Genomic DNA, 60,948 nt, shown 5'->3' with positions numbered 1-60,948 from the left:
AAGGGGTTGTGGGGGAGGGCCGCCCCTGGCTGGGGTCAAAGGGCGAGTGGCCTGCCCCTCCCGGCCGTGCGCAGTCTGCAGCCCCGGCACGCTGGGGGTGGGGGGCGGGGAGGTGAAGGAGGCCAGGCAAGGAGAGGAGGGGGGCTTGAAGGTCTCCACCTTGGCGGGTCCAGCCGTGGAGGCGCATCTTGTGTGAGTGTGAGTGTGAGTGAGTGAGTGAGTGTGAGTGTGAGTGTGTGTGTATACAGAGACAGCCCCCAACCCCGGCCCGCCGCTCCCTGCCCGCCCCGCCTGTCACCCCCGTCCCTCGGAGCCCGCGGGACCCGGCCGGCGAACTCAACAGGCCCGACCCGGCGCGGGGCCTGGGGCGGGAGGAGGCGGCGGGGAAGCGCGGAGAGGCTCGGCTTCTTGAGCGGGGCAGGGGCGCCCTCCGCCGTCCACGGCCACGCCGTCCACGGCCACACCACCCCGAACGCGCCCGATCCCGTCTGGTCTCGGAAGCTAAGCAGGGTCGGGCCTGGTTAGAACTTGGATGGGAGACCGCCCGGGAATACCGGGTGCCGTAGGCTTCTTCTTTTTTTTTTTGCCTCTGGTTCTGTCACGTTTCTGGGAGTGCGGGGGCGGCCCGGGGTGGGGGGGACCCCCACCCTCGGCGCCCGCCGCGGTGCCTGGCGCCCCAGCCCGCACCGTGGGGCCTCCTCTTGTCCCGAGCCGTGACACCGCCGCCACGCGGCAGCATGCCTGGCTTCTGGACAGTCAGGTCTCAGACCAAAGGTCTGCTCTGTGGGAGCCGACACGCTGGAGGAAACCTTGAGAGTCTGAGAGGGGAGGGAGTTCCAGAAGAAGGCCAGGATGTCATTTTGAGGGAGTATGTGACCAGAACTCCTCCCGTTGCTTTTGGGGTTCTATGGGCTACACGTAGGAATCTTTGGTGGTGGCACCTGATGTTCGGGGATCCGGAGTCACACCCAGACCTGCTCCACAGGCCTCCTTTTACTTTTCTCTTCGGATTCATTTTTTTTTTTTTTTTTGAGACAGAGTCTCGGTTTGTTGCCCAGGCTAGAGTGAGTGCCGTGGCGTCAGCCTAGCTCACAGCAACTTCAAACTCCTGGGCTCGAGTGATCCTTCTGCCTCAGCCTCCCGGGTAGCTGGGACTGCAGGCATGCGCCACCATGCCCCGCTAATTTTTTATATATATATCAGTTGGCCAATTAATTTCTTTCTATTTATAGTAGAGACGGGGTCTCGCTCTTGCTCAGGCTGGTTTTGAACTCCTGACCTTGAGCAATCCGCCCGCCTCGGCCTCCCAAGAGCTAGGATTACAGGCGTGAGCCACAGCGCCCGGCCGGATTCATTATTTTTAAAAAGTGTCTCTTATCTCTATTATTGCATTTTCTTTTCTCTCTCTTTTCAAGCAGATGATGGGAGTCCAAGTGTTAAGGTGACATGTGTTGCCCGTGCCCCCCTCCCCCCCCCCGTGTTCTTATTCATTTACCTCTCATGTTGTTCCAGCATATTGTGGGGGCACCAATGTTAAGGTCGGGTGCGTTGCCCTCTCCCAGCCTCCCCCCTCGGGTCAGAGCTTCAAGTGCGCCCATCCCCCAGTCGGTGCGTACCCACCCCATTCCTAATGGATGTGTATGCCCATCCCCTCCCCCCACCCGCCCGACACCCACCCGAAGAAGGTGATTCCTCTGTGTCCACTTAGGTGTCCATCGGTTCGTACCCATTTGCTGGTGAGCGCGAGCACGTGGTGCTCGTGTGTCCATTCTTGGGATACTTGGCTTACTGGAACGGGTTCCAGCTCTGGCCAGGAGAACCACGAGAGGTGCCCCCTCACCGCTGCTCCTCATAGCCGAATAGCACTCCGTGGTGTCCACGGGCCACATTTTACTTACCCACTCGTGGGTCGATGGGCACTCGGGTGGCTTCCAGGTCTTTGCGATTGTGACTTGTGCCCTGACACTAACCCTAACCCTTACCCAGCCCGTCTCCTCCACGGCCCCTGCCTGACTGACTCCTTCCCGCCCGGCCTGTCACCTGTCACCGTCCTCTGCCCCTGCCTGACACGCTCCTCCCCGCCCGGGCCGTCACCGTCCTCGGCCCCTGCCTGACGGGGCTCCTCCGTCGCCTGGGCCTTCCAAGGGCTTGGTGTGGACGCTGGTTCCAGGACGCCCTCCCAGGAACCCGGTAGCAGGGCGGCCGCAGCGTCTCGCGCAACCCAACCATCCGCCGGCTGGCCGCCGTCGCTAAGTGGCCTGCGGGGGACGTGCTCCCGCTGTGCCGTGGGGGCCCAGCCTGGTGTCTTCTCTGAGGCCCCGCGGCTGCCGCTCCCCGCAAGGGGATAGCCGCGGAGGTGGGGACCGCCTCCTCATGGGGACGTACACCCAGCTCTCCACGTCGGATTCCGGGGCTCTCTGTCCTGCCAGAAGGCCCAGCTGGCCTGCGGGTCCTTAGAGTGGCAAAAACATCCGAAAACTGAGATTGAGGGTCCGGTGGGTGTCTGCACTTTTGTGCTGGGCTCCCCAGGGAGGCCCGGGGGCTGGCTGGACAACGCGGTCTGCTGGGCTGGGGGGGGGGTTTGGAGGAGCAACTGATGCCCTTTGCACTTTGGGTAGCAAGTGTCTGAGGTGTCTCTGGGCCCTGTGCCATGTGGGGGCGGGGGCGGGGGCGGGGTGGGAGGAGGAGGAGGAGGAGGAGGAGGAGGAGGAGGAGGAGGTGGGAAGGGCCGTGGCCTGCAGTCGTGTTCCCCGGGGTGGCACAGCATGTGGCTTCTTCCACAGGCTGCTTGTCCTGGGCTCCCTGCACCTGGGCCTTTGGAGGACTGGCCCTGTGCTTGCCAACACTTCCTGCAGGGACCCAGAGCTGGGAGGTTGCATCTCTCAGCCCTGGGTCGGGCAGAGCCCCAGCGGGCCAGGCCCACAACCTCTCTCAGCAGGGGTCCCCCAGAAGGCTCCTTTGGGACCAGGATTCTCTTGCGGGTGACTCTTTAAGGTCTGGCCCCTGGATGGAGGGGCACCAGGAGTAGAGGAGCAGGAAGGGGAAGGGGGTGGCCATGCGAGGGGACACTTTCAGGCCAAGTCCCAGCTTCAGTCTGATCCTCCTGGGAACGCCGGGGTGGACATCACACCTCCTGGTTGCCCCGCTCTGAGACCAGGAGCCGGGCTTCGCATTCCCACAGCAGCCAGTCGTGGGCTGAGGACACCTGGGGCGTTGGGAACTCCCTGGCTTCTCCTTGGTTTAACATCTGGAGCTGCTTGTGAATTGTGCCGCCACACACACCCGAGTGCAGGTGTCTTCTGCACAGACTGCGGGCCTCGCTCTTCTGAATGCCGCTAGCTCGCGACCCACCCACGGGTGAACCTGGTCAGGGTACTTTCTCTCAGGGGCAGACTCTGATCCGGGCGGGCTACCGGTGTCTCTGTTTGCTCCTTTCTTTCTTCCACTTCGGGAAAGGCTTCCTTACTGGGTGTGGAAATCTCCTATGCCTTTCCTCGCCTATTCTGTCAGCTCTAAAATTCTCTTTCGGTTGCCACCCTCACAGATGGATTAGGAAACTCTTTGCGGTGCACTCATTAGTGAAATGACCTCAATGACGCTGGAATCCAATATCTAATCGCCGATTTTTGGCGAGTCCACACGCCAGGGTGGTTGGGGTCCAATGCAGCCCCGGCCAGGCCCAGGCCCCTTGGACTGGGCCACAGGAGGACACAGAGGAGGGTCCCGGCCCCCACGGTAGGTAGAGGTGCGGGCAGTTCTCCAAGGGCTTGGGTGTTTTCCAGAGGGAGGAGATGGAGGGGACTGATTTCTTCAGCGCCCCACAAACCACGCCACCCCACCCCACCCATGGGACACATCCCGAGAGAGAGAGACGCCCCATACACTGGCTCCCCTCCCCCGTGCGCTGTGCCCCAGCCCTGGCCCGGGGGAATAGGCGGCCGCCAGGCCACAGGGTGGGGGGCGCAGCTGAAAGGGGTTGTGGGGGAGGGCCGCCCCTGGCTGGGGTCAAAGGGCGAGCGCCCCGCCCCTCCCGCCCGTGCGCAGTCAGCGGCCCCGGCGCGCTGGGGGTGGGGGGCGGGGAGGTGAAGGAGGCCAGGCAAGGAGAGGAGGGGGGCTTGAAGGTCTCCACCTTGGCGGGTCCAGCCGTGGAGGCGCATCTTGTGTGAGTGTGAGTGAGTGAGTGAGTGCGTGTGAGTGTGTGTGTATACAGAGACAGCCCCCAACCCCGGCCCGCCGCTCCCTGCCCGCCCCGCCTGTCACCCCCGTCCCTCGGAGCCCGCGGGACCCGGCCGGCGAACTCAACAGGCCCGACCCGGCGCGGGGCCTGGGGCGGGAGGAGGCGGCGGGGAAGCGCAGAGAGGCTCGGCTTCTTGAGCGGGGCAGGGGCGCCCTCCGCCGTCCACGGCCACACCACCCCGAACGCGCCCGATCCCGTCTGGTCTCGGAAGCTAAGCAGGGTCGGGCCTGGTTAGAACTTGGATGGGAGACCGCCCGGGAATACCGGGTGCCGTAGGCTTCTTCTTTTTTTTTTTGCCTCTGGTTCTGTCGCGTTTCTGGGAGTGCGGGGGCGGCCCGGGGTGGGGGGACCCCCACCCTCGGCGCCCGCCGCGGTGCCTGGCGCCCCAGCCCGCACCGTGGGGCCTCCTCTTGTCCCGAGCCGTGACACCGCCGCCACGCGGCAGCATGCCTGGCTTCTGGACAGTCAGGTCTCAGACCAAAGGTCTGCTCTGTGGGAGCCGACACGCTGGAGGAAACCTTGAGAGTCTGAGAGGGGAGGGAGTTCCAGAAGAAGGCCAGGATGTCATTTTGAGGGAGTATGTGACCAGAACTCCTCCCGTTGCTTTTGGGGTTCTATGGGCTACACGTAGGAATCTTTGGTGGTGGCACCTGATGTTCGGGGATCCGGAGTCACACCCAGACCTGCTCCACAGGCCTCCTTTTACTTTTCTCTTCGGATTCATTTTTTTTTTTTTTTTTGAGACAGAGTCTCGGTTTGTTGCCCAGGCTAGAGTGAGTGCCGTGGCGTCAGCCTAGCTCACAGCAACTTCAAACTCCTGGGCTCGAGTGATCCTTCTGCCTCAGCCTCCCGGGTAGCTGGGACTGCAGGCATGCGCCACCATGCCCCGCTAATTTTTTATATATATATCAGTTGGCCAATTAATTTCTTTCTATTTATAGTAGAGACGGGGTCTCGCTCTTGCTCAGGCTGGTTTTGAACTCCTGACCTTGAGCAATCCGCCCGCCTCGGCCTCCCAAGAGCTAGGATTACAGGCGTGAGCCACAGCGCCCGGCCGGATTCATTATTTTTAAAAAGTGTCTCTTATCTCTATTATTGCATTTTCTTTTCTCTCTCTTTTCAAGCAGATGATGGGAGTCCAAGTGTTAAGGTGACATGTGTTGCCCGTGCCCCCCTCCCCCCCCCCGTGTTCTTATTCATTTACCTCTCATGTTGTTCCAGCATATTGTGGGGGCACCAATGTTAAGGTCGGGTGCGTTGCCCTCTCCCAGCCTCCCCCCTCGGGTCAGAGCTTCAAGTGCGCCCATCCCCCAGTCGGTGCGTACCCACCCCATTCCTAATGGATGTGTATGCCCATCCCCTCCCCCCACCCGCCCGACACCCACCCGAAGAAGGTGATTCCTCTGTGTCCACTTAGGTGTCCATCGGTTCGTACCCATTTGCTGGTGAGCGCGAGCACGTGGTGCTCGTGTGTCCATTCTTGGGATACTTGGCTTACTGGAACGGGTTCCAGCTCTGGCCAGGAGAACCACGAGAGGTGCCCCCTCACCGCTGCTCCTCATAGCCGAATAGCACTCCGTGGTGTCCACGGGCCACATTTTACTTACCCACTCGTGGGTCGATGGGCACTCGGGTGGCTTCCAGGTCTTTGCGATTGTGACTTGTGCCCTGACACTAACCCTAACCCTTACCCAGCCCGTCTCCTCCACGGCCCCTGCCTGACTGACTCCTTCCCGCCCGGCCTGTCACCTGTCACCGTCCTCTGCCCCTGCCTGACACGCTCCTCCCCGCCCGGGCCGTCACCGTCCTCGGCCCCTGCCTGACGGGGCTCCTCCGTCGCCTGGGCCTTCCAAGGGCTTGGTGTGGACGCTGGTTCCAGGACGCCCTCCCAGGAACCCGGTAGCAGGGCGGCCGCAGCGTCTCGCGCAACCCAACCATCCGCCGGCTGGCCGCCGTCGCTAAGTGGCCTGCGGGGGACGTGCTCCCGCTGTGCCGTGGGGGCCCAGCCTGGTGTCTTCTCTGAGGCCCCGCGGCTGCCGCTCCCCGCAAGGGGATAGCCGCGGAGGTGGGGACCGCCTCCTCATGGGGACGTACACCCAGCTCTCCACGTCGGATTCCGGGGCTCTCTGTCCTGCCAGAAGGCCCAGCTGGCCTGCGGGTCCTTAGAGTGGCAAAAACATCCGAAAACTGAGATTGAGGGTCCGGTGGGTGTCTGCACTTTTGTGCTGGGCTCCCCAGGGAGGCCCGGGGGCTGGCTGGACAACGCGGTCTGCTGGGCTGGGGGGGGGTTTGGAGGAGCAACTGATGCCCTTTGCACTTTGGGTAGCAAGTGTCTGAGGTGTCTCTGGGCCCTGTGCCATGTGGGGGCGGGGGCGGGGGCGGGGTGGGAGGAGGAGGAGGAGGAGGAGGAGGTGGGAAGGGCCGTGGCCTGCAGTCGTGTTCCCCGGGGTGGCACAGCATGTGGCTTCTTCCACAGGCTGCTTGGCCTGGGCTCCCTGCACCTGGGCCTTTGGAGGACTGGCCCTGTGCTTGCCAACACTTCCTGCAGGGACCCAGAGCTGGGAGGTTGCATCTCTCAGCCCTGGGTCGGGCAGAGCCCCAGCGGGCCAGGCCCACAACCTCTCTCAGCAGGGGTCCCCCAGAAGGCTCCTTTGGGACCAGGATTCTCTTGCGGGTGACTCTTTAAGGTCTGGCCCCTGGATGGAGGGGCACCAGGAGTAGAGGAGCAGGAAGGGGAAGGGGGTGGCCATGCGAGGGGACACTTTCAGGCCAAGTCCCAGCTTCAGTCTGATCCTCCTGGGAACGCCGGGGTGGACATCACACCTCCTGGTTGCCCCGCTCTGAGACCAGGAGCCGGGCTTCGCATTCCCACAGCAGCCAGTCGTGGGCTGAGGACACCTGGGGCGTTGGGAACTCCCTGGCTTCTCCTTGGTTTAACATCTGGAGCTGCTTGTGAATTGTGCCGCCACACACACCCGAGTGCAGGTGTCTTCTGCACAGACTGCGGGCCTCGCTCTTCTGAATGCCGCTAGCTCGCGACCCACCCACGGGTGAACCTGGTCAGGGTACTTTCTCTCAGGGGCAGACTCTGATCCGGGCGGGCTACCGGTGTCTCTGTTTGCTCCTTTCTTTCTTCCACTTCGGGAAAGGCTTCCTTACTGGGTGTGGAAATCTCCTATGCCTTTCCTCGCCTATTCTGTCAGCTCTAAAATTCTCTTTCGGTTGCCACCCTCACAGATGGATTAGGAAACTCTTTGCGGTGCACTCATTAGTGAAATGACCTCAACGACGCTGGAATCCAATATCTAATCGCCGATTTTTGGCGAGTCCACACGCCAGGGTGGTTGGGGTCCAATGCAGCCCCGGCCAGGCCCAGGCCCCTTGGACTGGGCCACAGGAGGACACAGAGGAGGGTCCCGGCCCCCACGGTAGGTAGAGGTGCGGGCAGTTCTCCAAGGGCTTGGGTGTTTTCCAGAGGGAGGAGATGGAGGGGACTGATTTCTTCAGCGCCCCACAAACCACGCCACCCCACCCCACCCATGGGACACATCCCGAGAGAGAGAGACGCCCCATACACTGGCTCCCCTCCCCCGTGCGCTGTGCCCCAGCCCTGGCCCGGGGGAATAGGCGGCCGCCAGGCCACAGGGTGGGGGGCGCAGCTGAAAGGGGTTGTGGGGGAGGGCCGCCCCTGGCTGGGGTCAAAGGGCGAGCGCCCCGCCCCTCCCGCCCGTGCGCAGTCAGCGGCCCCGGCGCGCTGGGGGTGGGGGGCGGGGAGGTGAAGGAGGCCAGGCAAGGAGAGGAGGGGGGCTTGAAGGTCTCCACCTTGGCGGGTCCAGCCGTGGAGGCGCATCTTGTGTGAGTGTGAGTGAGTGAGTGAGTGCGTGTGAGTGTGTGTGTATACAGAGACAGCCCCCAACCCCGGCCCGCCGCTCCCTGCCCGCCCCGCCTGTCACCTTCGTCCCTCGGAGCCCGCGGGACCCGGCCGGCGAACTCAACAGGCCCGACCCGGCGCGGGGCCTGGGGCGGGAGGAGGCGGCGGGGAAGCGCAGAGAGGCTCGGCTTCTTGAGCGGGGCAGGGGCGCCCTCCGCCGTCCACGGCCACACCACCCCGAACGCGCCCGATCCCGTCTGGTCTCGGAAGCTAAGCAGGCTCGGGCCTGGTTAGAACTTGGATGGGAGACCGCCCGGGAATACCGGGTGCCGTAGGCTTCTTCTTTTTTTTTTTGCCTCTGGTTCTGTCGCGTTTCTGGGAGTGCGGGGGCGGCCCGGGGTGGGGGGGACCCCCACCCTCGGCGCCCGCCGCGGTGCCTGGCGCCCCAGCCCGCACCGTGGGGCCTCCTCTTGTCCCGAGCCGTGACACCGCCGCCACGCGGCAGCATGCCTGGCTTCTGGACAGTCAGGTCTCAGACCAAAGGTCTGCTCTGTGGGAGCCGACACGCTGGAGGAAACCTTGAGAGTCTGAGAGGGGAGGGAGTTCCAGAAGAAGGCCAGGATGTCATTTTGAGGGAGTATGTGACCAGAACTCCTCCCGTTGCTTTTGGGGTTCTATGGGCTACACGTAGGAATCTTTGGTGGTGGCACCTGATGTTCGGGGATCCGGAGTCACACCCAGACCTGCTCCACAGGCCTCCTTTTACTTTTCTCTTCGGATTCATTTTTTTTTTTTTTTTTGAGACAGAGTCTCGGTTTGTTGCCCAGGCTAGAGTGAGTGCCGTGGCGTCAGCCTAGCTCACAGCAACTTCAAACTCCTGGGCTCGAGTGATCCTTCTGCCTCAGCCTCCCGGGTAGCTGGGACTGCAGGCATGCGCCACCATGCCCCGCTAATTTTTTATATATATATCAGTTGGCCAATTAATTTCTTTCTATTTATAGTAGAGACGGGGTCTCGCTCTTGCTCAGGCTGGTTTTGAACTCCTGACCTTGAGCAATCCGCCCGCCTCGGCCTCCCAAGAGCTAGGATTACAGGCGTGAGCCACAGCGCCCGGCCGGATTCATTATTTTTAAAAAGTGTCTCTTATCTCTATTATTGCATTTTCTTTTCTCTCTCTTTTCAAGCAGATGATGGGAGTCCAAGTGTTAAGGTGACATGTGTTGCCCGTGCCCCCCTCCCCCCCCCGTGTTCTTATTCATTTACCTCTCATGTTGTTCCAGCATATTGTGGGGGCACCAATGTTAAGGTCGGGTGCGTTGCCCTCTCCCAGCCTCCCCCCTCGGGTCAGAGCTTCAAGTGCGCCCATCCCCCAGTCGGTGCGTACCCACCCCATTCCTAATGGATGTGTATGCCCATCCCCTCCCCCCACCCGCCCGACACCCACCCGAAGAAGGTGATTCCTCTGTGTCCACTTAGGTGTCCATCGGTTCGTACCCATTTGCTGGTGAGCGCGAGCACGTGGTGCTCGTGTGTCCATTCTTGGGATACTTGGCTTACTGGAACGGGTTCCAGCTCTGGCCAGGAGAACCACGAGAGGTGCCCCCTCACCGCTGCTCCTCATAGCCGAATAGCACTCCGTGGTGTCCACGGGCCACATTTTACTTACCCACTCGTGGGTCGATGGGCACTCGGGTGGCTTCCAGGTCTTTGCGATTGTGACTTGTGCCCTGACACTAACCCTAACCCTTACCCAGCCCGTCTCCTCCACGGCCCCTGCCTGACTGACTCCTTCCCGCCCGGCCTGTCACCTGTCACCGTCCTCTGCCCCTGCCTGACACGCTCCTCCCCGCCCGGGCCGTCACCGTCCTCGGCCCCTGCCTGACGGGGCTCCTCCGTCGCCTGGGCCTTCCAAGGGCTTGGTGTGGACGCTGGTTCCAGGACGCCCTCCCAGGAACCCGGTAGCAGGGCGGCCGCAGCGTCTCGCGCAACCCAACCATCCGCCGGCTGGCCGCCGTCGCTAAGTGGCCTGCGGGGGACGTGCTCCCGCTGTGCCGTGGGGGCCCAGCCTGGTGTCTTCTCTGAGGCCCCGCGGCTGCCGCTCCCCGCAAGGGGATAGCCGCGGAGGTGGGGACCGCCTCCTCATGGGGACGTACACCCAGCTCTCCACGTCGGATTCCGGGGCTCTCTGTCCTGCCAGAAGGCCCAGCTGGCCTGCGGGTCCTTAGAGTGGCAAAAACATCCGAAAACTGAGATTGAGGGTCCGGTGGGTGTCTGCACTTTTGTGCTGGGCTCCCCAGGGAGGCCCGGGGGCTGGCTGGACAACGCGGTCTGCTGGGCTGGGGGGGGGTTTGGAGGAGCAACTGATGCCCTTTGCACTTTGGGTAGCAAGTGTCTGAGGTGTCTCTGGGCCCTGTGCCATGTGGGGGCGGGGGCGGGGGCGGGGTGGGAGGAGGAGGAGGAGGAGGAGGAGGTGGGAAGGGCCGTGGCCTGCAGTCGTGTTCCCCGGGGTGGCACAGCATGTGGCTTCTTCCACAGGCTGCTTGGCCTGGGCTCCCTGCACCTGGGCCTTTGGAGGACTGGCCCTGTGCTTGCCAACACTTCCTGCAGGGACCCAGAGCTGGGAGGTTGCATCTCTCAGCCCTGGGTCGGGCAGAGCCCCAGCGGGCCAGGCCCACAACCTCTCTCAGCAGGGGTCCCCCAGAAGGCTCCTTTGGGACCAGGATTCTCTTGCGGGTGACTCTTTAAGGTCTGGCCCCTGGATGGAGGGGCACCAGGAGTAGAGGAGCAGGAAGGGGAAGGGGGTGGCCATGCGAGGGGACACTTTCAGGCCAAGTCCCAGCTTCAGTCTGATCCTCCTGGGAACGCCGGGGTGGACATCACACCTCCTGGTTGCCCCGCTCTGAGACCAGGAGCCGGGCTTCGCATTCCCACAGCAGCCAGTCGTGGGCTGAGGACACCTGGGGCGTTGGGAACTCCCTGGCTTCTCCTTGGTTTAACATCTGGAGCTGCTTGTGAATTGTGCCGCCACACACACCCGAGTGCAGGTGTCTTCTGCACAGACTGCGGGCCTCGCTCTTCTGAATGCCGCTAGCTCGCGACCCACCCACGGGTGAACCTGGTCAGGGTACTTTCTCTCAGGGGCAGACTCTGATCCGGGCGGGCTACCGGTGTCTCTGTTTGCTCCTTTCTTTCTTCCACTTCGGGAAAGGCTTCCTTACTGGGTGTGGAAATCTCCTATGCCTTTCCTCGCCTATTCTGTCAGCTCTAAAATTCTCTTTCGGTTGCCACCCTCACAGATGGATTAGGAAACTCTTTGCGGTGCACTCATTAGTGAAATGACCTCAATGACGCTGGAATCCAATATCTAATCGCCGATTTTTGGCGAGTCCACACGCCAGGGTGGTTGGGGTCCAATGCAGCCCCGGCCAGGCCCAGGCCCCTTGGACTGGGCCACAGGAGGACACAGAGGAGGGTCCCGGCCCCCACGGTAGGTAGAGGTGCGGGCAGTTCTCCAAGGGCTTGGGTGTTTTCCAGAGGGAGGAGATGGAGGGGACTGATTTCTTCAGCGCCCCACAAACCACGCCACCCCACCCCACCCATGGGACACATCCCGAGAGAGAGAGACGCCCCATACACTGGCTCCCCTCCCCCGTGCGCTGTGCCCCAGCCCTGGCCCGGGGGAATAGGCGGCCGCCAGGCCACAGGGTGGGGGGCGCAGCTGAAAGGGGTTGTGGGGGAGGGCCGCCCCTGGCTGGGGTCAAAGGGCGAGCGCCCCGCCCCTCCCGCCCGTGCGCAGTCAGCGGCCCCGGCGCGCTGGGGGTGGGGGGCGGGGAGGTGAAGGAGGCCAGGCAAGGAGAGGAGGGGGGCTTGAAGGTCTCCACCTTGGCGGGTCCAGCCGTGGAGGCGCATCTTGTGTGAGTGTGAGTGAGTGAGTGAGTGCGTGTGAGTGTGTGTGTATACAGAGACAGCCCCCAACCCCGGCCCGCCGCTCCCTGCCCGCCCCGCCTGTCACCTTCGTCCCTCGGAGCCCGCGGGACCCGGCCGGCGAACTCAACAGGCCCGACCCGGCGCGGGGCCTGGGGCGGGAGGAGGCGGCGGGGAAGCGCAGAGAGGCTCGGCTTCTTGAGCGGGGCAGGGGCGCCCTCCGCCGTCCACGGCCACACCACCCCGAACGCGCCCGATCCCGTCTGGTCTCGGAAGCTAAGCAGGCTCGGGCCTGGTTAGAACTTGGATGGGAGACCGCCCGGGAATACCGGGTGCCGTAGGCTTCTTCTTTTTTTTTTTGCCTCTGGTTCTGTCGCGTTTCTGGGAGTGCGGGGGCGGCCCGGGGTGGGGGGGACCCCCACCCTCGGCGCCCGCCGCGGTGCCTGGCGCCCCAGCCCGCACCGTGGGGCCTCCTCTTGTCCCGAGCCGTGACACCGCCGCCACGCGGCAGCATGCCTGGCTTCTGGACAGTCAGGTCTCAGACCAAAGGTCTGCTCTGTGGGAGCCGACACGCTGGAGGAAACCTTGAGAGTCTGAGAGGGGAGGGAGTTCCAGAAGAAGGCCAGGATGTCATTTTGAGGGAGTATGTGACCAGAACTCCTCCCGTTGCTTTTGGGGTTCTATGGGCTACACGTAGGAATCTTTGGTGGTGGCACCTGATGTTCGGGGATCCGGAGTCACACCCAGACCTGCTCCACAGGCCTCCTTTTACTTTTCTCTTCGGATTCATTTTTTTTTTTTTTTTTGAGACAGAGTCTCGGTTTGTTGCCCAGGCTAGAGTGAGTGCCGTGGCGTCAGCCTAGCTCACAGCAACTTCAAACTCCTGGGCTCGAGTGATCCTTCTGCCTCAGCCTCCCGGGTAGCTGGGACTGCAGGCATGCGCCACCATGCCCCGCTAATTTTTTATATATATATCAGTTGGCCAATTAATTTCTTTCTATTTATAGTAGAGACGGGGTCTCGCTCTTGCTCAGGCTGGTTTTGAACTCCTGACCTTGAGCAATCCGCCCGCCTCGGCCTCCCAAGAGCTAGGATTACAGGCGTGAGCCACAGCGCCCGGCCGGATTCATTATTTTTAAAAAGTGTCTCTTATCTCTATTATTGCATTTTCTTTTCTCTCTCTTTTCAAGCAGATGATGGGAGTCCAAGTGTTAAGGTGACATGTGTTGCCCGTGCCCCCCTCCCCCCCCCGTGTTCTTATTCATTTACCTCTCATGTTGTTCCAGCATATTGTGGGGGCACCAATGTTAAGGTCGGGTGCGTTGCCCTCTCCCAGCCTCCCCCCTCGGGTCAGAGCTTCAAGTGCGCCCATCCCCCAGTCGGTGCGTACCCACCCCATTCCTAATGGATGTGTATGCCCATCCCCTCCCCCCACCCGCCCGACACCCACCCGAAGAAGGTGATTCCTCTGTGTCCACTTAGGTGTCCATCGGTTCGTACCCATTTGCTGGTGAGCGCGAGCACGTGGTGCTCGTGTGTCCATTCTTGGGATACTTGGCTTACTGGAACGGGTTCCAGCTCTGGCCAGGAGAACCACGAGAGGTGCCCCCTCACCGCTGCTCCTCATAGCCGAATAGCACTCCGTGGTGTCCACGGGCCACATTTTACTTACCCACTCGTGGGTCGATGGGCACTCGGGTGGCTTCCAGGTCTTTGCGATTGTGACTTGTGCCCTGACACTAACCCTAACCCTTACCCAGCCCGTCTCCTCCACGGCCCCTGCCTGACTGACTCCTTCCCGCCCGGCCTGTCACCTGTCACCGTCCTCTGCCCCTGCCTGACACGCTCCTCCCCGCCCGGGCCGTCACCGTCCTCGGCCCCTGCCTGACGGGGCTCCTCCGTCGCCTGGGCCTTCCAAGGGCTTGGTGTGGACGCTGGTTCCAGGACGCCCTCCCAGGAACCCGGTAGCAGGGCGGCCGCAGCGTCTCGCGCAACCCAACCATCCGCCGGCTGGCCGCCGTCGCTAAGTGGCCTGCGGGGGACGTGCTCCCGCTGTGCCGTGGGGGCCCAGCCTGGTGTCTTCTCTGAGGCCCCGCGGCTGCCGCTCCCCGCAAGGGGATAGCCGCGGAGGTGGGGACCGCCTCCTCATGGGGACGTACACCCAGCTCTCCACGTCGGATTCCGGGGCTCTCTGTCCTGCCAGAAGGCCCAGCTGGCCTGCGGGTCCTTAGAGTGGCAAAAACATCCGAAAACTGAGATTGAGGGTCCGGTGGGTGTCTGCACTTTTGTGCTGGGCTCCCCAGGGAGGCCCGGGGGCTGGCTGGACAACGCGGTCTGCTGGGCTGGGGGGGGGTTTGGAGGAGCAACTGATGCCCTTTGCACTTTGGGTAGCAAGTGTCTGAGGTGTCTCTGGGCCCTGTGCCATGTGGGGGCGGGGGCGGGGGCGGGGTGGGAGGAGGAGGAGGAGGAGGAGGAGGTGGGAAGGGCCGTGGCCTGCAGTCGTGTTCCCCCGGGTGGCACAGCATGTGGCTTCTTCCACAGGCTGCTTGGCCTGGGCTCCCTGCACCTGGGCCTTTGGAGGACTGGCCCTGTGCTTGCCAACACTTCCTGCAGGGACCCAGAGCTGGGAGGTTGCATCTCTCAGCCCTGGGTCGGGCAGAGCCCCAGCGGGCCAGGCCCACAACCTCTCTCAGCAGGGGTCCCCCAGAAGGCTCCTTTGGGACCAGGATTCTCTTGCGGGTGACTCTTTAAGGTCTGGCCCCTGGATGGAGGGGCACCAGGAGTAGAGGAGCAGGAAGGGGAAGGGGGTGGCCATGCGAGGGGACACTTTCAGGCCAAGTCCCAGCTTCAGTCTGATCCTCCTGGGAACGCCGGGGTGGACATCACACCTCCTGGTTGCCCCGCTCTGAGACCAGGAGCCGGGCTTCGCATTCCCACAGCAGCCAGTCGTGGGCTGAGGACACCTGGGGCGTTGGGAACTCCCTGGCTTCTCCTTGGTTTAACATCTGGAGCTGCTTGTGAATTGTGCCGCCACACACACCCGAGTGCAGGTGTCTTCTGCACAGACTGCGGGCCTCGCTCTTCTGAATGCCGCTAGCTCGCGACCCACCCACGGGTGAACCTGGTCAGGGTACTTTCTCTCAGGGGCAGACTCTGATCCGGGCGGGCTACCGGTGTCTCTGTTTGCTCCTTTCTTTCTTCCACTTCGGGAAAGGCTTCCTTACTGGGTGTGGAAATCTCCTATGCCTTTCCTCGCCTATTCTGTCAGCTCTAAAATTCTCTTTCGGTTGCCACCCTCACAGATGGATTAGGAAACTCTTTGCGGTGCACTCATTAGTGAAATGACCTCAATGACGCTGGAATCCAATATCTAATCACCGATTTTTGGCGAGTCCACACGCCAGGGTGGTTGGGGTCCAATGCAGCCCCGGCCAGGCCCAGGCCCCTTGGACTGGGCCACAGGAGGACACAGAGGAGGGTCCCGGCCCCCACGGTAGGTAGAGGTGCGGGCAGTTCTCCAAGGGCTTGGGTGTTTTCCAGAGGGAGGAGATGGAGGGGACTGATTTCTTCAGCGCCCCACAAACCACGCCACCCCACCCCACCCATGGGACACATCCCGAGAGAGAGAGACGCCCCATACACTGGCTCCCCTCCCCCGTGCGCTGTGCCCCAGCCCTGGCCCGGGGGAATAGGCGGCCGCCAGGCCACAGGGTGGGGGGCGCAGCTGAAAGGGGTTGTGGGGGAGGGCCGCCCCTGGCTGGGGTCAAAGGGCGAGCGCCCCGCCCCTCCCGCCCGTGCGCAGTCAGCGGCCCCGGCGCGCTGGGGGTGGGGGGCGGGGAGGTGAAGGAGGCCAGGCAAGGAGAGGAGGGGGGCTTGAAGGTCTCCACCTTGGCGGGTCCAGCCGTGGAGGCGCATCTTGTGTGAGTGTGAGTGAGTGAGTGAGTGCGTGTGAGTGTGTGTGTATACAGAGACAGCCCCCAACCCCGGCCCGCCGCTCCCTGCCCGCCCCGCCTGTCACCTTCGTCCCTCGGAGCCCGCGGGACCCGGCCGGCGAACTCAACAGGCCCGACCCGGCGCGGGGCCTGGGGCGGGAGGAGGCGGCGGGGAAGCGCAGAGAGGCTCGGCTTCTTGAGCGGGGCAGGGGCGCCCTCCGCCGTCCACGGCCACACCACCCCGAACGCGCCCGATCCCGTCTGGTCTCGGAAGCTAAGCAGGCTCGGGCCTGGTTAGAACTTGGATGGGAGACCGCCCGGGAATACCGGGTGCCGTAGGCTTCTTCTTTTTTTTTTTGCCTCTGGTTCTGTCGCGTTTCTGGGAGTGCGGGGGCGGCCCGGGGTGGGGGGGACCCCCACCCTCGGCGCCCGCCGCGGTGCCTGGCGCCCCAGCCCGCACCGTGGGGCCTCCTCTTGTCCCGAGCCGTGACACCGCCGCCACGCGGCAGCATGCCTGGCTTCTGGACAGTCAGGTCTCAGACCAAAGGTCTGCTCTGTGGGAGCCGACACGCTGGAGGAAACCTTGAGAGTCTGAGAGGGGAGGGAGTTCCAGAAGAAGGCCAGGATGTCATTTTGAGGGAGTATGTGACCAGAACTCCTCCCGTTGCTTTTGGGGTTCTATGGGCTACACGTAGGAATCTTTGGTGGTGGCACCTGATGTTCGGGGATCCGGAGTCACACCCAGACCTGCTCCACAGGCCTCCTTTTACTTTTCTCTTCGGATTCATTTTTTTTTTTTTTTTTGAGACAGAGTCTCGGTTTGTTGCCCAGGCTAGAGTGAGTGCCGTGGCGTCAGCCTAGCTCACAGCAACTTCAAACTCCTGGGCTCGAGTGATCCTTCTGCCTCAGCCTCCCGGGTAGCTGGGACTGCAGGCATGCGCCACCATGCCCCGCTAATTTTTTATATATATATCAGTTGGCCAATTAATTTCTTTCTATTTATAGTAGAGACGGGGTCTCGCTCTTGCTCAGGCTGGTTTTGAACTCCTGACCTTGAGCAATCCGCCCGCCTCGGCCTCCCAAGAGCTAGGATTACAGGCGTGAGCCACAGCGCCCGGCCGGATTCATTATTTTTAAAAAGTGTCTCTTATCTCTATTATTGCATTTTCTTTTCTCTCTCTTTTCAAGCAGATGATGGGAGTCCAAGTGTTAAGGTGACATGTGTTGCCCGTGCCCCCCTCCCCCCCCCGTGTTCTTATTCATTTACCTCTCATGTTGTTCCAGCATATTGTGGGGGCACCAATGTTAAGGTCGGGTGCGTTGCCCTCTCCCAGCCTCCCCCCTCGGGTCAGAGCTTCAAGTGCGCCCATCCCCCAGTCGGTGCGTACCCACCCCATTCCTAATGGATGTGTATGCCCATCCCCTCCCCCCACCCGCCCGACACCCACCCGAAGAAGGTGATTCCTCTGTGTCCACTTAGGTGTCCATTGGTTCGTACCCATTTGCTGGTGAGCGCGAGCACGTGGTGCTCGTGTGTCCATTCTTGGGATACTTGGCTTACTGGAACGGGTTCCAGCTCTGGCCAGGAGAACCACGAGAGGTGCCCCCTCACCGCTGCTCCTCATAGCCGAATAGCACTCCGTGGTGTCCACGGGCCACATTTTACTTACCCACTCGTGGGTCGATGGGCACTCGGGTGGCTTCCAGGTCTTTGCGATTGTGACTTGTGCCCTGACACTAACCCTAACCCTTACCCAGCCCGTCTCCTCCACGGCCCCTGCCTGACTGACTCCTTCCCGCCCGGCCTGTCACCTGTCACCGTCCTCTGCCCCTGCCTGACACGCTCCTCCCCGCCCGGGCCGTCACCGTCCTCGGCCCCTGCCTGACGGGGCTCCTCCGTCGCCTGGGCCTTCCAAGGGCTTGGTGTGGACGCTGGTTCCAGGACGCCCTCCCAGGAACCCGGTAGCAGGGCGGCCGCAGCGTCTCGCGCAACCCAACCGTCCGCCGGCTGGCCGCCGTCGCTAAGTGGCCTGCGGGGGACGTGCTCCCGCTGTGCCGTGGGGGCCCAGCCTGGTGTCTTCTCTGAGGCCCCGCGGCTGCCGCTCCCCGCAAGGGGATAGCCGCGGAGGTGGGGACCGCCTCCTCATGGGGACGTACACCCAGCTCTCCACGTCGGATTCCGGGGCTCTCTGTCCTGCCAGAAGGCCCAGCTGGCCTGCGGGTCCTTAGAGTGGCAAAAACATCCGAAAACTGAGATTGAGGGTCCGGTGGGTGTCTGCACTTTTGTGCTGGGCTCCCCAGGGAGGCCCGGGGGCTGGCTGGACAACGCGGTCTGCTGGGCTGGGGGGGGGGGGTTTGGAGGAGCAACTGATGCCCTTTGCACTTTGGGTAGCAAGTGTCTGAGGTGTCTCTGGGCCCTGTGCCATGTGGGGGCGGGGGCGGGGGCGGGGTGGGAGGAGGAGGAGGAGGAGGAGGAGGAGGAGGAGGAGGTGGGAAGGGCCGTGGCCTGCAGTCGTGTTCCCCGGGGTGGCACAGCATGTGGCTTCTTCCACAGGCTGCTTGTCCTGGGCTCCCTGCACCTGGGCCTTTGGAGGACTGGCCCTGTGCTTGCCAACACTTCCTGCAGGGACCCAGAGCTGGGAGGTTGCATCTCTCAGCCCTGGGTCGGGCAGAGCCCCAGCGGGCCAGGCCCACAACCTCTCTCAGCAGGGGTCCCCCAGAAGGCTCCTTTGGGACCAGGATTCTCTTGCGGGTGACTCTTTAAGGTCTGGCCCCTGGATGGAGGGGCACCAGGAGTAGAGGAGCAGGAAGGGGAAGGGGGTGGCCATGCGAGGGGACACTTTCAGGCCAAGTCCCAGCTTCAGTCTGATCCTCCTGGGAACGCCGGGGTGGACATCACACCTCCTGGTTGCCCCGCTCTGAGACCAGGAGCCGGGCTTCGCATTCCCACAGCAGCCAGTCGTGGGCTGAGGACACCTGGGGCGTTGGGAACTCCCTGGCTTCTCCTTGGTTTAACATCTGGAGCTGCTTGTGAATTGTGCCGCCACACACACCCGAGTGCAGGTGTCTTCTGCACAGACTGCGGGCCTCGCTCTTCTGAATGCCGCTAGCTCGCGACCCACCCACGGGTGAACCTGGTCAGGGTACTTTCTCTCAGGGGCAGACTCTGATCCGGGCGGGCTACCGGTGTCTCTGTTTGCTCCTTTCTTTCTTCCACTTCGGGAAAGGCTTCCTTACTGGGTGTGGAAATCTCCTATGCCTTTCCTCGCCTATTCTGTCAGCTCTAAAATTCTCTTTCGGTTGCCACCCTCACAGATGGATTAGGAAACTCTTTGCGGTGCACTCATTAGTGAAATGACCTCAATGACGCTGGAATCCAATATCTAATCGCCGATTTTTGGCGAGTCCACACGCCAGGGTGGTTGGGGTCCAATGCAGCCCCGGCCAGGCCCAGGCCCCTTGGACTGGGCCACAGGAGGACACAGAGGAGGGTCCCGGCCCCCACGGTAGGTAGAGGTGCGGGCAGTTCTCCAAGGGCTTGGGTGTTTTCCAGAGGGAGGAGATGGAGGGGACTGATTTCTTCAGCGCCCCACAAACCACGCCACCCCACCCCACCCATGGGACACATCCCGAGAGAGAGAGACGCCCCATACACTGGCTCCCCTCCCCCGTGCGCTGTGCCCCAGCCCTGGCCCGGGGGAATAGGCGGCCGCCAGGCCACAGGGTGGGGGGCGCAGCTGAAAGGGGTTGTGGGGGAGGGCCGCCCCTGGCTGGGGTCAAAGGGCGAGCGCCCCGCCCCTCCCGCCCGTGCGCAGTCAGCGGCCCCGGCGCGCTGGGGGTGGGGGGCGGGGAGGTGAAGGAGGCCAGGCAAGGAGAGGAGGGGGGCTTGAAGGTCTCCACCTTGGCGGGTCCAGCCGTGGAGGCGCATCTTGTGTGAGTGTGAGTGAGTGAGTGAGTGCGTGTGAGTGTGTGTGTATACAGAGACAGCCCCCAACCCCGGCCCGCCGCTCCCTGCCCGCCCCGCCTGTCACCCCCGTCCCTTGGAGCCCGCGGGACCCGGCCGGCGAACTCAACAGGCCCGACCCGGCGCGGGGCCTGGGGCGGGAGGAGGCGGCGGGGAAGCGCAGAGAGGCTCGGCTTCTTGAGCGGGGCAGGGGCGCCCTCCGCCGTCCACGGCCACACCACCCCGAACGCGCCCGATCCCGTCTGGTCTCGGAAGCTAAGCAGGGTCGGGCCTGGTTAGAACTTGGATGGGAGACCGCCCGGGAATACCGGGTGCCGTAGGCTTCTTCTTTTTTTTTTTGCCTCTGGTTCTGTCGCGTTTCTGGGAGTGCGGGGGCGGCCCGGGGTGGGGGGACCCCCACCCTCGGCGCCCGCCGCGGTGCCTGGCGCCCCAGCCCGCACCGTGGGGCCTCCTCTTGTCCCGAGCCGTGACACCGCCGCCACGCGGCAGCATGCCTGGCTTCTGGACAGTCAGGTCTCAGACCAAAGGTCTGCTCTGTGGGAGCCGACACGCTGGAGGAAACCTTGAGAGTCTGAGAGGGGAGGGAGTTCCAGAAGAAGGCCAGGATGTCATTTTGAGGGAGTATGTGACCAGAACTCCTCCCGTTGCTTTTGGGGTTCTATGGGCTACACGTAGGAATCTTTGGTGGTGGCACCTGATGTTCGGGGATCCGGAGTCACACCCAGACCTGCTCCACAGGCCTCCTTTTACTTTTCTCTTCGGATTCATTTTTTTTTTTTTTTTTGAGACAGAGTCTCGGTTTGTTGCCCAGGCTAGAGTGAGTGCCGTGGCGTCAGCCTAGCTCACAGCAACTTCAAACTCCTGGGCTCGAGTGATCCTTCTGCCTCAGCCTCCCGGGTAGCTGGGACTGCAGGCATGCGCCACCATGCCCCGCTAATTTTTTATATATATATCAGTTGGCCAATTAATTTCTTTCTATTTATAGTAGAGACGGGGTCTCGCTCTTGCTCAGGCTGGTTTTGAACTCCTGACCTTGAGCAATCCGCCCGCCTCGGCCTCCCAAGAGCTAGGATTACAGGCGTGAGCCACAGCGCCCGGCCGGATTCATTATTTTTAAAAAGTGTCTCTTATCTCTATTATTGCATTTTCTTTTCTCTCTCTTTTCAAGCAGATGATGGGAGTCCAAGTGTTAAGGTGACATGTGTTGCCCGTGCCCCCCTCCCCCCCCCGTGTTCTTATTCATTTACCTCTCATGTTGTTCCAGCATATTGTGGGGGCACCAATGTTAAGGTCGGGTGCGTTGCCCTCTCCCAGCCTCCCCCCTCGGGTCAGAGCTTCAAGTGCGCCCATCCCCCAGTCGGTGCGTACCCACCCCATTCCTAATGGATGTGTATGCCCATCCCCTCCCCCCACCCGCCCGACACCCACCCGAAGAAGGTGATTCCTCTGTGTCCACTTAGGTGTCCATCGGTTCGTACCCATTTGCTGGTGAGCGCGAGCACGTGGTGCTCGTGTGTCCATTCTTGGGATACTTGGCTTACTGGAACGGGTTCCAGCTCTGGCCAGGAGAACCACGAGAGGTGCCCCCTCACCGCTGCTCCTCATAGCCGAATAGCACTCCGTGGTGTCCACGGGCCACATTTTACTTACCCACTCGTGGGTCGATGGGCACTCGGGTGGCTTCCAGGTCTTTGCGATTGTGACTTGTGCCCTGACACTAACCCTAACCCTTACCCAGCCCGTCTCCTCCACGGCCCCTGCCTGACTGACTCCTTCCCGCCCGGCCTGTCACCTGTCACCGTCCTCTGCCCCTGCCTGACACGCTCCTCCCCGCCCGGGCCGTCACCGTCCTCGGCCCCTGCCTGACGGGGCTCCTCCGTCGCCTGGGCCTTCCAAGGGCTTGGTGTGGACGCTGGTTCCAGGACGCCCTCCCAGGAACCCGGTAGCAGGGCGGCCGCAGCGTCTCGCGCAACCCAACCGTCCGCCGGCTGGCCGCCGTCGCTAAGTGGCCTGCGGGGGACGTGCTCCCGCTGTGCCGTGGGGGCCCAGCCTGGTGTCTTCTCTGAGGCCCCGCGGCTGCCGCTCCCCGCAAGGGGATAGCCGCGGAGGTGGGGACCGCCTCCTCATGGGGACGTACACCCAGCTCTCCACGTCGGATTCCGGGGCTCTCTGTCCTGCCAGAAGGCCCAGCTGGCCTGCGGGTCCTTAGAGTGGCAAAAACATCCGAAAACTGAGATTGAGGGTCCGGTGGGTGTCTGCACTTTTGTGCTGGGCTCCCCAGGGAGGCCCGGGGGCTGGCTGGACAACGCGGTCTGCTGGGCTGGGGGGGGGGTTTGGAGGAGCAACTGATGCCCTTTGCACTTTGGGTAGCAAGTGTCTGAGGTGTCTCTGGGCCCTGTGCCATGTGGGGGCGGGGGCGGGGGCGGGGTGGGAGGAGGAGGAGGAGGAGGAGGAGGAGGAGGAGGAGGAGGTGGGAAGGGCCGTGGCCTGCAGTCGTGTTCCCCGGGGTGGCACAGCATGTGGCTTCTTCCACAGGCTGCTTGGCCTGGGCTCCCTGCACCTGGGCCTTTGGAGGACTGGCCCTGTGCTTGCCAACACTTCCTGCAGGGACCCAGAGCTGGGAGGTTGCATCTCTCAGCCCTGGGTCGGGCAGAGCCCCAGCGGGCCAGGCCCACAACCTCTCTCAGCAGGGGTCCCCCAGAAGGCTCCTTTGGGACCAGGATTCTCTTGCGGGTGACTCTTTAAGGTCTGGCCCCTGGATGGAGGGGCACCAGGAGTAGAGGAGCAGGAAGGGGAAGGGGGTGGCCATGCGAGGGGACACTTTCAGGCCAAGTCCCAGCTTCAGTCTGATCCTCCTGGGAACGCCGGGGTGGACATCACACCTCCTGGTTGCCCCGCTCTGAGACCAGGAGCCGGGCTTCGCATTCCCACAGCAGCCAGTCGTGGGCTGAGGACACCTGGGGCGTTGGGAACTCCCTGGCTTCTCCTTGGTTTAACATCTGGAGCTGCTTGTGAATTGTGCCGCCACACACACCCGAGTGCAGGTGTCTTCCGCACAGACTGCGGGCCTCGCTCTTCTGAATGCCGCTAGCTCGCGACCCACCCACGGGTGAACCTGGTCAGGGTACTTTCTCTCAGGGGCAGACTCTGATCCGGGCGGGCTACCGGTGTCTCTGTTTGCTCCTTTCTTTCTTCCACTTCGGGAAAGGCTTCCTTACTGGGTGTGGAAATCTCCTATGCCTTTCCTCGCCTATTCTGTCAGCTCTAAAATTCTCTTTCGGTTGCCACCCTCACAGATGGATTAGGAAACTCTTTGCGGTGCACTCATTAGTGAAATGACCTCAATGACGCTGGAATCCAATATCTAATCGCCGATTTTTGGCGAGTCCACACGCCAGGGTGGTTGGGGTCCAATGCAGCCCCGGCCAGGCCCAGGCCCCTTGGACTGGGCCACAGGAGGACACAGAGGAGGGTCCCGGCCCCCACGGTAGGTAGAGGTGCGGGCAGTTCTCCAAGGGCTTGGGTGTTTTCCAGAGGGAGGAGATGGAGGGGACTGATTTCTTCAGCGCCCCACAAACCACGCCACCCCACCCCACCCATGGGACACATCCCGAGAGAGAGAGACGCCCCATACACTGGCTCCCCTCCCCCGTGCGCTGTGCCCCAGCCCTGGCCCGGGGGAATAGGCGGCCGCCAGGCCACAGGGTGGGGGGCGCAGCTGAAAGGGGTTGTGGGGGAGGGCCGCCCCTGGCTGGGGTCAAAGGGCGAGCGCCCCGCCCCTCCCGCCCGTGCGCAGTCAGCGGCCCCGGCGCGCTGGGGGTGGGGGGCGGGGAGGTGAAGGAGGCCAGGCGAGGAGAGGAGGGGGGCTTGAAGGTCTCCACCTTGGCGGGTCCAGCCGTGGAGGCGCATCTTGTGTGAGTGTGAGTGTGAGTGAGTGAGTGAGTGTGAGTGTGAGTGTGTGTGTATACAGAGACAGCCCCCAACCCCGGCCCGCCGCTCCCTGCCCGCCCCGCCTGTCACCCCCGTCCCTCGGAGCCCGCGGGACCCGGCCGGCGAACTCAACAGGCCCGACCCGGCGCGGGGCCTGGGGCGGGAGGAGGCGGCGGGGAAGCGCGGAGAGGCTCGGCTTCTTGAGCGGGGCAGGGGCGCCCTCCGCCGTCCACGGCCACACCACCCCGAACGCGCCCGATCCCGTCTGGTCTCGGAAGCTAAGCAGGGTCGGGCCTGGTTAGAACTTGGATGGGAGACCGCCCGGGAATACCGGGTGCCGTAGGCTTCTTCTTTTTTTTTTTGCCTCTGGTTCTGTCGCGTTTCTGGGAGTGCGGGGGCGGCCCGGGGTGGGGGTGACCCCCACCCTCGGCGCCCGCCGCGGTGCCTGGCGCCCCAGCCCGCACCGTGGGGCCTCCTCTTGTCCCGAGCCGTGACACCGCCGCCACGCGGCAGCATGCCTGGCTTCTGGACAGTCAGGTCTCAGACCAAAGGTCTGCTCTGTGGGAGCCGACACGCTGGAGGAAACCTTGAGAGTCTGAGAGGGGAGGGAGTTCCAGAAGAAGGCCAGGATGTCATTTTGAGGGAGTATGTGACCAGAACTCCTCCCGTTGCTTTTGGGGTTCTATGGGCTACACGTAGGAATCTTTGGTGGTGGCACCTGATGTTCGGGGATCCGGAGTCACACCCAGACCTGCTCCACAGGCCTCCTTTTACTTTTCTCTTCGGATTCATTTTTTTTTTTTTTTTTGAGACAGAGTCTCGGTTTGTTGCCCAGGCTAGAGTGAGTGCCGTGGCGTCAGCCTAGCTCACAGCAACTTCAAACTCCTGGGCTCGAGTGATCCTTCTGCCTCAGCCTCCCGGGTAGCTGGGACTGCAGGCATGCGCCACCATGCCCCGCTAATTTTTTATATATATATCAGTTGGCCAATTAATTTCTTTCTATTTATAGTAGAGACGGGGTCTCGCTCTTGCTCAGGCTGGTTTTGAACTCCTGACCTTGAGCAATCCGCCCGCCTCGGCCTCCCAAGAGCTAGGATTACAGGCGTGAGCCACAGCGCCCGGCCGGATTCATTATTTTTAAAAAGTGTCTCTTATCTCTATTATTGCATTTTCTTTTCTCTCTCTTTTCAAGCAGATGATGGGAGTCCAAGTGTTAAGGTGACATGTGTTGCCCGTGCCCCCCTCCCCCCCCCCGTGTTCTTATTCATTTACCTCTCATGTTGTTCCAGCATATTGTGGGGGCACCAATGTTAAGGTCGGGTGCGTTGCCCTCTCCCAGCCTCCCCCCTCGGGTCAGAGCTTCAAGTGCGCCCATCCCCCAGTCGGTGCGTACCCACCCCATTCCTAATGGATGTGTATGCCCATCCCCTCCCCCCACCCGCCCGACACCCACCCGAAGAAGGTGATTCCTCTGTGTCCACTTAGGTGTCCATCGGTTCGTACCCATTTGCTGGTGAGCGCGAGCACGTGGTGCTCGTGTGTCCATTCTTGGGATACTTGGCTTACTGGAACGGGTTCCAGCTCTGGCCAGGAGAACCACGAGAGGTGCCCCCTCACCGCTGCTCCTCATAGCCGAATAGCACTCCGTGGTGTCCACGGGCCACATTTTACTTACCCACTCGTGGGTCGATGGGCACTCGGGTGGCTTCCAGGTCTTTGCGATTGTGACTTGTGCCCTGACACTAACCCTAACCCTTACCCAGCCCGTCTCCTCCACGGCCCCTGCCTGACTGACTCCTTCCCGCCCGGCCTGTCACCTGTCACCGTCCTCTGCCCCTGCCTGACACGCTCCTCCCCGCCCGGGCCGTCACCGTCCTCGGCCCCTGCCTGACGGGGCTCCTCCGTCGCCTGGGCCTTCCAAGGGCTTGGTGTGGACGCTGGTTCCAGGACGCCCTCCCAGGAACCCGGTAGCAGGGCGGCCGCAGCGTCTCGCGCAACCCAACCATCCGCCGGCTGGCCGCCGTCGCTAAGTGGCCTGCGGGGGACGTGCTCCCGCTGTGCCGTGGGGGCCCAGCCTGGTGTCTTCTCTGAGGCCCCGCGGCTGCCGCTCCCCGCAAGGGGATAGCCGCGGAGGTGGGGACCGCCTCCTCATGGGGACGTACACCCAGCTCTCCACGTCGGATTCCGGGGCTCTCTGTCCTGCCAGAAGGCCCAGCTGGCCTGCGGGTCCTTAGAGTGGCAAAAACATCCGAAAACTGAGATTGAGGGTCCGGTGGGTGTCTGCACTTTTGTGCTGGGCTCCCCAGGGAGGCCCGGGGGCTGGCTGGACAACGCGGTCTGCTGGGCTGGGGGGGGGTTTGGAGGAGCAACTGATGCCCTTTGCACTTTGGGTAGCAAGTGTCTGAGGTGTCTCTGGGCCCTGTGCCATGTGGGGGCGGGGGCGGGGGCGGGGTGGGAGGAGGAGGAGGAGGAGGAGGAGGTGGGAAGGGCCGTGGCCTGCAGTCGTGTTCCCCGGGGTGGCACAGCATGTGGCTTCTTCCACAGGCTGCTTGGCCTGGGCTCCCTGCACCTGGGCCTTTGGAGGACTGGCCCTGTGCTTGCCAACACTTCCTGCAGGGACCCAGAGCTGGGAGGTTGCATCTCTCAGCCCTGGGTCGGGCAGAGCCCCAGCGGGCCAGGCCCACAACCTCTCTCAGCAGGGGTCCCCCAGAAGGCTCCTTTGGGACCAGGATTCTCTTGCGGGTGACTCTTTAAGGTCTGGCCCCTGGATGGAGGGGCACCAGGAGTAGAGGAGCAGGAAGGGGAAGGGGGTGGCCATGCGAGGGGACACTTTCAGGCCAAGTCCCAGCTTCAGTCTGATCCTCCTGGGAACGCCGGGGTGGACATCACACCTCCTGGTTGCCCCGCTCTGAGACCAGGAGCCGGGCTTCGCATTCCCACAGCAGCCAGTCGTGGGCTGAGGACACCTGGGGCGTTGGGAACTCCCTGGCTTCTCCTTGGTTTAACATCTGGAGCTGCTTGTGAATTGTGCCGCCACACACACCCGAGTGCAGGTGTCTTCTGCACAGACTGCGGGCCTCGCTCTTCTGAATGCCGCTAGCTCGCGACCCACCCACGGGTGAACCTGGTCAGGGTACTTTCTCTCAGGGGCAGACTCTGATCCGGGCGGGCTACCGGTGTCTCTGTTTGCTCCTTTCTTTCTTCCACTTCGGGAAAGGCTTCCTTACTGGGTGTGGAAATCTCCTATGCCTTTCCTCGCCTATTCTGTCAGCTCTAAAATTCTCTTTCGGTTGCCACCCTCACAGATGGATTAGGAAACTCTTTGCGGTGCACTCATTAGTGAAATGACCTCAATGACGCTGGAATCCAATATCTAATCGCCGATTTTTGGCGAGTCCACACGCCAGGGTGGTTGGGGTCCAATGCAGCCCCGGCCAGGCCCAGGCCCCTTGGACTGGGCCACAGGAGGACACAGAGGAGGGTCCCGGCCCCCACGGTAGGTAGAGGTGCGGGCAGTTCTCCAAGGGCTTGGGTGTTTTCCAGAGGGAGGAGATGGAGGGGACTGATTTCTTCAGCGCCCCACAAACCACGCCACCCCACCCCACCCATGGGACACATCCCGAGAGAGAGAGACGCCCCATACACTGGCTCCCCTCCCCCGTGCGCTGTGCCCCAGCCCTGGCCCGGGGGAATAGGCGGCCGCCAGGCCACAGGGTGGGGGGCGCAGCTGAAAGGGGTTGTGGGGGAGGGCCGCCCCTGGCTGGGGTCAAAGGGCGAGCGCCCCGCCCCTCCCGCCCGTGCGCAGTCAGCGGCCCCGGCGCGCTGGGGGTGGGGGGCGGGGAGGTGAAGGAGGCCAGGCAAGGAGAGGAGGGGGGCTTGAAGGTCTCCACCTTGGCGGGTCCAGCCGTGGAGGCGCATCTTGTGTGAGTGTGAGTGAGTGAGTGAGTGCGTGTGAGTGTGTGTGTATACAGAGACAGCCCCCAACCCCGGCCCGCCGCTCCCTGCCCGCCCCGCCTGTCACCTTCGTCCCTCGGAGCCCGCGGGACCCGGCCGGCGAACTCAACAGGCCCGACCCGGCGCGGGGCCTGGGGCGGGAGGAGGCGGCGGGGAAGCGCAGAGAGGCTCGGCTTCTTGAGCGGGGCAGGGGCGCCCTCCGCCGTCCACGGCCACACCACCCCGAACGCGCCCGATCCCGTCTGGTCTCGGAAGCTAAGCAGGGTCGGGCCTGGTTAGAACTTGGATGGGAGACCGCCCGGGAATACCGGGTGCCGTAGGCTTCTTCTTTTTTTTTTTGCCTCTGGTTCTGTCGCGTTTCTGGGAGTGCGGGGGCGGCCCGGGGTGGGGGGGACCCCCACCCTCGGCGCCCGCCGCGGTGCCTGGCGCCCCAGCCCGCACCGTGGGGCCTCCTCTTGTCCCGAGCCGTGACACCGCCGCCACGCGGCAGCATGCCTGGCTTCTGGACAGTCAGGTCTCAGACCAAAGGTCTGCTCTGTGGGAGCCGACACGCTGGAGGAAACCTTGAGAGTCTGAGAGGGGAGGGAGTTCCAGAAGAAGGCCAGGATGTCATTTTGAGGGAGTATGTGACCAGAACTCCTCCCGTTGCTTTTGGGGTTCTATGGGCTACACGTAGGAATCTTTGGTGGTGGCACCTGATGTTCGGGGATCCGGAGTCACACCCAGACCTGCTCCACAGGCCTCCTTTTACTTTTCTCTTCGGATTCATTTTTTTTTTTTTTTTTGAGACAGAGTCTCGGTTTGTTGCCCAGGCTAGAGTGAGTGCCGTGGCGTCAGCCTAGCTCACAGCAACTTCAAACTCCTGGGCTCGAGTGATCCTTCTGCCTCAGCCTCCCGGGTAGCTGGGACTGCAGGCATGCGCCACCATGCCCCGCTAATTTTTTATATATATATCAGTTGGCCAATTAATTTCTTTCTATTTATAGTAGAGACGGGGTCTCGCTCTTGCTCAGGCTGGTTTTGAACTCCTGACCTTGAGCAATCCGCCCGCCTCGGCCTCCCAAGAGCTAGGATTACAGGCGTGAGCCACAGCGCCCGGCCGGATTCATTATTTTTAAAAAGTGTCTCTTATCTCTATTATTGCATTTTCTTTTCTCTCTCTTTTCAAGCAGATGATGGGAGTCCAAGTGTTAAGGTGACATGTGTTGCCCGTGCCCCCCTCCCCCCCCCCGTGTTCTTATTCATTTACCTCTCATGTTGTTCCAGCATATTGTGGGGGCACCAATGTTAAGGTCGGGTGCGTTGCCCTCTCCCAGCCTCCCCCCTCGGGTCAGAGCTTCAAGTGCGCCCATCCCCCAGTCGGTGCGTACCCACCCCATTCCTAATGGATGTGTATGCCCATCCCCTCCCCCCACCCGCCCGACACCCACCCGAAGAAGGTGATTCCTCTGTGTCCACTTAGGTGTCCATCGGTTCGTACCCATTTGCTGGTGAGCGCGAGCACGTGGTGCTCGTGTGTCCATTCTTGGGATACTTGGCTTACTGGAACGGGTTCCAGCTCTGGCCAGGAGAACCACGAGAGGTGCCCCCTCACCGCTGCTCCTCATAGCCGAATAGCACTCCGTGGTGTCCACGGGCCACATTTTACTTACCCACTCGTGGGTCGATGGGCACTCGGGTGGCTTCCAGGTCTTTGCGATTGTGACTTGTGCCCTGACACTAACCCTAACCCTTACCCAGCCCGTCTCCTCCACGGCCCCTGCCTGACTGACTCCTTCCCGCCCGGCCTGTCACCTGTCACCGTCCTCTGCCCCTGCCTGACACGCTCCTCCCCGCCCGGGCCGTCACCGTCCTCGGCCCCTGCCTGACGGGGCTCCTCCGTCGCCTGGGCCTTCCAAGGGCTTGGTGTGGACGCTGGTTCCAGGACGCCCTCCCAGGAACCCGGTAGCAGGGCGGCCGCAGCGTCTCGCGCAACCCAACCGTCCGCCGGCTGGCCGCCGTCGCTAAGTGGCCTGCGGGGGACGTGCTCCCGCTGTGCCGTGGGGGCCCAGCCTGGTGTCTTCTCTGAGGCCCCGCGGCTGCCGCTCCCCGCAAGGGGATAGCCGCGGAGGTGGGGACCGCCTCCTCATGGGGACGTACACCCAGCTCTCCACGTCGGATTCCGGGGCTCTCTGTCCTGCCAGAAGGCCCAGCTGGCCTGCGGGTCCTTAGAGTGGCAAAAACATCCGAAAACTGAGATTGAGGGTCCGGTGGGTGTCTGCACTTTTGTGCTGGGCTCCCCAGGGAGGCCCGGGGGCTGGCTGGACAACGCGGTCTGCTGGGCTGGGGGGGGGGTTTGGAGGAGCAACTGATGCCCTTTGCACTTTGGGTAGCAAGTGTCTGAGGTGTCTCTGGGCCCTGTGCCATGTGGGGGCGGGGGCGGGGGCGGGGTGGGAGGAGGAGGAGGAGGAGGAGGAGGAGGAGGAGGAGGTGGGAAGGGCCGTGGCCTGCAGTCGTGTTCCCCGGGGTGGCACAGCATGTGGCTTCTTCCACAGGCTGCTTGTCCTGGGCTCCCTGCACCTGGGCCTTTGGAGGACTGGCCCTGTGCTTGCCAACACTTCCTGCAGGGACCCAGAGCTGGGAGGTTGCATCTCTCAGCCCTGGGTCGGGCAGAGCCCCAGCGGGCCAGGCCCACAACCTCTCTCAGCAGGGGTCCCCCAGAAGGCTCCTTTGGGACCAGGATTCTCTTGCGGGTGACTCTTTAAGGTCTGGCCCCTGGATGGAGGGGCACCAGGAGTAGAGGAGCAGGAAGGGGAAGGGGGTGGCCATGCGAGGGGACACTTTCAGGCCAAGTCCCAGCTTCAGTCTGATCCTCCTGGGAACGCCGGGGTGGACATCACACCTCCTGGTTGCCCCGCTCTGAGACCAGGAGCCGGGCTTCGCATTCCCACAGCAGCCAGTCGTGGGCTGAGGACACCTGGGGCGTTGGGAACTCCCTGGCTTCTCCTTGGTTTAACATCTGGAGCTGCTTGTGAATTGTGCCGCCACACACACCCGAGTGCAGGTGTCTTCTGCACAGACTGCGGGCCTCGCTCTTCTGAATGCCGCTAGCTCGCGACCCACCCACGGGTGAACCTGGTCAGGGTACTTTCTCTCAGGGGCAGACTCTGATCCGGGCGGGCTACCGGTGTCTCTGTTTGCTCCTTTCTTTCTTCCACTTCGGGAAAGGCTTCCTTACTGGGTGTGGAAATCTCCTATGCCTTTCCTCGCCTATTCTGTCAGCTCTAAAATTCTCTTTCGGTTGCCACCCTCACAGATGGATTAGGAAACTCTTTGCGGTGCACTCATTAGTGAAATGACCTCAATGACGCTGGAATCCAATATCTAATCGCCGATTTTTGGCGAGTCCACACGCCAGGGTGGTTGGGGTCCAATGCAGCCCCGGCCAGGCCCAGGCCCCTTGGACTGGGCCACAGGAGGACACAGAGGAGGGTCCCGGCCCCCACGGTGGGTAGAGGTGCGGGCAGTTCTCCAAGGGCTTGGGTGTTTTCCAGAGGGAGGAGATGGAGGGGACTGATTTCTTCAGCGCCCCACAAACCACGCCACCCCACCCCACCCATGGGACACATCCCGAGAGAGAGAGACGCCCCATACACTGGCTCCCCTCCCCCGTGCGCTGTGCCCCAGCCCTGGCCCGGGGGAATAGGCGGCCGCCAGGCCACAGGGTGGGGGGCGCAGCTGAAAGGGGTTGTGGGGGAGGGCCGCCCCTGGCTGGGGTCAAAGGGCGAGCGCCCCGCCCCTCCCGCCCGTGCGCAGTCAGCGGCCCCGGCGCGCTGGGGGTGGGGGGCGGGGAGGTGAAGGAGGCCAGGCAAGGAGAGGAGGGGGGCTTGAAGGTCTCCACCTTGGCGGGTCCAGCCGTGGAGGCGCATCTTGTGTGAGTGTGAGTGAGTGAGTGAGTGCGTGTGAGTGTGTGTGTATACAGAGACAGCCCCCAACCCCGGCCCGCCGCTCCCTGCCCGCCCCGCCTGTCACCCCCGTCCCTTGGAGCCCGCGGGACCCGGCCGGCGAACTCAACAGGCCCGACCCGGCGCGGGGCCTGGGGCGGGAGGAGGCGGCGGGGAAGCGCAGAGAGGCTCGGCTTCTTGAGCGGGGCAGGGGCGCCCTCCGCCGTCCACGGCCACACCACCCCGAACGCGCCCGATCCCGTCTGGTCTCGGAAGCTAAGCAGGGTCGGGCCTGGTTAGAACTTGGATGGGAGACCGCCCGGGAATACCGGGTGCCGTAGGCTTCTTCTTTTTTTTTTTGCCTCTGGTTCTGTCGCGTTTCTGGGAGTGCGGGGGCGGCCCGGGGTGGGGGGACCCCCACCCTCGGCGCCCGCCGCGGTGCCTGGCGCCCCAGCCCGCACCGTGGGGCCTCCTCTTGTCCCGAGCCGTGACACCGCCGCCACGCGGCAGCATGCCTGGCTTCTGGACAGTCAGGTCTCAGACCAAAGGTCTGCTCTGTGGGAGCCGACACGCTGGAGGAAACCTTGAGAGTCTGAGAGGGGAGGGAGTTCCAGAAGAAGGCCAGGATGTCATTTTGAGGGAGTATGTGACCAGAACTCCTCCCGTTGCTTTTGGGGTTCTATGGGCTACACGTAGGAATCTTTGGTGGTGGCACCTGATGTTCGGGGATCCGGAGTCACACCCAGACCTGCTCCACAGGCCTCCTTTTACTTTTCTCTTCGGATTCATTTTTTTTTTTTTTTTTGAGACAGAGTCTCGGTTTGTTGCCCAGGCTAGAGTGAGTGCCGTGGCGTCAGCCTAGCTCACAGCAACTTCAAACTCCTGGGCTCGAGTGATCCTTCTGCCTCAGCCTCCCGGGTAGCTGGGACTGCAGGCATGCGCCACCATGCCCCGCTAATTTTTTATATATATATCAGTTGGCCAATTAATTTCTTTCTATTTATAGTAGAGACGGGGTCTCGCTCTTGCTCAGGCTGGTTTTGAACTCCTGACCTTGAGCAATCCGCCCGCCTCGGCCTCCCAAGAGCTAGGATTACAGGCGTGAGCCACAGCGCCCGGCCGGATTCATTATTTTTAAAAAGTGTCTCTTATCTCTATTATTGCATTTTCTTTTCTCTCTCTTTTCAAGCAGATGATGGGAGTCCAAGTGTTAAGGTGACATGTGTTGCCCGTGCCCCCCTCCCCCCCCCCGTGTTCTTATTCATTTACCTCTCATGTTGTTCCAGCATATTGTGGGGGCACCAATGTTAAGGTCGGGTGCGTTGCCCTCTCCCAGCCTCCCCCCTCGGGTCAGAGCTTCAAGTGCGCCCATCCCCCAGTCGGTGCGTACCCACCCCATTCCTAATGGATGTGTATGCCCATCCCCTCCCCCCACCCGCCCGACACCCACCCGAAGAAGGTGATTCCTCTGTGTCCACTTAGGTGTCCATCGGTTCGTACCCATTTGCTGGTGAGCGCGAGCACGTGGTGCTCGTGTGTCCATTCTTGGGATACTTGGCTTACTGGAACGGGTTCCAGCTCTGGCCAGGAGAACCACGAGAGGTGCCCCCTCACCGCTGCTCCTCATAGCCGAATAGCACTCCGTGGTGTCCACGGGCCACATTTTACTTACCCACTCGTGGGTCGATGGGCACTCGGGTGGCTTCCAGGTCTTTGCGATTGTGACTTGTGCCCTGACACTAACCCTAACCCTTACCCAGCCCGTCTCCTCCACGGCCCCTGCCTGACTGACTCCTTCCCGCCCGGCCTGTCACCTGTCACCGTCCTCTGCCCCTGCCTGACACGCTCCTCCCCGCCCGGGCCGTCACCGTCCTCGGCCCCTGCCTGACGGGGCTCCTCCGTCGCCTGGGCCTTCCAAGGGCTTGGTGTGGACGCTGGTTCCAGGACGCCCTCCCAGGAACCCGGTAGCAGGGCGGCCGCAGCGTCTCGCGCAACCCAACCATCCGCCGGCTGGCCGCCGTCGCTAAGTGGCCTGCGGGGGACGTGCTCCCGCTGTGCCGTGGGGGCCCAGCCTGGTGTCTTCTCTGAGGCCCCGCGGCTGCCGCTCCCCGCAAGGGGATAGCCGCGGAGGTGGGGACCGCCTCCTCATGGGGACGTACACCCAGCTCTCCACGTCGGATTCCGGGGCTCTCTGTCCTGCCAGAAGGCCCAGCTGGCCTGCGGGTCCTTAGAGTGGCAAAAACATCCGAAAACTGAGATTGAGGGTCCGGTGGGTGTCTGCACTTTTGTGCTGGGCTCCCCAGGGAGGCCCGGGGGCTGGCTGGACAACGCGGTCTGCTGGGCTGGGGGGGGGTTTGGAGGAGCAACTGATGCCCTTTGCACTTTGGGTAGCAAGTGTCTGAGGTGTCTCTGGGCCCTGTGCCATGTGGGGGCGGGGGCGGGGGCGGGGTGGGAGGAGGAGGAGGAGGAGGAGGAGGTGGGAAGGGCCGTGGCCTGCAGTCGTGTTCCCCGGGGTGGCACAGCATGTGGCTTCTTCCACAGGCTGCTTGGCCTGGGCTCCCTGCACCTGGGCCTTTGGAGGACTGGCCCTGTGCTTGCCAACACTTCCTGCAGGGACCCAGAGCTGGGAGGTTGCATCTCTCAGCCCTGGGTCGGGCAGAGCCCCAGCGGGCCAGGCCCACAACCTCTCTCAGCAGGGGTCCCCCAGAAGGCTCCTTTGGGACCAGGATTCTCTTGCGGGTGACTCTTTAAGGTCTGGCCCCTGGATGGAGGGGCACCAGGAGTAGAGGAGCAGGAAGGGGAAGGGGGTGGCCATGCGAGGGGACACTTTCAGGCCAAGTCCCAGCTTCAGTCTGATCCTCCTGGGAACGCCGGGGTGGACATCACACCTCCTGGTTGCCCCGCTCTGAGACCAGGAGCCGGGCTTCGCATTCCCACAGCAGCCAGTCGTGGGCTGAGGACACCTGGGGCGTTGGGAACTCCCTGGCTTCTCCTTGGTTTAACATCTGGAGCTGCTTGTGAATTGTGCCGCCACACACACCCGAGTGCAGGTGTCTTCTGCACAGACTGCGGGCCTCGCTCTTCTGAATGCCGCTAGCTCGCGACCCACCCACGGGTGAACCTGGTCAGGGTACTTTCTCTCAGGGGCAGACTCTGATCCGGGCGGGCTACCGGTGTCTCTGTTTGCTCCTTTCTTTCTTCCACTTCGGGAAAGGCTTCCTTACTGGGTGTGGAAATCTCCTATGCCTTTCCTCGCCTATTCTGTCAGCTCTAAAATTCTCTTTCGGTTGCCACCCTCACAGATGGATTAGGAAACTCTTTGCGGTGCACTCATTAGTGAAATGACCTCAATGACGCTGGAATCCAATATCTAATCGCCGATTTTTGGCGAGTCCACACGCCAGGGTGGTTGGGGTCCAATGCAGCCCCGGCCAGGCCCAGGCCCCTTGGACTGGGCCACAGGAGGACACAGAGGAGGGTCCCGGCCCCCACGGTAGGTAGAGGTGCGGGCAGTTCTCCAAGGGCTTGGGTGTTTTCCAGAGGGAGGAGATGGAGGGGACTGATTTCTTCAGCGCCCCACAAACCACGCCACCCCACCCCACCCATGGGACACATCCCGAGAGAGAGAGACGCCCCATACACTGGCTCCCCTCCCCCGTGCGCTGTGCCCCAGCCCTGGCCCGGGGGAATAGGCGGCCGCCAGGCCACAGGGTGGGGGGCGCAGCTGAAAGGGGTTGTGGGGGAGGGCCGCCCCTGGCTGGGGTCAAAGGGCGAGCGCCCCGCCCCTCCCGCCCGTGCGCAGTCAGCGGCCCCGGCGCGCTGGGGGTGGGGGGCGGGGAGGTGAAGGAGGCCAGGCAAGGAGAGGAGGGGGGCTTGAAGGTCTCCACCTTGGCGGGTCCAGCCGTGGAGGCGCATCTTGTGTGAGTGTGAGTGAGTGAGTGAGTGCGTGTGAGTGTGTGTGTATACAGAGACAGCCCCCAACCCCGGCCCGCCGCTCCCTGCCCGCCCCGCCTGTCACCCCCGTCCCTCGGAGCCCGCGGGACCCGGCCGGCGAACTCAACAGGCCCGACCCGGCGCGGGGCCTGGGGCGGGAGGAGGCGGCGGGGAAGCGCAGAGAGGCTCGGCTTCTTGAGCGGGGCAGGGGCGCCCTCCGCCGTCCACGGCCACACCACCCCGAACGCGCCCGATCCCGTCTGGTCTCGGAAGCTAAGCAGGGTCGGGCCTGGTTAGAACTTGGATGGGAGACCGCCCGGGAATACCGGGTGCCGTAGGCTTCTTCTTTTTTTTTTTGCCTCTGGTTCTGTCGCGTTTCTGGGAGTGCGGGGGCGGCCCGGGGTGGGGGGACCCCCACCCTCGGCGCCCGCCGCGGTGCCTGGCGCCCCAGCCCGCACCGTGGGGCCTCCTCTTGTCCCGAGCCGTGACACCGCCGCCACGCGGCAGCATGCCTGGCTTCTGGACAGTCAGGTCTCAGACCAAAGGTCTGCTCTGTGGGAGCCGACACGCTGGAGGAAACCTTGAGAGTCTGAGAGGGGAGGGAGTTCCAGAAGAAGGCCAGGATGTCATTTTGAGGGAGTATGTGACCAGAACTCCTCCCGTTGCTTTTGGGGTTCTATGGGCTACACGTAGGAATCTTTGGTGGTGGCACCTGATGTTCGGGGATCCGGAGTCACACCCAGACCTGCTCCACAGGCCTCCTTTTACTTTTCTCTTCGGATTCATTTTTTTTTTTTTTTTTGAGACAGAGTCTCGGTTTGTTGCCCAGGCTAGAGTGAGTGCCGTGGCGTCAGCCTAGCTCACAGCAACTTCAAACTCCTGGGCTCGAGTGATCCTTCTGCCTCAGCCTCCCGGGTAGCTGGGACTGCAGGCATGCGCCACCATGCCCCGCTAATTTTTTATATATATATCAGTTGGCCAATTAATTTCTTTCTATTTATAGTAGAGACGGGGTCTCGCTCTTGCTCAGGCTGGTTTTGAACTCCTGACCTTGAGCAATCCGCCCGCCTCGGCCTCCCAAGAGCTAGGATTACAGGCGTGAGCCACAGCGCCCGGCCGGATTCATTATTTTTAAAAAGTGTCTCTTATCTCTATTATTGCATTTTCTTTTCTCTCTCTTTTCAAGCAGATGATGGGAGTCCAAGTGTTAAGGTGACATGTGTTGCCCGTGCCCCCCTCCCCCCCCCCCGTGTTCTTATTCATTTACCTCTCATGTTGTTCCAGCATATTGTGGGGGCACCAATGTTAAGGTCGGGTGCGTTGCCCTCTCCCAGCCTCCCCCCTCGGGTCAGAGCTTCAAGTGCGCCCATCCCCCAGTCGGTGCGTACCCACCCCATTCCTAATGGATGTGTATGCCCATCCCCTCCCCCCACCCGCCCGACACCCACCCGAAGAAGGTGATTCCTCTGTGTCCACTTAGGTGTCCATCGGTTCGTACCCATTTGCTGGTGAGCGCGAGCACGTGGTGCTCGTGTGTCCATTCTTGGGATACTTGGCTTACTGGAACGGGTTCCAGCTCTGGCCAGGAGAACCACGAGAGGTGCCCCCTCACCGCTGCTCCTCATAGCCGAATAGCACTCCGTGGTGTCCACGGGCCACATTTTACTTACCCACTCGTGGGTCGATGGGCACTCGGGTGGCTTCCAGGTCTTTGCGATTGTGACTTGTGCCCTGACACTAACCCTAACCCTTACCCAGCCCGTCTCCTCCACGGCCCCTGCCTGACTGACTCCTTCCCGCCCGGCCTGTCACCTGTCACCGTCCTCTGCCCCTGCCTGACACGCTCCTCCCCGCCCGGGCCGTCACCGTCCTCGGCCCCTGCCTGACGGGGCTCCTCCGTCGCCTGGGCCTTCCAAGGGCTTGGTGTGGACGCTGGTTCCAGGACGCCCTCCCAGGAACCCGGTAGCAGGGCGGCCGCAGCGTCTCGCGCAACCCAACCGTCCGCCGGCTGGCCGCCGTCGCTAAGTGGCCTGCGGGGGACGTGCTCCCGCTGTGCCGTGGGGGCCCAGCCTGGTGTCTTCTCTGAGGCCCCGCGGCTGCCGCTCCCCGCAAGGGGATAGCCGCGGAGGTGGGGACCGCCTCCTCATGGGGACGTACACCCAGCTCTCCACGTCGGATTCCGGGGCTCTCTGTCCTGCCAGAAGGCCCAGCTGGCCTGCGGGTCCTTAGAGTGGCAAAAACATCCGAAAACTGAGATTGAGGGTCCGGTGGGTGTCTGCACTTTTGTGCTGGGCTCCCCAGGGAGGCCCGGGGGCTGGCTGGACAACGCGGTCTGCTGGGCTGGGGGGGGGGTTTGGAGGAGCAACTGATGCCCTTTGCACTTTGGGTAGCAAGTGTCTGAGGTGTCTCTGGGCCCTGTGCCATGTGGGGGCGGGGGCGGGGGCGGGGTGGGAGGAGGAGGAGGAGGAGGAGGAGGAGGAGGAGGAGGAGGAGGAGGAGGTGGGAAGGGCCCTGGCCTGCAGTCGTGTTCCCCGGGGTGGCACAGCATGTGGCTTCTTCCACAGGCTGCTTGGGCTGGGCTCCCTGCACCTGGGCCTTTGGAGGACTGGCCCTGTGCTTGCCAACACTTCCTGCAGGGACCCAGAGCTGGGAGGTTGCATCTCTCAGCCCTGGGTCGGGCAGAGCCCCAGCGGGCCAGGCCCACAACCTCTCTCAGCAGGGGTCCCCCAGAAGGCTCCTTTGGGACCAGGATTCTCTTGCGGGTGACTCTTTAAGGTCTGGCCCCTGGATGGAGGGGCACCAGGAGTAGAGGAGCAGGAAGGGGAAGGGGGTGGCCATGCGAGGGGACACTTTCAGGCCAAGTCCCAGCTTCAGTCTGATCCTCCTGGGAACGCCGGGGTGGACATCACACCTCCTGGTTGCCCCGCTCTGAGACCAGGAGCCGGGCTTCGCATTCCCACAGCAGCCAGTCGTGGGCTGAGGACACCTGGGGCGTTGGGAACTCCCTGGCTTCTCCTTGGTTTAACATCTGGAGCTGCTTGTGAATTGTGCCGCCACACACACCCGAGTGCAGGTGTCTTCTGCACAGACTGCGGGCCTCGCTCTTCTGAATGCCGCTAGCTCGCGACCCACCCACGGGTGAACCTGGTCAGGGTACTTTCTCTCAGGGGCAGACTCTGATCCGGGCGGGCTACCGGTGTCTCTGTTTGCTCCTTTCTTTCTTCCACTTCGGGAAAGGCTTCCTTACTGGGTGTGGAAATCTCCTATGCCTTTCCTCGCCTATTCTGTCAGCTCTAAAATTCTCTTTCAGTTGCCACCCTCACAGATGGATTAGGAAACTCTTTGCGGTGCACTCATTAGTGAAATGACCTCAATGACGCTGGAATCCAATATCTAATCGCCGATTTTTGGCGAGTCCACACGCCAGGGTGGTTGGGGTCCAATGCAGCCCCGGCCAGGCCCAGGCCCCTTGGACTGGGCCACAGGAGGACACAGAGGAGGGTCCCGGCCCCCACGGTAGGTAGAGGTGCGGGCAGTTCTCCAAGGGCTTGGGTGTTTTCCAGAGGGAGGAGATGGAGGGGACTGATTTCTTCAGCGCCCCACAAACCACGCCACCCCACCCCACCCATGGGACACATCCCGAGAGAGAGAGACGCCCCATACACTGGCTCCCCTCCCCCGTGCGCTGTGCCCCAGCCCTGGCCCGGGGGAATAGGCGGCCGCCAGGCCACAGGGTGGGGGGCGCAGCTGAAAGGGGTTGTGGGGGAGGGCCGCCCCTGGCTGGGGTCAAAGGGCGAGTGGCCCGCCCCTCCCGCCCGTGCGCAGTCAGCAGCCCCGGCACGCTGGGGGTGGGGGGCGGGGAGGTGAAGGAGGCCAGGCAAGGAGAGGAGGGGGGCTTGAAGGTCTCCACCTTGGCGGGTCCAGCCGTGGAGGCGCATCTTGTGTGAGTGTGAGTGTGAGTGAGTGAGTGAGTGTGAGTGTGAGTGTGTGTGTATACAGAGACAGCCCCCAACCCCGGCCCGCCGCTCCCTGCCCGCCCCGCCTGTCACCCCCGTCCCTCGGAGCCCGCGGGACCCGGCCGGCGAACTCAACAGGCCCGACCCGGCGCGGGGCCTGGGGCGGGAGGAGGCGGCGGGGAAGCGCGGAGAGGCTCGGCTTCTTGAGCGGGGCAGGGGCGCCCTCCGCCGTCCACGGCCACGCCGTCCACGGCCACACCACCCCGAACGCGCCCGATCCCGTCTGGTCTCGGAAGCTAAGCAGGGTCGGGCCTGGTTAGAACTTGGATGGGAGACCGCCCGGGAATACCGGGTGCCGTAGGCTTCTTCTTTTTTTTTTTGCCTCTGGTTCTGTCACGTTTCTGGGAGTGCGGGGGCGGCCCGGGGTGGGGGGGACCCCCACCCTCGGCGCCCGCCGCGGTGCCTGGCGCCCCAGCCCGCACCGTGGGGCCTCCTCTTGTCCCGAGCCGTGACACCGCCGCCACGCGGCAGCATGCCTGGCTTCTGGACAGTCAGGTCTCAGACCAAAGGTCTGCTCTGTGGGAGCCGACACGCTGGAGGAAACCTTGAGAGTCTGAGAGGGGAGGGAGTTCCAGAAGAAGGCCAGGATGTCATTTTGAGGGAGTATGTGACCAGAACTCCTCCCGTTGCTTTTGGGGTTCTATGGGCTACACGTAGGAATCTTTGGTGGTGGCACCTGATGTTCGGGGATCCGGAGTCACACCCAGACCTGCTCCACAGGCCTCCTTTTACTTTTCTCTTCGGATTCATTTTTTTTTTTTTTTTTGAGACAGAGTCTCGGTTTGTTGCCCAGGCTAGAGTGAGTGCCGTGGCGTCAGCCTAGCTCACAGCAACTTCAAACTCCTGGGCTCGAGTGATCCTTCTGCCTCAGCCTCCCGGGTAGCTGGGACTGCAGGCATGCGCCACCATGCCCCGCTAATTTTTTATATATATATCAGTTGGCCAATTAATTTCTTTCTATTTATAGTAGAGACGGGGTCTCGCTCTTGCTCAGGCTGGTTTTGAACTCCTGACCTTGAGCAATCCGCCCGCCTCGGCCTCCCAAGAGCTAGGATTACAGGCGTGAGCCACAGCGCCCGGCCGGATTCATTATTTTTAAAAAGTGTCTCTTATCTCTATTATTGCATTTTCTTTTCTCTCTCTTTTCAAGCAGATGATGGGAGTCCAAGTGTTAAGGTGACATGTGTTGCCCGTGCCCCCCTCCCCCCCCCCGTGTTCTTATTCATTTACCTCTCATGTTGTTCCAGCATATTGTGGGGGCACCAATGTTAAGGTCGGGTGCGTTGCCCTCTCCCAGCCTCCCCCCTCGGGTCAGAGCTTCAAGTGCGCCCATCCCCCAGTCGGTGCGTACCCACCCCATTCCTAATGGATGTGTATGCCCATCCCCTCCCCCCACCCGCCCGACACCCACCCGAAGAAGGTGATTCCTCTGTGTCCACTTAGGTGTCCATCGGTTCGTACCCATTTGCTGGTGAGCGCGAGCACGTGGTGCTCGTGTGTCCATTCTTGGGATACTTGGCTTACTGGAACGGGTTCCAGCTCTGGCCAGGAGAACCACGAGAGGTGCCCCCTCACCGCTGCTCCTCATAGCCGAATAGCACTCCGTGGTGTCCACGGGCCACATTTTACTTACCCACTCGTGGGTCGATGGGCACTCGGGTGGCTTCCAGGTCTTTGCGATTGTGACTTGTGCCCTGACACTAACCCTAACCCTTACCCAGCCCGTCTCCTCCACGGCCCCTGCCTGACTGACTCCTTCCCGCCCGGCCTGTCACCTGTCACCGTCCTCTGCCCCTGCCTGACACGCTCCTCCCCGCCCGGGCCGTCACCGTCCTCGGCCCCTGCCTGACGGGGCTCCTCCGTCGCCTGGGCCTTCCAAGGGCTTGGTGTGGACGCTGGTTCCAGGACGCCCTCCCAGGAACCCGGTAGCAGGGCGGCCGCAGCGTCTCGCGCAACCCAACCATCCGCCGGCTGGCCGCCGTCGCTAAGTGGCCTGCGGGGGACGTGCTCCCGCTGTGCCGTGGGGGCCCAGCCTGGTGTCTTCTCTGAGGCCCCGCGGCTGCCGCTCCCCGCAAGGGGATAGCCGCGGAGGTGGGGACCGCCTCCTCATGGGGACGTACACCCAGCTCTCCACGTCGGATTCCGGGGCTCTCTGTCCTGCCAGAAGGCCCAGCTGGCCTGCGGGTCCTTAGAGTGGCAAAAACATCCGAAAACTGAGATTGAGGGTCCGGTGGGTGTCTGCACTTTTGTGCTGGGCTCCCCAGGGAGGCCCGGGGGCTGGCTGGACAACGCGGTCTGCTGGGCTGGGGGGGGGGTTTGGAGGAGCAACTGATGCCCTTTGCACTTTGGGTAGCAAGTGTCTGAGGTGTCTCTGGGCCCTGTGCCATGTGGGGGCGGGGGCGGGGGCGGGGTGGGAGGAGGAGGAGGAGGAGGAGGAGGAGGAGGAGGAGGAGGTGGGAAGGGCCGTGGCCTGCAGTCGTGTTCCCCGGGGTGGCACAGCATGTGGCTTCTTCCACAGGCTGCTTGTCCTGGGCTCCCTGCACCTGGGCCTTTGGAGGACTGGCCCTGTGCTTGCCAACACTTCCTGCAGGGACCCAGAGCTGGGAGGTTGCATCTCTCAGCCCTGGGTCGGGCAGAGCCCCAGCGGGCCAGGCCCACAACCTCTCTCAGCAGGGGTCCCCCAGAAGGCTCCTTTGGGACCAGGATTCTCTTGCGGGTGACTCTTTAAGGTCTGGCCCCTGGATGGAGGGGCACCAGGAGTAGAGGAGCAGGAAGGGGAAGGGGGTGGCCATGCGAGGGGACACTTTCAGGCCAAGTCCCAGCTTCAGTCTGATCCTCCTGGGAACGCCGGGGTGGACATCACACCTCCTGGTTGCCCCGCTCTGAGACCAGGAGCCGGGCTTCGCATTCCCACAGCAGCCAGTCGTGGGCTGAGGACACCTGGGGCGTTGGGAACTCCCTGGCTTCTCCTTGGTTTAACATCTGGAGCTGCTTGTGAATTGTGCCGCCACACACACCCGAGTGCAGGTGTCTTCTGCACAGACTGCGGGCCTCGCTCTTCTGAATGCCGCTAGCTCGCGACCCACCCACGGGTGAACCTGGTCAGGGTACTTTCTCTCAGGGGCAGACTCTGATCCGGGCGGGCTACCGGTGTCTCTGTTTGCTCCTTTCTTTCTTCCACTTCGGGAAAGGCTTCCTTACTGGGTGTGGAAATCTCCTATGCCTTTCCTCGCCTATTCTGTCAGCTCTAAAATTCTCTTTCGGTTGCCACCCTCACAGATGGATTAGGAAACTCTTTGCGGTGCACTCATTAGTGAAATGACCTCAATGACGCTGGAATCCAATATCTAATCGCCGATTTTTGGCGAGTCCACACGCCAGGGTGGTTGGGGTCCAATGCAGCCCCGGCCAGGCCCAGGCCCCTTGGACTGGGCCACAGGAGGACACAGAGGAGGGTCCCGGCCCCCACGGTAGGTAGAGGTGCGGGCAGTTCTCCAAGGGCTTGGGTGTTTTCCAGAGGGAGGAGATGGAGGGGACTGATTTCTTCAGCGCCCCACAAACCACGCCACCCCACCCCACCCATGGGACACATCCCGAGAGAGAGAGAGACGCCCCATACACTGGCTCCCCTCCCCCGTGCGCTGTGCCCCAGCCCTGGCCCGGGGGAATAGGCGGCCGCCAGGCCACAGGGTGGGGGGCGCAGCTGAAAGGGGTTGTGGGGGAGGGCCGCCCCTGGCTGGGGTCAAAGGGCGAGTGGCCCGCCCCTCCCGCCCGTGCGCAGTCAGCGGCCCCGGCACGCTGGGGGTGGGGGGCGGGGAGGTGAAGGAGGCCAGGCAAGGAGAGGAGGGGGGCTTGAAGGTCTCCACCTTGGCGGGTCCAGCCGTGGAGGCGCATCTTGTGTGAGTGTGAGTGTGAGTGAGTGAGTGAGTGTGAGTGTGAGTGTGTGTGTATACAGAGACAGCCCCCAACCCCGGCCCGCCGCTCCCTGCCCGCCCCGCCTGTCACCCCCGTCCCTCGGAGCCCGCGGGACCCGGCCGGCGAACTCAACAGGCCCGACCCGGCGCGGGGCCTGGGGCGGGAGGAGGCGGCGGGGAAGCGCGGAGAGGCTCGGCTTCTTGAGCGGGGCAGGGGCGCCCTCCGCCGTCCACGGCCACGCCGTCCACGGCCACACCACCCCGAACGCGCCCGATCCCGTCTGGTCTCGGAAGCTAAGCAGGGTCGGGCCTGGTTAGAACTTGGATGGGAGACCGCCCGGGAATACCGGGTGCCGTAGGCTTCTTCTTTTTTTTTTTGCCTCTGGTTCTGTCACGTTTCTGGGAGTGCGGGGGCGGCCCGGGGTGGGGGGGACCCCCACCCTCGGCGCCCGCCGCGGTGCCTGGCGCCCCAGCCCGCACCGTGGGGCCTCCTCTTGTCCCGAGCCGTGACACCGCCGCCACGCGGCAGCATGCCTGGCTTCTGGACAGTCAGGTCTCAGACCAAAGGTCTGCTCTGTGGGAGCCGACACGCTGGAGGAAACCTTGAGAGTCTGAGAGGGGAGGGAGTTCCAGAAGAAGGCCAGGATGTCATTTTGAGGGAGTATGTGACCAGAACTCCTCCCGTTGCTTTTGGGGTTCTATGGGCTACACGTAGGAATCTTTGGTGGTGGCACCTGATGTTCGGGGATCCGGAGTCACACCCAGACCTGCTCCACAGGCCTCCTTTTACTTTTCTCTTCGGATTCATTTTTTTTTTTTTTTTTGAGACAGAGTCTCGGTTTGTTGCCCAGGCTAGAGTGAGTGCCGTGGCGTCAGCCTAGCTCACAGCAACTTCAAACTCCTGGGCTCGAGTGATCCTTCTGCCTCAGCCTCCCGGGTAGCTGGGACTGCAGGCATGCGCCACCATGCCCCGCTAATTTTTTATATATATATCAGTTGGCCAATTAATTTCTTTCTATTTATAGTAGAGACGGGGTCTCGCTCTTGCTCAGGCTGGTTTTGAACTCCTGACCTTGAGCAATCCGCCCGCCTCGGCCTCCCAAGAGCTAGGATTACAGGCGTGAGCCACAGCGCCCGGCCGGATTCATTATTTTTAAAAAGTGTCTCTTATCTCTATTATTGCATTTTCTTTTCTCTCTCTTTTCAAGCAGATGATGGGAGTCCAAGTGTTAAGGTGACATGTGTTGCCCGTGCCCCCCTCCCCCCCCCCGTGTTCTTATTCATTTACCTCTCATGTTGTTCCAGCATATTGTGGGGGCACCAATGTTAAGGTCGGGTGCGTTGCCCTCTCCCAGCCTCCCCCCTCGGGTCAGAGCTTCAAGTGCGCCCATCCCCCAGTCGGTGCGTACCCACCCCATTCCTAATGGATGTGTATGCCCATCCCCTCCCCCCACCCGCCCGACACCCACCCGAAGAAGGTGATTCCTCTGTGTCCACTTAGGTGTCCATCGGTTCGTACCCATTTGCTGGTGAGCGCGAGCACGTGGTGCTCGTGTGTCCATTCTTGGGATACTTGGCTTACTGGAACGGGTTCCAGCTCTGGCCAGGAGAACCACGAGAGGTGCCCCCTCACCGCTGCTCCTCATAGCCGAATAGCACTCCGTGGTGTCCACGGGCCACATTTTACTTACCCACTCGTGGGTCGATGGGCACTCGGGTGGCTTCCAGGTCTTTGCGATTGTGACTTGTGCCCTGACACTAACCCTAACCCTTACCCAGCCCGTCTCCTCCACGGCCCCTGCCTGACTGACTCCTTCCCGCCCGGCCTGTCACCTGTCACCGTCCTCTGCCCCTGCCTGACACGCTCCTCCCCGCCCGGGCCGTCACCGTCCTCGGCCCCTGCCTGACGGGGCTCCTCCGTCGCCTGGGCCTTCCAAGGGCTTGGTGTGGACGCTGGTTCCAGGACGCCCTCCCAGGAACCCGGTAGCAGGGCGGCCGCAGCGTCTCGCGCAACCCAACCATCCGCCGGCTGGCCGCCGTCGCTAAGTGGCCTGCGGGGGACGTGCTCCCGCTGTGCCGTGGGGGCCCAGCCTGGTGTCTTCTCTGAGGCCCCGCGGCTGCCGCTCCCCGCAAGGGGATAGCCGCGGAGGTGGGGACCGCCTCCTCATGGGGACGTACACCCAGCTCTCCACGTCGGATTCCGGGGCTCTCTGTCCTGCCAGAAGGCCCAGCTGGCCTGCGGGTCCTTAGAGTGGCAAAAACATCCGAAAACTGAGATTGAGGGTCCGGTGGGTGTCTGCACTTTTGTGCTGGGCTCCCCAGGGAGGCCCGGGGGCTGGCTGGACAACGCGGTCTGCTGGGCTGGGGGGGGGGTTTGGAGGAGCAACTGATGCCCTTTGCACTTTGGGTAGCAAGTGTCTGAGGTGTCTCTGGGCCCTGTGCCATGTGGGGGCGGGGGCGGGGGCGGGGTGGGAGGAGGAGGAGGAGGAGGAGGAGGAGGAGGAGGAGGAGGTGGGAAGGGCCGTGGCCTGCAGTCGTGTTCCCCGGGGTGGCACAGCATGTGGCTTCTTCCACAGGCTGCTTGTCCTGGGCTCCCTGCACCTGGGCCTTTGGAGGACTGGCCCTGTGCTTGCCAACACTTCCTGCAGGGACCCAGAGCTGGGAGGTTGCATCTCTCAGCCCTGGGTCGGGCAGAGCCCCAGCGGGCCAGGCCCACAACCTCTCTCAGCAGGGGTCCCCCAGAAGGCTCCTTTGGGACCAGGATTCTCTTGCGGGTGACTCTTTAAGGTCTGGCCCCTGGATGGAGGGGCACCAGGAGTAGAGGAGCAGGAAGGGGAAGGGGGTGGCCATGCGAGGGGACACTTTCAGGCCAAGTCCCAGCTTCAGTCTGATCCTCCTGGGAACGCCGGGGTGGACATCACACCTCCTGGTTGCCCCGCTCTGAGACCAGGAGCCGGGCTTCGCATTCCCACAGCAGCCAGTCGTGGGCTGAGGACACCTGGGGCGTTGGGAACTCCCTGGCTTCTCCTTGGTTTAACATCTGGAGCTGCTTGTGAATTGTGCCGCCACACACACCCGAGTGCAGGTGTCTTCTGCACAGACTGCGGGCCTCGCTCTTCTGAATGCCGCTAGCTCGCGACCCACCCACGGGTGAACCTGGTCAGGGTACTTTCTCTCAGGGGCAGACTCTGATCCGGGCGGGCTACCGGTGTCTCTGTTTGCTCCTTTCTTTCTTCCACTTCGGGAAAGGCTTCCTTACTGGGTGTGGAAATCTCCTATGCCTTTCCTCGCCTATTCTGTCAGCTCTAAAATTCTCTTTCGGTTGCCACCCTCACAGATGGATTAGGAAACTCTTTGCGGTGCACTCATTAGTGAAATGACCTCAATGACGCTGGAATCCAATATCTAATCGCCGATTTTTGGCGAGTCCACACGCCAGGGTGGTTGGGGTCCAATGCAGCCCCGGCCAGGCCCAGGCCCCTTGGACTGGGCCACAGGAGGACACAGAGGAGGGTCCCGGCCCCCACGGTAGGTAGAGGTGCGGGCAGTTCTCCAAGGGCTTGGGTGTTTTCCAGAGGGAGGAGATGGAGGGGACTGATTTCTTCAGCGCCCCACAAACCACGCCACCCCACCCCACCCATGGGACACATCCCGAGAGAGAGAGAGACGCCCCATACACTGGCTCCCCTCCCCCGTGCGCTGTGCCCCAGCCCTGGCCCGGGGGAATAGGCGGCCGCCAGGCCACAGGGTGGGGGGCGCAGCTGAAAGGGGTTGTGGGGGAGGGCCGCCCCTGGCTGGGGTCAAAGGGCGAGTGGCCCGCCCCTCCCGCCCGTGCGCAGTCAGCGGCCCCGGCACGCTGGGGGTGGGGGGCGGGGAGGTGAAGGAGGCCAGGCAAGGAGAGGAGGGGGGCTTGAAGGTCTCCACCTTGGCGGGTCCAGCCGTGGAGGCGCATCTTGTGTGAGTGTGAGTGTGAGTGAGTGAGTGAGTGTGAGTGTGAGTGTGTGTGTATACAGAGACAGCCCCCAACCCCGGCCCGCCGCTCCCTGCCCGCCCCGCCTGTCACCCCCGTCCCTCGGAGCCCGCGGGACCCGGCCGGCGAACTCAACAGGCCCGACCCGGCGCGGGGCCTGGGGCGGGAGGAGGCGGCGGGGAAGCGCGGAGAGGCTCGGCTTCTTGAGCGGGGCAGGGGCGCCCTCCGCCGTCCACGGCCACGCCGTCCACGGCCACACCACCCCGAACGCGCCCGATCCCGTCTGGTCTCGGAAGCTAAGCAGGGTCGGGCCTGGTTAGAACTTGGATGGGAGACCGCCCGGGAATACCGGGTGCCGTAGGCTTCTTCTTTTTTTTTTTGCCTCTGGTTCTGTCACGTTTCTGGGAGTGCGGGGGCGGCCCGGGGTGGGGGGGACCCCCACCCTCGGCGCCCGCCGCGGTGCCTGGCGCCCCAGCCCGCACCGTGGGGCCTCCTCTTGTCCCGAGCCGTGACACCGCCGCCACGCGGCAGCATGCCTGGCTTCTGGACAGTCAGGTCTCAGACCAAAGGTCTGCTCTGTGGGAGCCGACACGCTGGAGGAAACCTTGAGAGTCTGAGAGGGGAGGGAGTTCCAGAAGAAGGCCAGGATGTCATTTTGAGGGAGTATGTGACCAGAACTCCTCCCGTTGCTTTTGGGGTTCTATGGGCTACACGTAGGAATCTTTGGTGGTGGCACCTGATGTTCGGGGATCCGGAGTCACACCCAGACCTGCTCCACAGGCCTCCTTTTACTTTTCTCTTCGGATTCATTTTTTTTTTTTTTTTTGAGACAGAGTCTCGGTTTGTTGCCCAGGCTAGAGTGAGTGCCGTGGCGTCAGCCTAGCTCACAGCAACTTCAAACTCCTGGGCTCGAGTGATCCTTCTGCCTCAGCCTCCCGGGTAGCTGGGACTGCAGGCATGCGCCACCATGCCCCGCTAATTTTTTATATATATATCAGTTGGCCAATTAATTTCTTTCTATTTATAGTAGAGACGGGGTCTCGCTCTTGCTCAGGCTGGTTTTGAACTCCTGACCTTGAGCAATCCGCCCGCCTCGGCCTCCCAAGAGCTAGGATTACAGGCGTGAGCCACAGCGCCCGGCCGGATTCATTATTTTTAAAAAGTGTCTCTTATCTCTATTATTGCATTTTCTTTTCTCTCTCTTTTCAAGCAGATGATGGGAGTCCAAGTGTTAAGGTGACATGTGTTGCCCGTGCCCCCCTCCCCCCCCCCGTGTTCTTATTCATTTACCTCTCATGTTGTTCCAGCATATTGTGGGGGCACCAATGTTAAGGTCGGGTGCGTTGCCCTCTCCCAGCCTCCCCCCTCGGGTCAGAGCTTCAAGTGCGCCCATCCCCCAGTCGGTGCGTACCCACCCCATTCCTAATGGATGTGTATGCCCATCCCCTCCCCCCACCCGCCCGACACCCACCCGAAGAAGGTGATTCCTCTGTGTCCACTTAGGTGTCCATCGGTTCGTACCCATTTGCTGGTGAGCGCGAGCACGTGGTGCTCGTGTGTCCATTCTTGGGATACTTGGCTTACTGGAACGGGTTCCAGCTCTGGCCAGGAGAACCACGAGAGGTGCCCCCTCACCGCTGCTCCTCATAGCCGAATAGCACTCCGTGGTGTCCACGGGCCACATTTTACTTACCCACTCGTGGGTCGATGGGCACTCGGGTGGCTTCCAGGTCTTTGCGATTGTGACTTGTGCCCTGACACTAACCCTAACCCTTACCCAGCCCGTCTCCTCCACGGCCCCTGCCTGACTGACTCCTTCCCGCCCGGCCTGTCACCTGTCACCGTCCTCTGCCCCTGCCTGACACGCTCCTCCCCGCCCGGGCCGTCACCGTCCTCGGCCCCTGCCTGACGGGGCTCCTCCGTCGCCTGGGCCTTCCAAGGGCTTGGTGTGGACGCTGGTTCCAGGACGCCCTCCCAGGAACCCGGTAGCAGGGCGGCCGCAGCGTCTCGCGCAACCCAACCATCCGCCGGCTGGCCGCCGTCGCTAAGTGGCCTGCGGGGGACGTGCTCCCGCTGTGCCGTGGGGGCCCAGCCTGGTGTCTTCTCTGAGGCCCCGCGGCTGCCGCTCCCCGCAAGGGGATAGCCGCGGAGGTGGGGACCGCCTCCTCATGGGGACGTACACCCAGCTCTCCACGTCGGATTCCGGGGCTCTCTGTCCTGCCAGAAGGCCCAGCTGGCCTGCGGGTCCTTAGAGTGGCAAAAACATCCGAAAACTGAGATTGAGGGTCCGGTGGGTGTCTGCACTTTTGTGCTGGGCTCCCCAGGGAGGCCCGGGGGCTGGCTGGACAACGCGGTCTGCTGGGCTGGGGGGGGGGTTTGGAGGAGCAACTGATGCCCTTTGCACTTTGGGTAGCAAGTGTCTGAGGTGTCTCTGGGCCCTGTGCCATGTGGGGGCGGGGGCGGGGGCGGGGTGGGAGGAGGAGGAGGAGGAGGAGGAGGAGGAGGAGGAGGAGGTGGGAAGGGCCGTGGCCTGCAGTCGTGTTCCCCGGGGTGGCACAGCATGTGGCTTCTTCCACAGGCTGCTTGTCCTGGGCTCCCTGCACCTGGGCCTTTGGAGGACTGGCCCTGTGCTTGCCAACACTTCCTGCAGGGACCCAGAGCTGGGAGGTTGCATCTCTCAGCCCTGGGTCGGGCAGAGCCCCAGCGGGCCAGGCCCACAACCTCTCTCAGCAGGGGTCCCCCAGAAGGCTCCTTTGGGACCAGGATTCTCTTGCGGGTGACTCTTTAAGGTCTGGCCCCTGGATGGAGGGGCACCAGGAGTAGAGGAGCAGGAAGGGGAAGGGGGTGGCCATGCGAGGGGACACTTTCAGGCCAAGTCCCAGCTTCAGTCTGATCCTCCTGGGAACGCCGGGGTGGACATCACACCTCCTGGTTGCCCCGCTCTGAGACCAGGAGCCGGGCTTCGCATTCCCACAGCAGCCAGTCGTGGGCTGAGGACACCTGGGGCGTTGGGAACTCCCTGGCTTCTCCTTGGTTTAACATCTGGAGCTGCTTGTGAATTGTGCCGCCACACACACCCGAGTGCAGGTGTCTTCTGCACAGACTGCGGGCCTCGCTCTTCTGAATGCCGCTAGCTCGCGACCCACCCACGGGTGAACCTGGTCAGGGTACTTTCTCTCAGGGGCAGACTCTGATCCGGGCGGGCTACCGGTGTCTCTGTTTGCTCCTTTCTTTCTTCCACTTCGGGAAAGGCTTCCTTACTGGGTGTGGAAATCTCCTATGCCTTTCCTCGCCTATTCTGTCAGCTCTAAAATTCTCTTTCGGTTGCCACCCTCACAGATGGATTAGGAAACTCTTTGCGGTGCACTCATTAGTGAAATGACCTCAATGACGCTGGAATCCAATATCTAATCGCCGATTTTTGGCGAGTCCACACGCCAGGGTGGTTGGGGTCCAATGCAGCCCCGGCCAGGCCCAGGCCCCTTGGACTGGGCCACAGGAGGACACAGAGGAGGGTCCCGGCCCCCACGGTAGGTAGAGGTGCGGGCAGTTCTCCAAGGGCTTGGGTGTTTTCCAGAGGGAGGAGATGGAGGGGACTGATTTCTTCAGCGCCCCACAAACCACGCCACCCCACCCCACCCATGGGACACATCCCGAGAGAGAGAGACGCCCCATACACTGGCTCCCCTCCCCCGTGCGCTGTGCCCCAGCCCTGGCCCGGGGGAATAGGCGGCCGCCAGGCCACAGGGTGGGGGGCGCAGCTGAAAGGGGTTGTGGGGGAGGGCCGCCCCTGGCTGGGGTCAAAGGGCGAGCGCCCCGCCCCTCCCGCCCGTGCGCAGTCAGCGGCCCCGGCGCGCTGGGGGTGGGGGGCGGGGAGGTGAAGGAGGCCAGGCAAGGAGAGGAGGGGGGCTTGAAGGTCTCCACCTTGGCGGGTCCAGCCGTGGAGGCGCATCTTGTGTGAGTGTGAGTGAGTGAGTGAGTGCGTGTGAGTGTGTGTGTATACAGAGACAGCCCCCAACCCCGGCCCGCCGCTCCCTGCCCGCCCCGCCTGTCACCCCCGTCCCTCGGAGCCCGCGGGACCCGGCCGGCGAACTCAACAGGCCCGACCCGGCGCGGGGCCTGGGGCGGGAGGAGGCGGCGGGGAAGCGCAGAGAGGCTCGGCTTCTTGAGCGGGGCAGGGGCGCCCTCCGCCGTCCACGGCCACACCACCCCGAACGCGCCCGATCCCGTCTGGTCTCGGAAGCTAAGCAGGGTCGGGCCTGGTTAGAACTTGGATGGGAGACCGCCCGGGAATACCGGGTGCCGTAGGCTTCTTCTTTTTTTTTTTGCCTCTGGTTCTGTCGCGTTTCTGGGAGTGCGGGGGCGGCCCGGGGTGGGGGGACCCCCACCCTCGGCGCCCGCCGCGGTGCCTGGCGCCCCAGCCCGCACCGTGGGGCCTCCTCTTGTCCCGAGCCGTGACACCGCCGCCACGCGGCAGCATGCCTGGCTTCTGGACAGTCAGGTCTCAGACCAAAGGTCTGCTCTGTGGGAGCCGACACGCTGGAGGAAACCTTGAGAGTCTGAGAGGGGAGGGAGTTCCAGAAGAAGGCCAGGATGTCATTTTGAGGGAGTATGTGACCAGAACTCCTCCCGTTGCTTTTGGGGTTCTATGGGCTACACGTAGGAATCTTTGGTGGTGGCACCTGATGTTCGGGGATCCGGAGTCACACCCAGACCTGCTCCACAGGCCTCCTTTTACTTTTCTCTTCGGATTCATTTTTTTTTTTTTTTTTGAGACAGAGTCTCGGTTTGTTGCCCAGGCTAGAGTGAGTGCCGTGGCGTCAGCCTAGCTCACAGCAACTTCAAACTCCTGGGCTCGAGTGATCCTTCTGCCTCAGCCTCCCGGGTAGCTGGGACTGCAGGCATGCGCCACCATGCCCCGCTAATTTTTTATATATATATCAGTTGGCCAATTAATTTCTTTCTATTTATAGTAGAGACGGGGTCTCGCTCTTGCTCAGGCTGGTTTTGAACTCCTGACCTTGAGCAATCCGCCCGCCTCGGCCTCCCAAGAGCTAGGATTACAGGCGTGAGCCACAGCGCCCGGCCGGATTCATTATTTTTAAAAAGTGTCTCTTATCTCTATTATTGCATTTTCTTTTCTCTCTCTTTTCAAGCAGATGATGGGAGTCCAAGTGTTAAGGTGACATGTGTTGCCCGTGCCCCCCTCCCCCCCCCCGTGTTCTTATTCATTTACCTCTCATGTTGTTCCAGCATATTGTGGGGGCACCAATGTTAAGGTCGGGTGCGTTGCCCTCTCCCAGCCTCCCCCCTCGGGTCAGAGCTTCAAGTGCGCCCATCCCCCAGTCGGTGCGTACCCACCCCATTCCTAATGGATGTGTATGCCCATCCCCTCCCCCCACCCGCCCGACACCCACCCGAAGAAGGTGATTCCTCTGTGTCCACTTAGGTGTCCATCGGTTCGTACCCATTTGCTGGTGAGCGCGAGCACGTGGTGCTCGTGTGTCCATTCTTGGGATACTTGGCTTACTGGAACGGGTTCCAGCTCTGGCCAGGAGAACCACGAGAGGTGCCCCCTCACCGCTGCTCCTCATAGCCGAATAGCACTCCGTGGTGTCCACGGGCCACATTTTACTTACCCACTCGTGGGTCGATGGGCACTCGGGTGGCTTCCAGGTCTTTGCGATTGTGACTTGTGCCCTGACACTAACCCTAACCCTTACCCAGCCCGTCTCCTCCACGGCCCCTGCCTGACTGACTCCTTCCCGCCCGGCCTGTCACCTGTCACCGTCCTCTGCCCCTGCCTGACACGCTCCTCCCCGCCCGGGCCGTCACCGTCCTCGGCCCCTGCCTGACGGGGCTCCTCCGTCGCCTGGGCCTTCCAAGGGCTTGGTGTGGACGCTGGTTCCAGGACGCCCTCCCAGGAACCCGGTAGCAGGGCGGCCGCAGCGTCTCGCGCAACCCAACCATCCGCCGGCTGGCCGCCGTCGCTAAGTGGCCTGCGGGGGACGTGCTCCCGCTGTGCCGTGGGGGCCCAGCCTGGTGTCTTCTCTGAGGCCCCGCGGCTGCCGCTCCCCGCAAGGGGATAGCCGCGGGGGGTGGGGACCGCCTCCTCATGGGGACGTACACCCAGCTCTCCACGTCGGATTCCGGGGCTCTCTGTCCTGCCAGAAGGCCCAGCTGGCCTGCGGGTCCTTAGAGTGGCAAAAACATCCGAAAACTGAGATTGAGGGTCCGGTGGGTGTCTGCACTTTTGTGCTGGGCTCCCCAGGGAGGCCCGGGGGCTGGCTGGACAACGCGGTCTGCTGGGCTGGGGGGGGGTTTGGAGGAGCAACTGATGCCCTTTGCACTTTGGGTAGCAAGTGTCTGAGGTGTCTCTGGGCCCTGTGCCATGTGGGGGCGGGGGCGGGGGCGGGGTGGGAGGAGGAGGAGGAGGAGGAGGAGGTGGGAAGGGCCGTGGCCTGCAGTCGTGTTCCCCGGGGTGGCACAGCATGTGGCTTCTTCCACAGGCTGCTTGGCCTGGGCTCCCTGCACCTGGGCCTTTGGAGGACTGGCCCTGTGCTTGCCAACACTTCCTGCAGGGACCCAGAGCTGGGAGGTTGCATCTCTCAGCCCTGGGTCGGGCAGAGCCCCAGCGGGCCAGGCCCACAACCTCTCTCAGCAGGGGTCCCCCAGAAGGCTCCTTTGGGACCAGGATTCTCTTGCGGGTGACTCTTTAAGGTCTGGCCCCTGGATGGAGGGGCACCAGGAGTAGAGGAGCAGGAAGGGGAAGGGGGTGGCCATGCGAGGGGACACTTTCAGGCCAAGTCCCAGCTTCAGTCTGATCCTCCTGGGAACGCCGGGGTGGACATCACACCTCCTGGTTGCCCCGCTCTGAGACCAGGAGCCGGGCTTCGCATTCCCACAGCAGCCAGTCGTGGGCTGAGGACACCTGGGGCGTTGGGAACTCCCTGGCTTCTCCTTGGTTTAACATCTGGAGCTGCTTGTGAATTGTGCCGCCACACACACCCGAGTGCAGGTGTCTTCTGCACAGACTGCGGGCCTCGCTCTTCTGAATGCCGCTAGCTCGCGACCCACCCACGGGTGAACCTGGTCAGGGTACTTTCTCTCAGGGGCAGACTCTGATCCGGGCGGGCTACCGGTGTCTCTGTTTGCTCCTTTCTTTCTTCCACTTCGGGAAAGGCTTCCTTACTGGGTGTGGAAATCTCCTATGCCTTTCCTCGCCTATTCTGTCAGCTCTAAAATTCTCTTTCGGTTGCCACCCTCACAGATGGATTAGGAAACTCTTTGCGGTGCACTCATTAGTGAAATGACCTCAATGACGCTGGAATCCAATATCTAATCGCCGATTTTTGGCGAGTCCACACGCCAGGGTGGTTGGGGTCCAATGCAGCCCCGGCCAGGCCCAGGCCCCTTGGACTGGGCCACAGGAGGACACAGAGGAGGGTCCCGGCCCCCACGGTAGGTAGAGGTGCGGGCAGTTCTCCAAGGGCTTGGGTGTTTTCCAGAGGGAGGAGATGGAGGGGACTGATTTCTTCAGCGCCCCACAAACCACGCCACCCCACCCCACCCATGGGACACATCCCGAGAGAGAGAGACGCCCCATACACTGGCTCCCCTCCCCCGTGCGCTGTGCCCCAGCCCTGGCCCGGGGGAATAGGCGGCCGCCAGGCCACAGGGTGGGGGGCGCAGCTGAAAGGGGTTGTGGGGGAGGGCCGCCCCTGGCTGGGGTCAAAGGGCGAGCGCCCCGCCCCTCCCGCCCGTGCGCAGTCAGCGGCCCCGGCGCGCTGGGGGTGGGGGGCGGGGAGGTGAAGGAGGCCAGGCAAGGAGAGGAGGGGGGCTTGAAGGTCTCCACCTTGGCGGGTCCAGCCGTGGAGGCGCATCTTGTGTGAGTGTGAGTGAGTGAGTGAGTGCGTGTGAGTGTGTGTGTATACAGAGACAGCCCCCAACCCCGGCCCGCCGCTCCCTGCCCGCCCCGCCTGTCACCTTCGTCCCTCGGAGCCCGCGGGACCCGGCCGGCGAACTCAACAGGCCCGACCCGGCGCGGGGCCTGGGGCGGGAGGAGGCGGCGGGGAAGCGCAGAGAGGCTCGGCTTCTTGAGCGGGGCAGGGGCGCCCTCCGCCGTCCACGGCCACACCACCCCGAACGCGCCCGATCCCGTCTGGTCTCGGAAGCTAAGCAGGGTCGGGCCTGGTTAGAACTTGGATGGGAGACCGCCCGGGAATACCGGGTGCCGTAGGCTTCTTCTTTTTTTTTTTGCCTCTGGTTCTGTCGCGTTTCTGGGAGTGCGGGGGCGGCCCGGGGTGGGGGGACCCCCACCCTCGGCGCCCGCCGCGGTGCCTGGCGCCCCAGCCCGCACCGTGGGGCCTCCTCTTGTCCCGAGCCGTGACACCGCCGCCACGCGGCAGCATGCCTGGCTTCTGGACAGTCAGGTCTCAGACCAAAGGTCTGCTCTGTGGGAGCCGACACGCTGGAGGAAACCTTGAGAGTCTGAGAGGGGAGGGAGTTCCAGAAGAAGGCCAGGATGTCATTTTGAGGGAGTATGTGACCAGAACTCCTCCCGTTGCTTTTGGGGTTCTATGGGCTACACGTAGGAATCTTTGGTGGTGGCACCTGATGTTCGGGGATCCGGAGTCACACCCAGACCTGCTCCACAGGCCTCCTTTTACTTTTCTCTTCGGATTCATTTTTTTTTTTTTTTTTGAGACAGAGTCTCGGTTTGTTGCCCAGGCTAGAGTGAGTGCCGTGGCGTCAGCCTAGCTCACAGCAACTTCAAACTCCTGGGCTCGAGTGATCCTTCTGCCTCAGCCTCCCGGGTAGCTGGGACTGCAGGCATGCGCCACCATGCCCCGCTAATTTTTTATATATATATCAGTTGGCCAATTAATTTCTTTCTATTTATAGTAGAGACGGGGTCTCGCTCTTGCTCAGGCTGGTTTTGAACTCCTGACCTTGAGCAATCCGCCCGCCTCGGCCTCCCAAGAGCTAGGATTACAGGCGTGAGCCACAGCGCCCGGCCGGATTCATTATTTTTAAAAAGTGTCTCTTATCTCTATTATTGCATTTTCTTTTCTCTCTCTTTTCAAGCAGATGATGGGAGTCCAAGTGTTAAGGTGACATGTGTTGCCCGTGCCCCCCTCCCCCCCCCCGTGTTCTTATTCATTTACCTCTCATGTTGTTCCAGCATATTGTGGGGGCACCAATGTTAAGGTCGGGTGCGTTGCCCTCTCCCAGCCTCCCCCCTCGGGTCAGAGCTTCAAGTGCGCCCATCCCCCAGTCGGTGCGTACCCACCCCATTCCTAATGGATGTGTATGCCCATCCCCTCCCCCCACCCGCCCGACACCCACCCGAAGAAGGTGATTCCTCTGTGTCCACTTAGGTGTCCATCGGTTCGTACCCATTTGCTGGTGAGCGCGAGCACGTGGTGCTCGTGTGTCCATTCTTGGGATACTTGGCTTACTGGAACGGGTTCCAGCTCTGGCCAGGAGAACCACGAGAGGTGCCCCCTCACCGCTGCTCCTCATAGCCGAATAGCACTCCGTGGTGTCCACGGGCCACATTTTACTTACCCACTCGTGGGTCGATGGGCACTCGGGTGGCTTCCAGGTCTTTGCGATTGTGACTTGTGCCCTGACACTAACCCTAACCCTTACCCAGCCCGTCTCCTCCACGGCCCCTGCCTGACTGACTCCTTCCCGCCCGGCCTGTCACCTGTCACCGTCCTCTGCCCCTGCCTGACACGCTCCTCCCCGCCCGGGCCGTCACCGTCCTCGGCCCCTGCCTGACGGGGCTCCTCCGTCGCCTGGGCCTTCCAAGGGCTTGGTGTGGACGCTGGTTCCAGGACGCCCTCCCAGGAACCCGGTAGCAGGGCGGCCGCAGCGTCTCGCGCAACCCAACCATCCGCCGGCTGGCCGCCGTCGCTAAGTGGCCTGCGGGGGACGTGCTCCCGCTGTGCCGTGGGGGCCCAGCCTGGTGTCTTCTCTGAGGCCCCGCGGCTGCCGCTCCCCGCAAGGGGATAGCCGCGGGGGGTGGGGACCGCCTCCTCATGGGGACGTACACCCAGCTCTCCACGTCGGATTCCGGGGCTCTCTGTCCTGCCAGAAGGCCCAGCTGGCCTGCGGGTCCTTAGAGTGGCAAAAACATCCGAAAACTGAGATTGAGGGTCCGGTGGGTGTCTGCACTTTTGTGCTGGGCTCCCCAGGGAGGCCCGGGGGCTGGCTGGACAACGCGGTCTGCTGGGCTGGGGGGGGGTTTGGAGGAGCAACTGATGCCCTTTGCACTTTGGGTAGCAAGTGTCTGAGGTGTCTCTGGGCCCTGTGCCATGTGGGGGCGGGGGCGGGGGCGGGGTGGGAGGAGGAGGAGGAGGAGGAGGAGGTGGGAAGGGCCGTGGCCTGCAGTCGTGTTCCCCGGGGTGGCACAGCATGTGGCTTCTTCCACAGGCTGCTTGGCCTGGGCTCCCTGCACCTGGGCCTTTGGAGGACTGGCCCTGTGCTTGCCAACACTTCCTGCAGGGACCCAGAGCTGGGAGGTTGCATCTCTCAGCCCTGGGTCGGGCAGAGCCCCAGCGGGCCAGGCCCACAACCTCTCTCAGCAGGGGTCCCCCAGAAGGCTCCTTTGGGACCAGGATTCTCTTGCGGGTGACTCTTTAAGGTCTGGCCCCTGGATGGAGGGGCACCAGGAGTAGAGGAGCAGGAAGGGGAAGGGGGTGGCCATGCGAGGGGACACTTTCAGGCCAAGTCCCAGCTTCAGTCTGATCCTCCTGGGAACGCCGGGGTGGACATCACACCTCCTGGTTGCCCCGCTCTGAGACCAGGAGCCGGGCTTCGCATTCCCACAGCAGCCAGTCGTGGGCTGAGGACACCTGGGGCGTTGGGAACTCCCTGGCTTCTCCTTGGTTTAACATCTGGAGCTGCTTGTGAATTGTGCCGCCACACACACCCGAGTGCAGGTGTCTTCTGCACAGACTGCGGGCCTCGCTCTTCTGAATGCCGCTAGCTCGCGACCCACCCACGGGTGAACCTGGTCAGGGTACTTTCTCTCAGGGGCAGACTCTGATCCGGGCGGGCTACCGGTGTCTCTGTTTGCTCCTTTCTTTCTTCCACTTCGGGAAAGGCTTCCTTACTGGGTGTGGAAATCTCCTATGCCTTTCCTCGCCTATTCTGTCAGCTCTAAAATTCTCTTTCGGTTGCCACCCTCACAGATGGATTAGGAAACTCTTTGCGGTGCACTCATTAGTGAAATGACCTCAATGACGCTGGAATCCAATATCTAATCGCCGATTTTTGGCGAGTCCACACGCCAGGGTGGTTGGGGTCCAATGCAGCCCCGGCCAGGCCCAGGCCCCTTGGACTGGGCCACAGGAGGACACAGAGGAGGGTCCCGGCCCCCACGGTAGGTAGAGGTGCGGGCAGTTCTCCAAGGGCTTGGGTGTTTTCCAGAGGGAGGAGATGGAGGGGACTGATTTCTTCAGCGCCCCACAAACCACGCCACCCCACCCCACCCATGGGACACATCCCGAGAGAGAGAGACGCCCCATACACTGGCTCCCCTCCCCCGTGCGCTGTGCCCCAGCCCTGGCCCGGGGGAATAGGCGGCCGCCAGGCCACAGGGTGGGGGGCGCAGCTGAAAGGGGTTGTGGGGGAGGGCCGCCCCTGGCTGGGGTCAAAGGGCGAGCGCCCCGCCCCTCCCGCCCGTGCGCAGTCAGCGGCCCCGGCGCGCTGGGGGTGGGGGGCGGGGAGGTGAAGGAGGCCAGGCAAGGAGAGGAGGGGGGCTTGAAGGTCTCCACCTTGGCGGGTCCAGCCGTGGAGGCGCATCTTGTGTGAGTGTGAGTGAGTGAGTGAGTGCGTGTGAGTGTGTGTGTATACAGAGACAGCCCCCAACCCCGGCCCGCCGCTCCCTGCCCGCCCCGCCTGTCACCTTCGTCCCTCGGAGCCCGCGGGACCCGGCCGGCGAACTCAACAGGCCCGACCCGGCGCGGGGCCTGGGGCGGGAGGAGGCGGCGGGGAAGCGCAGAGAGGCTCGGCTTCTTGAGCGGGGCAGGGGCGCCCTCCGCCGTCCACGGCCACACCACCCCGAACGCGCCCGATCCCGTCTGGTCTCGGAAGCTAAGCAGGCTCGGGCCTGGTTAGAACTTGGATGGGAGACCGCCCGGGAATACCGGGTGCCGTAGGCTTCTTCTTTTTTTTTTTGCCTCTGGTTCTGTCGCGTTTCTGGGAGTGCGGGGGCGGCCCGGGGTGGGGGGGACCCCCACCCTCGGCGCCCGCCGCGGTGCCTGGCGCCCCAGCCCGCACCGTGGGGCCTCCTCTTGTCCCGAGCCGTGACACCGCCGCCACGCGGCAGCATGCCTGGCTTCTGGACAGTCAGGTCTCAGACCAAAGGTCTGCTCTGTGGGAGCCGACACGCTGGAGGAAACCTTGAGAGTCTGAGAGGGGAGGGAGTTCCAGAAGAAGGCCAGGATGTCATTTTGAGGGAGTATGTGACCAGAACTCCTCCCGTTGCTTTTGGGGTTCTATGGGCTACACGTAGGAATCTTTGGTGGTGGCACCTGATGTTCGGGGATCCGGAGTCACACCCAGACCTGCTCCACAGGCCTCCTTTTACTTTTCTCTTCGGATTCATTTTTTTTTTTTTTTTTGAGACAGAGTCTCGGTTTGTTGCCCAGGCTAGAGTGAGTGCCGTGGCGTCAGCCTAGCTCACAGCAACTTCAAACTCCTGGGCTCGAGTGATCCTTCTGCCTCAGCCTCCCGGGTAGCTGGGACTGCAGGCATGCGCCACCATGCCCCGCTAATTTTTTATATATATATCAGTTGGCCAATTAATTTCTTTCTATTTATAGTAGAGACGGGGTCTCGCTCTTGCTCAGGCTGGTTTTGAACTCCTGACCTTGAGCAATCCGCCCGCCTCGGCCTCCCAAGAGCTAGGATTACAGGCGTGAGCCACAGCGCCCGGCCGGATTCATTATTTTTAAAAAGTGTCTCTTATCTCTATTATTGCATTTTCTTTTCTCTCTCTTTTCAAGCAGATGATGGGAGTCCAAGTGTTAAGGTGACATGTGTTGCCCGTGCCCCCCTCCCCCCCCCGTGTTCTTATTCATTTACCTCTCATGTTGTTCCAGCATATTGTGGGGGCACCAATGTTAAGGTCGGGTGCGTTGCCCTCTCCCAGCCTCCCCCCTCGGGTCAGAGCTTCAAGTGCGCCCATCCCCCAGTCGGTGCGTACCCACCCCATTCCTAATGGATGTGTATGCCCATCCCCTCCCCCCACCCGCCCGACACCCACCCGAAGAAGGTGATTCCTCTGTGTCCACTTAGGTGTCCATCGGTTCGTACCCATTTGCTGGTGAGCGCGAGCACGTGGTGCTCGTGTGTCCATTCTTGGGA

The 60,948-nt window shown here is 62.7% G+C and overlaps 16 pseudogenes; all 16 read left to right on the top strand.

Moving 5' to 3' along the window:
• Window positions 1-450: 450 nt before the first annotated feature.
• Window positions 451-569, top strand: LOC142873051 (uncharacterized; annotated as a pseudogene).
• Window positions 570-4,397: 3,828 nt separating this feature from the next.
• LOC142873050 (uncharacterized) lies at window positions 4,398-4,516 on the top strand (annotated as a pseudogene).
• Window positions 4,517-8,327: 3,811 nt separating this feature from the next.
• Window positions 8,328-8,446, top strand: LOC142873069 (uncharacterized; annotated as a pseudogene).
• A 3,811-nt stretch (window positions 8,447-12,257) lies between these two features.
• LOC142873068 (uncharacterized) lies at window positions 12,258-12,376 on the top strand (annotated as a pseudogene).
• Window positions 12,377-16,187: 3,811 nt separating this feature from the next.
• On the top strand, window positions 16,188-16,306 carry LOC142873066 (uncharacterized; annotated as a pseudogene).
• Window positions 16,307-20,132: 3,826 nt separating this feature from the next.
• On the top strand, window positions 20,133-20,251 carry LOC142873049 (uncharacterized; annotated as a pseudogene).
• A 3,834-nt stretch (window positions 20,252-24,085) lies between these two features.
• Window positions 24,086-24,204, top strand: LOC142873048 (uncharacterized; annotated as a pseudogene).
• A 3,812-nt stretch (window positions 24,205-28,016) lies between these two features.
• On the top strand, window positions 28,017-28,135 carry LOC142873047 (uncharacterized; annotated as a pseudogene).
• A 3,825-nt stretch (window positions 28,136-31,960) lies between these two features.
• On the top strand, window positions 31,961-32,079 carry LOC142873046 (uncharacterized; annotated as a pseudogene).
• A 3,811-nt stretch (window positions 32,080-35,890) lies between these two features.
• On the top strand, window positions 35,891-36,009 carry LOC142873044 (uncharacterized; annotated as a pseudogene).
• Window positions 36,010-39,869: 3,860 nt separating this feature from the next.
• Window positions 39,870-39,988, top strand: LOC142873043 (uncharacterized; annotated as a pseudogene).
• Window positions 39,989-43,841: 3,853 nt separating this feature from the next.
• LOC142873042 (uncharacterized) lies at window positions 43,842-43,960 on the top strand (annotated as a pseudogene).
• A 3,853-nt stretch (window positions 43,961-47,813) lies between these two features.
• Window positions 47,814-47,932, top strand: LOC142873041 (uncharacterized; annotated as a pseudogene).
• Window positions 47,933-51,760: 3,828 nt separating this feature from the next.
• Window positions 51,761-51,879, top strand: LOC142873040 (uncharacterized; annotated as a pseudogene).
• A 3,812-nt stretch (window positions 51,880-55,691) lies between these two features.
• LOC142873039 (uncharacterized) lies at window positions 55,692-55,810 on the top strand (annotated as a pseudogene).
• Window positions 55,811-59,622: 3,812 nt separating this feature from the next.
• LOC142873065 (uncharacterized) lies at window positions 59,623-59,741 on the top strand (annotated as a pseudogene).
• Window positions 59,742-60,948: the final 1,207 nt, after the last annotated feature.

The sequence above is a fragment of the Microcebus murinus genome, chromosome 9, assembly GCF_040939455.1.
Source record: "Microcebus murinus isolate Inina chromosome 9, M.murinus_Inina_mat1.0, whole genome shotgun sequence".
Taxonomy (NCBI): Eukaryota; Metazoa; Chordata; class Mammalia; order Primates; family Cheirogaleidae; genus Microcebus; species Microcebus murinus.
This window is presented reverse-complemented; position numbering and strand designations above follow the sequence as displayed.